We start from the raw sequence: 72089 nt of genomic DNA on the forward strand, positions 1-72089 counted from the left end.
GAATTAATATAAAAATGAGTTAGAATGGTCCAAAGTCATGGATCAATCCAGATCTAATCTTAGCCATTGATTAGGGACTTAATCTCGGTCGTTGAATTGTCAACGAGAAAAGTATAAGAGGAGGCTTGAGGGTCACTTAGAGAACACACCGAGTTGATCAAGATTTTGATTTTCTAGGGTAGGGTTTGTTGAGGAAGTTGAAAGAGTGATCAGAGTCGCAGGTGAGGGGTAGTGAATACAGAAGCAGAGAATTAGAGATAGTACCAGGAGGATCAATGCAGAAGTTGGGAGAGAGGGACACAGTGCTAGCCAGAGGTTCATACAGAGCCAACCAGGGCTCACGCAGAGGCAGCCAGGAGTTGCACAGTGCCTCAGAGAGCTAGCATGGGTGACGTAGAGGCTCTAAGGGTTCATGTAGTGCCTCCAGAGGTTGACACATGGCGAGCTAGGGTGACGCTGGGAAGACAGTGGGCTAGAAAGGGCTGACGCAGTCCTTAGAGGCTGACCCTAGGGTTTCGTGGGGCAGATTGGAGCTGGGAACTTTTAGAGTGTTTATCTGGGGTTTCAGCCAGAACATCTGCCTCCACCTGAGAGGTACTACTACCGAGATTAATCTCTGTTGGGTGAGCCATTTTTGGGACCCAGATTGTATTTTGAAACTGCTTAATAATTAAAACCCTCAGATAGCTGCACCGGTCTTCCCACTTTAGGTTTTTCGAGGGACATTGGTCCCAAAACAATGGTGTCATTTGTGTGCTTGTTTTGTTTCCTTCAGTTGAGGATTTGTAATGTGTTGAGAATGTACTTGTATTTATTTTCAGTATTTACATGGTAAATAACTTGTTAATTGATCAGAACAAGTAGGAAGAAAAAAATCAGAAAAGTACATGAAGGGTTTCTACCAGTTAGAATTAGAAATTCCAACATGGTCTTAGAGGGAGGTTGCATATGTAGAAATTCTCACTGTAGATTAACCTGATTATACAATATAACTAAAGTAAAATACTTAATCTAGTTCTACAATCAAACTTGCGGAAGCTTAATCGATTTGAGCAAAATCGTACAGAACACATATAAGTGAGAAGAAGATTCAATCACACATGAAACATAGAAGAATACTCTGGGGAAAGCCTCAGCTAAAAACCCCGCTATCTGTATTATCATACAAGGTGGAAATACATCAATATTACACAAAGGTTTAACTCTCACAGATAGCTAGCTCTCAGTACAATCCTCCTGGATGCCAACAGGCTAACAAGGCTTCTCACAAACCTTCTCCTCTACCCTCCAAGGCTCCTATTTCCTTGTGCATTTTTTCGCTAGGTGATCCAGTTGTTACCAAGTGTAACACTAATCTCACACACTATTCCAACACACTGTCAGAAATGCACAATCCTCAAGGAACCTTGTTCCTTCTGCATGGATGAGTTTCCTTTATAGGAAAATTCCTCCAACTGATAGTACACTGTCCCTTCCTTTAATCTCAACTGGGTATTTGTCTGAACTGACATGCATGAGTTATTTATGAGAGAATATTCAGTATTCTGGAGTACACTAGTTTCATGCATGCATGCATTAACTGACTGAACTCATAATTAGTTCCTCCAACTATTTGGAACTATTTTAACTAGACTTAACTCAGTTAACTGAGCTAACTAATTTCAACTCAAATACAACTCATCCTTATCTCCTTAACTAAGGAATAACTTCCTTAATTTAAGGGATAACTGTTGCATGACTTCACGAAGACTTCTAGCTTGAATTTCTACAACTAATTAATCCAAGAGGAATTAGTTAGTTATTTTTTAAGCAGTTGGTGAGACTAAATTTTAATTTTAATTCTCAATTTTAATTCAAGGACAAATTAAAATTGGAATATTATATTTTTGGCTTTTCTATTTTTAGCATTTCTTGTTGCTATTTTCAACAACATACCACAAGAGAACTGAGCACATCAGCTGAGTAGAGCAGCAGTAGCAGAAAACAACTGTCCTGAATGACAGAAGATGTTCCTAGCAGAGAAGCAACAAAGAAGGGGTGGCGCAGTGTTTGCGTCATCAAGTTTGAGCCAAGAAAAGGATCAGTGCAGTGGCAAATGGGAGCAAACTCGATCTACACAGTGCCTGATCATCTTTCTAAGTCAAGAAAGATTGATGCTCGTGGCCAGGAGGTGTGGATTTTACTAGTTTTAGGATTGCGCAGAGCCTAGAAGCTCTAACCTTCAGTTTTTTGGGGCTTAGGAGGCTTTGGGCAAGTTGCAGAGTGAAGCTGGTGGGGTACTGTAGTCAGAACAATACCTAACATGGAAATACCAAGGAGGAGGGAGTTTTTGTTGAGGATTTATAGCCAAGAAATTTCGATTAGTGGTGCAGTTGCACTAACGATTAAAGTGGGGGCATCTCGACATTGGCAGAAGGGTTTCCAGGAGGGAAATCAAGGCTCAGAGGGAGTCACACCAAGAACTTCCAGGAGAGAAGTAAAGAAGCAACGAGATGGTAGTGAACAGGGTAAGAAGAGCAGGACATACTGGACAAAGCCTCAAACTTCATAGTCTGGAAGGCTAAAATATTCTCCGTTCTAGACAAGAATCATGTCAAGCACTTCGCCTTGAAAATGATAGCGATACTAGTTGACCCAGCTAAGAACCATAAGTACGAGCAGGCAATGGCGAGGACCAAGAACATCATTCCTTACGGGGTCAAGGACCATGAAGTACCACATATTGCCAAAAAGGACACAACAAATGCGATGTGGGAGGCCCTGACGAAATTGTATCAATAAACTTCCATGTAGAGGAAGATGCTACTAGAAAATTAGCTGCAGTCATATCAGATGCAAAAAGGAGAATAGATTGACATCTGCCTCAGTCGATTGAAGGAGGTTCAGGATCAATTGACTTACATAGGGTCCACTCCGAATTAGGAATTAATGGTGAGGACCGCATTGAACACAATATCAAAGGACTGGGAGGTATTTGTCCAAAGCATATTGGGAAGATCTATACCTCCAGATTGGGAGGAACTGTGGGCGGCTTTTCGTCAGGAAGATATTATAAGGCTAACCAAGGCAGGAAGCAGCGGCAAGGGGGTCAAAATTAAGAAGGAGGAAGAGGAGGATGTTGCCCTAGCATTTGAGGGAAAGAAGGAGAAACAAAAGAAGAAGGACCTCTCCAAGGTAAAATTCTTCTACTGTGGGGAACTGGGTCTTTATGCAAGCCAGTGTCCAAGGAAGAAGAGCAAGGGAGAGGCTTCTGAGACCAAGGCTGCACCAGCAAGGGCAAGAAAGAAGTAGAGACAGATGATGATTGTGCAATGAGTGTTCATGCACCTTGTGAGAGGAAGTGGGGAAGCATGGAGCTGTAGTAAGACAGACTACAGGTGATGAGGGGCAAGATCCTTGAGGTACCCAACCTCTTGGATTATACCTTGCTACGAGAGCCCTAAAGAGGAGTAGTAGAAATGACGGAGATGTCAGCGTTGGGAGATCAGTTACTTAATTCTCAGTAACTGAGTTGCAGTGTAGCAGTTAGCAATGGCAGTGCTATGGGCAACATGATGCACCATGATGAGAGGCATTACAGGGTAGATGTAGCAGTGGAAGTGGCATGGTCATGGGCAGCAACATGGATGTAGTAGTAGCAGCAGCAGGGCCATGGGTAGCATTACATGATGTAGTAGTGTATAGGATGTTGGGTAACAGGCCTAGCATCAGCACAAAGATCGATGCTGGATGATCAGGGTGATGCTCAGTGAGGAGTACTACTAGAGCATGATTCTCGCTAAGAGGGAGTGTTGATTTTGGGTAGCATCGGATGTGATCTAGCCATGAAAATCGGTGGAGAGGCTAAATCACATGAGATCTCAAATACCCAAAAATTGTTTGGGCAGAATCTAACCAGTTTGGGAGATATTAAAATAATTAATATTTTTAATGGAGCCCCTAAGTCTAAACATAGGGAAAATAAAATATTAATGTGAATTAATATAAAACTGAGTTAGAATGGTCCAAAAGTCATGGATCAATCCATATCTAATCTTAGCCATTGATTAGGGACTTAAACTTGGCCGTTGAATTGTCAATGAGAAAAGTATAAGAGGTTCGAGGGTCACTTGGAGAACACACTGAGTTGACCAAGATTTCAATCTTCTAAGGCAGGGTTTGTTGAGGAAGTTGAAAGAGTGATCAAAGTTGCAGCTGAGAGGCAGTGAATACAAAAGAAGAGAGGCAAAGATAGTACTAGGAGGATCAATATAGAAGCCGGGAGAGAGGGACGCAAAGCCAACCAGAGGTTCATGCAGAGCTAACCAAGGCAGCTAGGAGTTGCACAGTGCCTCAGAGAGCCAATCTAGGTGACGTAGAGGCCCTAAGGGCTGTCGTAGTGCCTCCAGAGGCTTACACAGTGCGAGCTAGGGTGACGATAGGTAGACACTAGGCCAGAAAGGGCTGACGCTGGGGTTTTCATGGGGCAAATTGGAGCTGGGAGCTGTCGAAGTGTTTATCCGAGGTTTCAACCAGAACATCTATCTCCGACTGAGAGGTACTACTGCCGAGATTATTCTCTGTTGCGTGAGTTGGTTTTGGCACCCATATTGTATTCTAAAACTGCTTAATAATTAAAACCCTCAAATAGCTGCACCAGATTTCCCACATTGGGTTTTTCCAGGGACATTAGTCCAAAAACAACCCCATCACTTGTGTGCTTGTTTTGTTTCCTTTAGTTGATGATCTGTAATGTTTTGAGCATGTACTTGTATTTATTTTTAGCATTTACATGTTAAATAACTTGTTAATTAATCAGAACAAGTAGGTAGAAAAAAATCAGAAAGGTACATGAATGGTTTCTAACAGTTAGACGTAGAAATTCCAACAGTAATATAAGATTATGTTTTGAGAATGACCAAGCCGCTAAAGGCAAACATCTCTATCCGGTTGTCAAGAAAATGAATAAGGGTGTATAATTTCTTTTCATTTCTAGAACGATTCTACTAAAAATTGTTGTTCTCTTTGTATTGGGCAATAAAATCGAGTTCTGAACATTTTTGTTGGCTCTTCCCAAAAATATAACAATTATGAATAATTTTTTTTGATTCTCTTTATGTATAAGCGTGTTCTTGATAATATGCAAGTTTTGTGCTTAACAAATGGGTATTATTTTTTATTATGATGATGGAGTGGCATAATAATGTGTAAATTTCCCGTTTTTCTGGGTTATTGTTTTTCTCGCTCTCTTTTCAAGATTCACACATTACAATTGAATTAGGGTTAATCATGGGCATTATGGGTTTCAATATTTTAAGTTTTATCTATTCTCCACTATCTTGCGTAGCATTTTTTGTTAATTTGGTATTAAGATATTTTATCATTCTTATGTTCTAGCCATGTTGTTTCGTGTGTAATCAACTACACACATTCATACATTCGTCTATTTGAACATTCATCTATTTGAATTAGAATCGGTACAGTTACAAGCTAATTTAATCTTAGTATACAGGTCTATAGATAAATGTATAATAGAAACTTGAATGTTTTGTATTAAACAGAAGTATGTGGTTTAATCTATAAAAGAAATATGAACATGTAAATTATGAAAAGAAACCATACATTTCTGAGGAATATAGATACCCATCCATACATTCGTCTATTCGAACATTCGTCTATTCAAATTAGAATCGATACAGTTATAAGCTTATTTAATCTCAATATATAGGTCTATAGATAAATGTACAATAGCAACTTGAATGTATTGTATTAAATAGAAGTATGTGGTTTAATCTATACAAGAAATGTGAACAAGTAAGTTATGAAAAAAAACCATACATTTATGAGGAATATAGATACCATTTATCTTTTAACCACAGGAAAATATATTTGGGGTCTTTATAAGACATTTCTTTAATCATATTGAAAAAAATCTGATTATGGAATAAATCAAGATAAACTGCTAACTTTTAGGAATCACAATATGAACAGGTAAGTTATGAAAAGAAACCATACATTTCTGAGGAATATAAATACCATTTAGCTTTTAACCATAGGAAAATATATTCAGGGTCTTTATAAGACATTTCTTTAATCATATTGAAAAAAATCTGATTATGGAATAAATCAAGATAAACTGCTAACTTTTAAGAATCACATTTATGTTCCTAATCAAAATTCTATTAAATAATTTATGATGGATGAAATTCATAGGAAACTGTATGCTACTCATGCTACCAGAAACTGTTTTTAGCTATCAAGAAAAGTGATTTCTTGCCAAGCCTAAGAAAGGACATCACTAAATAATTGGCTAAATGTTTAGAATGTCAGCAAGTGAAAGCAGAACATCAACATCCCGCTGGGTTACTTCACCCCTTGCCTATTCCAAAATGGAAGTGGGAAACAATCACTTTGGACCCGTTGGATTACTTCACCCCTTTCCTATTCCTGAATGGAAGTGGGAAACAATCACTTTGGACTTTATTACAGGTCTTCCCAGGACCATAAAGCAACATGACTCCATTATGGTTGTAGTTGAGAGTATAAGAAAAAATGCTCATTTTATACCAGTAAAGTCCATATATAAGAGTGTCGAAATTTCTTATATATTTATGAAAAAAAATTCATATTACACGAGATACCCAAGGTGGTAATCTCTGACTGAGATGTAAAATTTGCATCTGCATTTTACAAGATTCTTTTCTTTGGATTGGGTACTCAAATTCAGTTCAACACTGCCTACCATCCTCAAACAAATGGGCAGACCGAGTGTGTTAATCAATTTCTGGAAGATGCGTTAAGAATGTTTGTGATGCAACATTCAAGTAAATGGGAGGATTACCTCCATCTGATTGAATTTTACTATAACAATGGATACCATGAGTCACTGGGAATGAGCCCCTTCGAGGTATTGTACAGGAGGAAATGTATAGTACCCATAGACTGGAGCAACCTTGTCAATAAATTAATATTGTGTCCTGATATGCTATAACCGAGATGGAGAAAATAGTTAAACAGGTTCGCCACAATTTGAAGGTTTCTTAGGATAGGAAAACAACTTATGCAGATTAAATAGAACCTATGGAAATTTTAAGGAATGGGATCATGTGTACTTACGAGTTAAGCTGAAGAAAATCACTTTGCAGTGGAGAGGATGTGCTAAATTATCACCACGATACTACGGTCCTTTTCAAATTTTGGAATGAATTGGACCAATAAACTTGCGCTACCAAGCCATATCTGGATCCACAATGTCTTTCATGTTTCTTTATTAAAAGAAATACATGTACAATCCTAAGCATATAATTAATTCAGAAAATGTGCAAGTAATTCAATTAGTGAATCAAATTTTGGTGTAGGTTTATATACATCAAGTTAAAAAAAAAACTGATTATAATTCATGACGATGAATAGGTCAAACCAGAAGGAGAATTCCTAGGAGAACCTCTTCGTATTCTCGATTAGAGGGAAACAACATTACAAAAACGAGTCATCACCTAGGTTAAAGTGAAATGGAAGAACTTTGGCTCGGAAGAAGCTACTTGGGAAGAAGAGGATTATAAGTATAAAGCTAATCTGACTTTATTTTTATGACTTGAGAAGAACACCTGGGATAGTACCAGAGAGGGAAGATGTAACAACCAAACTAGATTGACAAATTTCTTTACTGCTTTAATCTTTTACTTTTACTTTTACTATTATTTCTTTATCAGAATATGTTTTAAGTGAAAACATGAAAGAAGTATGGCTCGTAGAACCTCTTTTTATTCTGGATCAGAGAGAAACAACCGGAAGAAGCTACTTGGAAAGAAGGCGATTATATGTGTAAAGCTTATCTGGCTTTATTTTTATGACTTGAGAACAACATCGGGGATAGTGTTCCTCACATGGACAAATTTTTTTACTGCTTTACTCTTTTACTTTTGATTTTACTATTATTTCTTTATCATATTATGTTTTAAGCGAAAACATGAAAGAGCGTATGGTTGAGTTACCCAAAGTAATTTTATAATAAATGACAGAAATAGACATATTTCAAAATAGAAAATTGGTTGCATTAACCTCCTGAGACAGTTATGGTGGTTACCCATCCTTTCCCTCAAGAGGGGGAATCTGAGGAAAGCCTAGGGGCTGGAGGAGAGAGGAAGGAAGGTAGTTGAATGAAAAGGAATGACACTAGTTTCACGGTGATTCAATTTAACCAATGAATACCACTATTTGAAGGGGGAGAGCTTAGAGGAGAGTCTAGACATCATCGCCAGACTCGTGGCTAGGTGGTGAGATCTTCGAAGGATTTGAAGTTATTGAGACAAAGGAAAATAGATAAGTACAAATTAGTTGTTAATCTTATTTAATCTCACCTATAGATAAATGTACAACTTAGTTGTTAAGATTATACCACTATTTGGAGGGTAAGAGCACGAGGGAGAGTCCGGACATCATCGCCAGACTTGTGGCTGGGTGGTGAGATATTCTAAGGAGTTGAAGTTATTCAAACAAAGGAAAACAAATAATGTAGATAAATGTACAACTTAGTTGTTAACTTATTTAATCTCAATATACAAGTCTGTAGATAAGTGTACAAAAGAAACTTAATGTTGTGTATTAAACATAAGTATGTGGTTTAATCTATACAAGAAATTGGAATAGGTAAGTTGTGAAAAGAAACCATACATTTTTGAGGAATATAGATACCCAATATAAGCTTATAACTGATTCTAATTCGAATAGACAAATGTATGAATGTATGAATGTGTGAAATTGATCACAAATGAAACAACATGGCTGATGAAATTTCTTAATACCAAATTAACAACAAAACAAATGCTACTCTAGATAGTAGAGAATAAATAAAACTTAAAATATCAAAACCCTAAACACCCATGAATACCCCCTAATGCAAGAGTAAAAAAATATCAAAACCCAGAACACCCATGAATAACCCCTAATGCAACAATAATGAGTGAACGATTAATGTGTAAATCTTGTAATGTGTGTGTGAATCAACCCAGGACACCCATGAATAACCCCTAATGCAACAATAATGTGTGAATCTTGCAATGTATGAATCTTGATGAATAATCCCTAATGCAACAGTAATGTGTGAATCAATAATGTGTGAATCTTGTAATGTGCATGTGAATCTTGAAAAGGGGAAATTATCCCACTCCATCATCATAATAAAAAATAATATGTATTTGATAAGCACAAAACTTGCATATTAATCAACTCGAACTGATGTAACTTCTTGTAATGTGTGTTCTTGTCATGTGTGTGTGAATCTTGTAATGTGTGAATCTTGATGAATAACCCCTAATGCAACATGATGTAACTTCTTCTAATGTGTGTGTGAATCTTGTAATGTGTGAATCTTGATGAATAACCCCTAATGCAATAGTAATGTGTGAATCAATCATGTTGTTGATGGGAAAACTAGTATTCCTATAGAATGCTAGCCCTCTAGGTTTGGAAGCTACCCTAGAAACAACAGTTTAAAGCAATTCAACAATTTCTTCTATGTGTAACAGATAAGAGAAAGATAATGGAACTAACTTGGAACTTCTGCTTAATCCCTTGCTTTCTCTCTCTCCCCTTTGACAGATCCTACAACTCCTCCTCGTACTTAACACACTTGGAGAGTACCTGCACAAGTACAACAACAAATAACCGTCAAAACATCGTGATCTATTACAACATAAACATTACAGAATCAGATATATAATGAACAAATGATAGCATTCACAAATGATAACATTCACAACTGCACAATCATATGGAAGAAAAGTTGAAGAACTTTATTAATAGAAGGGAGAATTACAACCCAGTTTTTTGATCCAGCATCATCCTCCCAGCTTCAATCCTTCTTCACCTCATGAAATAGCAAGATCACACCAACAATACAATGCTTCTTCCTCAATTACAAACTATCAGCACTTCCTTGCAATTCACAACATTCCACCCTCTGGATCTTTTGAATTGGAGATCCATTTATAGATTTGTGCAAGGGTGTGAGTCATCCATGGGGTTTGATTAGTGTCATTCCACTTGTTACAATTGGTTCCACTTGGATATTTCTCAGATCCCTTATTCATCATAGGGCGAATTCAGAGAGGCAAGTGGCACATGAGAAATTTCTAGAAGATTCCATGAGCAACCACCTAGCAAACTGTCTCGGACATTTGTCCATCCTCACCCATCACACCCTATAGAAGGCCTAATCAGTATGCATCACACCCTGGTAGTGTACCACTCAGTATGCAGCACACCCTGCCAGTGTAGCAGTCAATATGATTTAATTTAGGCCATTTCTAGATGGTTTCTCAGGTGGAATTTTTGGGGAATGATGTATTCAGATGACTATGTTCCTTTACGGCATGAAACAACTCTTTTAGGGGTTTATGGGCCCTAGTTTATCAACATATAAGTTTTGGGTTGATGTGCCCAAATATGTCTATAACAGTTTCCCCCTAAAGCATGAAGTCGTAAATATTGATGTCGAGTGACATGCTTTATCATGAGGATCCGAAGTTTCAAACTGGAAGGTAACCTGCATAAGTTACAATACAATACATCATCATAATATAATTTTCATGATCTAGCTGAGGGAGGCATTCCCATTCTCAGCTTCATAAATTCATTTCATGTACATTGATGAGGTAGTCGTCTGCAGATATGCAGACTGGTGATTCTTTAGATATAGAGCCATCATCCATGGTTAGGAGGACCATTTGTGTGGAGCCTTTGTACATTTGATGTTTTTATGTCCCTAAATATATGACAGCCCGGATGGATGAAATTAGATTCGGGGTCTTCAAACTCGTTCAATCTTCGCTCGATGTACAAGTCAATCCATGTGAAGAAATGTTCTGAAGTCGAACATGGAAAGACATCGCCTGATTACCAGCCAATGATGTAAGATATTAAAAGACGCGAGAGGAATTACCAACAATGATAATGACCCTCAAGGTACTACATTATAGTTCACGTGGTGTGAATATATGATCCGATGTCGAACACCACGCAAAATTTTTCGGTCAAAGGCCATTGATGTCAACCTGTCGCTGGAAGTGAGAAACTTTCCATTGATGTATGCAAGCTTTAAAGCACTAAAAGGGTTGTTTCTAAGTCAAATTCTTGGATAATGAGCTGATGTCGACAAGAAGTGACTCATCGTAGGAGGGCCTTGATGTATCCCACATCTATGACATGAAACAAAGCAAATGATTTCTGGAGGTGAAAATGAACTGACGACACAAGGGTCAGGAATGGCAGTCATGAAAAAAATTAAGGTTGGAGGTATTGCAGTGGATGAGACATTAACTGGATGGTGGTTTCTCAACTGAATGACTTCTCTTGAACATGTCGGTGACATTGAGATGAATTGGTAACGTTAACCCCAAAAGATGGATGGTATAAGAGACCAATGGTGAGATGATCGGTGAACGGAATAACCCAACCCAACTCAATAATGGTGATGAAATGAAAGTGTCATGTTCAAGAGCAACTTGCTACCATAAATTCTTCAAGTTTTCCTCCCCTTTTTCCCCAGTCATTGCTGACCAGTACCTCTTTACTTTTATCAAGCTTGAGGAGGATAACATATGCTTGTTCTATAATTCGCCCTTCAGGAAAACCTATTGCTATTTAATGTTTTAACGTGTCTAGCGACAGTGAAACTTGGTATCGTCTATATGGATAAGTTTGTCACTATTGTTTTAACGAGTTTAACTACAAGGATAACTCGGTCCTTCTCATGTTTAGAGAGTTTGATAAGGGACGAAAAGAAAACTCCACCAGTTCTTTTTCATAAAATAATCCCTCAGGTCTGAAAAAGGATAAAATAATACATGAGGGATGACATTTCCAATCACTTTAACGAGTTAAAAATGACAAGCGCTCGACAATCTTTTCATATTTAACGAGTCTGAAAAGGGTTTAAAGAGAACTAAATTTTGAGGAACAAGTGGTGTCTAGGGTAGCAACTGGTTCTAGTGATTTTGGAACTTCTCAAAACATGATGATTTCTATGAAAGGTCTGGCTAATAAGACCACTCATTGCAACTGTTCCTCAAAAAGGGTAAAACCAACAAGTGGAAGCATATGATTGGCCGAAGAGATGGTGGTGATGAGATGTACACAACCAAGGCTCAAAAGGGCTGATAGAATGGAAATCACAAAGGTCAATCACTTGTAAATGGGTTCATTTTTTGACAAGCTTGAACCATGGGGAACTATGCTTGGATTCGATTTCATTTTTACACAAGCTCGAAATGAAGAAACTATGCTTGACTTCAGTTTCATTTTTACACAAGCTCGAAACGAAGAAACTATGCTTGAAGTCAGTTTCATTTTTACACAAGCTTGAAATGACAAAACTATGCTTGAAAAAAGGTTTGCATGCCCCCAACATGATAAAAGGGAGAGTCTCTTGTAACCAGATGGAAGTCACTACAGTGAGGTAGGATGGTTTCATCCAGAATAGACAAAACACCTCTTTGGTTTTGTCCAGAATAGACAAAACACCTCTTTTGCTTCGTCTAGAATAGACAAAGGTGAATGATGTGTCAGACCGATCACATAACTTACAGGGAAACTTATCTTTATAACTAGGTGCATCCCCCCTAAGCTTCATTACACTCACCAAACTACTCATGGTTATCAGGTGGATGGAATGAAGGTTCAATTGATACCGTTGATGCAAATGGACCATTTAGGGATGATGATTGACTTGGAGCTATGCTTGGACCGGGAAATGAAAGCTAGTCAATGGTGACAATTTTGCCTTCATGAGGGAAACACATCACTCGGAAGAGTGTCGAAACAATAGCTTCCATGTTATAAACATAGTCATGCCCAAGAAGTAAATTGTAGTCTAGAGGTCCTCGGACTACCATCATGTTCAGATAAATGGTTTTCCCTCCCAAAGTAATAGGTAATTCAGGAAGGATCCCTAACGGTCGACTAGTTCCTTTGTTAAAGCCTAACAGATTATGTGTAACAGGTATAAGCGATAGCGAACCAAGCGCTTTCCAATCAGTTGAGGAAAGGATACTCACTGATGCATCTTCATCTATAATAGTGCCAGACATGATCATTTTACAAACTTGTACTATGATCCGGAAAGGTACATAAGAAGGAAGGCAGGATCTTGTTAGTCGATTCCAATCAAAGGAAGTGACTAGACTATTTGGAGGGGGTACCACATAAACGGGAGAATTAACCCCTTGAGTTACGAGAACTGGAGGGTTTTCCTCTTGCCTAGATGGAACAGGCGAATTTCCCCCAAGTTCGTTAGAATCCAAAGTAACAAAAAGAACTTGAACGGTACCATTTTCACTCTCTTTAGGAAAGGTACGATTAGCTGAAGGTGAAATTGGGTCAATTGTCACCTCAACCTATTGACTTGGGTCGGGTATGGACTCATAAGATTCACTTTCAGAGAGAGTGGTTTCGACCGACGGTTGATTTAAGTTAGTCAGTTTTCAACTGGTGAAGGACTTAGGGAGAGTTTCTTGTAACCAGATGGGAGTCGCTGCGGTGAAGCAGGAGGGTTATCCAACACTCTTTTGGCTTCATCTTAAAGGGACAAAGGTGAAAGGAATGGTTACCTTCACATAACCTACATGGAACCTTAACTTTTCTCCTCTGTCCATGTACTTTACTATTACTAGTTGAAGGTGTGTTACCAACATGATCTCCAGAAGTTAATGACACGGGATGGTGTGAATAGGGAGACCATTCTTTCAAGATCTGAGGAAAGAAAGGACAATCTTGATGAAAATGGTCTCCCGTACAAATTATGCATGGAAATTTGGGTTTGGGAAGTTTAATGGGTAGATTTTCATTAGATGATGCATTCGAAGCAATGGTTGCTTGGTTTCCCCCTTGCTGAATTGACTTCTTCTTCTTCTTCTCCTTCCCCTTCTTCTTCTTCTCAGTCACCTGATTACTAGTATCACTACTTTCACCAAGGGAAGAGGAAGAAGGGGAGGGAGAAACAAACGAGGAAGAAGGCAAAGGGTTAATTTTAGGTTCAACCAGAGGTGTACTCGATTGCGGAGAAATCACAGCATTTTGAACCACAGAGGTTGAAAATAGCCATACTGGCAGGCCAATGGTAATTCCCGGAAGGGACAATGTAGCCATATAAGGAGCACCAATATTTCCCCAAGAAGGAAAAGGACTAGGATTCCCCTCAAAAGGGATTCCTTGATTAGTGGACTTCGGATTCGTCACCATATGTATCAACCTAAGATCAACTAAGGAACAAGGATGTTATTCCGAATTCAATTAATTTTAATGACGCTTGGAAACAACTTTTCTTTTTCAGTTTTTAAGAGTCGAGAAAAAGCTAAAGATGACTCTAGTCTCCTTCGATTTTTAATGAGCCTGAAAGGACAAGTGCTCAGATGGACCTTTTCTTTTAAAGAGTCGAAAAGGAATGAAAGTGACTACTCTGGAAAATCTAGACAGAGGGATTACCAAACCAATCGCAAAATTGCAATATACACCTTGGTGATAAATTAAAGAGAAATTACCAAGGACTTATGTATGACAGTCAATCTTCTTGAATGTTGTGTTTAGTGCATTGTGATCAATAAGGTGGCAGACTCAGCTTCCTATGGATAAAGGATATAAGCCTATTGTGGTCTCCCAATATATACACGACAGTACGGGGAGCACAAGTCCATGCTAGCACTTGTCATATCAAGGAGGAGGAATCACCCAACCTTCAATGAAAATTATAGCCACTAGTTTTAATGATGTCAGAACACGTCTCTAGCCTAGACATCTAGATATGTTGTGTTAAGTTCCAAAGCGTTGTTAGGTTCATTGAAATTTATTTGAAAGTTGATCTTGTTTATATTTTGCCTTTCAATGGTTCACCACGTGATGATGATTTGAAATTCCTAAAATGAAATCTACAATGATAAATAATCTTTGTTTATTTTGGGCAATGAAAATCCTAGCTACTAGGGAAAGAAAATTATAGTGCAAAGAGCAAAGAGCACACACTAGTGCATTTTCGTAAAGCATCTTTTCACACACAAATCTACAACTGCTAAATGAAAATATGTATTTTTTTCTTTCTCCTTAATGTGAAAAATGCCAAAAAAGAGAGCTAAATGCAACAAAGATTTGAAATATTTCATTCAAAATGACATTTTCGACAATTTCTTCTTCAAAAGAGAAAGGAAGACTCCATGACACTTTTCAATTTTGAATAAAAAAAAATGCTTTTGACACTTCGAAGACAAACAAATCAAACCAAATACATGAAGAAAAGTTCAATCGACTATCAAGGGAAGGAAGAATCCATGATACTTCTCTTTTCGACACAAATCGACAATTACGACACTTTTTGCATCAAAGCAACAAATCAATTTAAACAACTTTTCGACAAAGGATTGTAAATGATGAACAAATAAACAAAAAAATTCACTAATCCTATTCTAATTGAGACTGATTTATGTGATGCAAGTAGGCTTCAGTAAGGCGGCACTGTTTATATGCAGCAAAACAACTAAACAAAACTGGAAACAAGGTCAAAACCCCCCAATTTCTAGAATGGAAAAAGAGTTCAGTCAGTCATCACACCTAGGCTTCGCAGAAACAGGGGTGCATCGCACTTACCACACTCGAGAGGTGTGATGCATACTAGGTTACAGTGGAAGACAGTGCGATGGTCCAGGGAGCACAACTGAAATGGGTTTTGGCTCAGATGTGCAGCGGTTTTCAATGAGTTAAGTTGAGATTTGATGAACAGTAAAGAGCAAGGTATGAAGGAATGTCTTGAGAGGTTATTGAGCTACGAAAAGGGCATCTAGAATTCTTGTAAGTCAAATGTTTAATTCATAAACTAAACCAGAGATTGACTAAAGCAACATTCATCTACTATGCAATTGCACAACAAGAGCAGTTCGAAGGTTACCTGGATGACTTCAGGCTCTGTCTATAGTTTATAAAACAAACAATAACAACAAACAAACATCTGTTCTTCCCCAGCGGAGTCACTAGTTTGTTTCTGGGAAAACTAGTATTCTTATAGAAAGCTAACCCTCTAGGTTTGGCAGCTACCCTAGAAACAACAGTTTAAAGAAATTCAATGATTTCTTCTATGTGTAACAGTTAAGAGAATGATAATGGAACCAATCTGGAACTTCCGCTTAATCCCTTGCTTGCTCTCTCTCCCCTTTGACAGATCCTGCAACTCCTCCCTGTACTTAACACGCTTTGAGAGTACATGTATAAGTACAACAACAAAGAACCGTCAAAGCATCATGATCTATTACAACATAAACATTACAGAATCAGATATATAATGAACAAATGATAGCATTAACAAATGACAACATTCACAATTGCACAATCATATGGAAGAAAAGTTAAAGAATTTTATTAATAGAAGGGAGAATTACAACCCAGTTGTCTGATCCAGCATCATCCTCCCAGATTCAATCCTTCTTCACCTCATGAGATAGCAAGATCACACCAATAATATAATGCTCCTTCCTCAATTATAAACTATCAACACTTCCTTGCAATTCAAAATATTCCAGCCTCTGGATCTTTTTAATTGGAGATCCATTTATAGATGTGTGCAAGGGTGTGAGTCGTACATGGGGTTTGATTAGTGTCATTCCGCTAGTTAAAATTGGTTCCACTTGGAGATTTATCAGATCACGTATTCATCTTAGGGCGAATTCAGAGAGGCAAGTGGCACAGGAGAAGTTTCTATAAGATTCCATGAGCAACCACCTAGCAAACTGTCTCGGACATTTGTCCATCCTCGCCCATTACACCTTATAGAAGGCCTAATCAGTATGCATCACACCCTGGCAGTGTACCACTCAGTATGCATCGAACCCTGCCAGTGGAGCAGTCAGTATGGTTTAATTTAGGCCATTTCTGGATGGTTTCTCAGGTGGAATTTTTGGGGAATGATGTATTCAGATGACTATGTTCCTTTAGGGCATGAAACAACTGTTTTAGGGGTTGATGAGCCCTATTTTATCGACATATAAGTTTGGGGTTGATGTGCCCAAATATGTATATAACACATGTGTGAATCAATAATGTGCGAATCTTGTAACGTGTGAATCTTGATGAATAACCCCTAATGCAACAATAATGTGTGAATCAATAATGTGTGAATCTTGTAATGTGTGAATCTTGAAAAGGGGAAATTACCCCACTCCATCATCATAATAACAAATAATACGTATTTGATAAGCACAAAAATTGCATATTAATCAACTCGAACTGATGTAACTTCTTGTAATGTGTGAGTGTGAATCTTAACCCAAAAAAGGGGAAATTATCCCACTCTCGAATATCTTGTCATGTGTGAGTGTGAATCTTGTAATGTGTGAATCTTGAAAAGGGGAAATTATCCCACTCCATCATGATAATAACAAATAATACGTATTTGATAAGCACAAAAATTACATATTAATCAACTCGAACTGATGTAACTTCTTTTAATGTGTGAGTGTGAATCTTAACCCAAAAAAGGGGAAATTATCCCACTCTCGAATATCTTTAAATGTGTGAGTGTGAATCTTGAAAACTAATGTGTGAGTGTGAATCTTGCATGTGTGAATCTTGAAAACCTTGAAAAGACAGTGAGTGGAACAATAACCCAAAAAAGGGGAAATTTACACATTATTATCCCACTCCATCATCATAATAAAAAATAATACCTATTCGATAAGCACAAAACATACTCGCATATTAATCAACATGAATATTTACACATTATTATCCCACTCCATCATCATAATAACAAATAATACCTATTTGATAAGCACAAAACTTGCATATTAATCAGCGACTCGAATATTAAAGCACAAAACTTGCATATTAATCAACAACTCCAAATGTAACTTCTTGTAATGTGTGAACCTTGAAAACATATTAATCAACAACTACAAATGTAACTTCTTGTAATGTGTGAATCTTGAAAACCTGTAATGTGTGAATCTTCCTTGAAAAGCTAGTGGGTGGACCAATAAACCAAAAAAGAGGAAATTTACACATTATTATGCCACTCCATCATCATAATAACAAATAATACCTATTTGATAAGCACAAAACATACTTGCATATTAATTAACTCGAATATTAATCTAAACCTGATGTAATCATTGATGCACTAAAATTTACACATTAATATGCCACTCCATCATCATAATAACAAATAATACCTATTTAGATAAGCACAAAAATTGCATATTAATCAACTAGAATATTAATAAACTCCTTGAAAACCCGGAAAGTACTCAGTTAATAATAATAATAATTATTATTATTATTATTTTTAATGTCACACCATCATCATGATAACAAATAAATTATTAATTTGATGCCCTGAAAGATAATACAATACTTTTATTAATTTAGAAAGGTTTAATTTAATAAAATCATCATGCTTTATTGAATGGTGGGAAAGTGAGTGACATTTTAGCTAGAATTTTTGTATTATAAAATTATAAATTAAACATTGTATATCATGAAAGATAATGCAATACTCTTATTAATTTAAAAAAGTTTAATTTAATAAAATCATCATGGTTGCTTCAGTGGTGGGAAAGTAAGTGACACTTTAGTTAGAATTGTTGTACATTGTATACCATGAAGGATAATACAATACTTTTATTAATTTAAAAAAGTTTAATTTAATAAAGTCATCATGGTTGATTGAATGGTGGGAAAGGAGTCAGTGACAATTTAGTTATAATTGCTTACCTTAATTTAAAAAGGTATAATTTAATAAAATCATTATGGATGCTTCAATGGTGGGAAAGTAAATGACACCTTAGTTAAAATTGTTATATATTGTATACCATGAAATATAATACAATACTTTTATTAATTTAAAAATGTTTAATTTAATAAAATCATCATGGCTACTTGAATGGTGGGAAAGCAAAAACATTGTATACCATGAAAGATAGTACAATACTATTATTATTTAAAAAAAAAAATTAATTTAATAATAAAATGATCATGCGTGCTTCAATGGTGGGAATGGTGGGAAAGTAAGTGCTTCAATGGAGGGAATGGTGGGAAAGTAAGTGATGCTTTAATTAGAATTAGTTAGAATTGTTGTACATTGTATACCATGAAAGATAATACAATATTTTGATTAATTTAAAAAATTTTAATTTAATAAAATCATCATGGGGGCTTGAATGGTGGGAAAGTAGTAAGTGACACTTTAGTTAGAATTGTTGACTTTCATTAATTTAAAAAGGTATAATTTAATAAAATCATCATAGATGCTTCAATGGTGGGAAAGTAAGTGACACTTTAGAATTGTTGTACATTGTATGCCATGAAAGATAATACCATACTTTTATTAATTTAAAAATGTTTAATTTAATAAATGCTTGAATGGTGGGAAGGTAAGTGACATTTAGTTAGAATTTTTGTATTATAAAGTTATAAATTATGTTTTCTAAGAAAACATTTATACCATGAAAGATAATACAATTAAAAATTTTATTTTAATAATAAAATCATCATGCTTACTTTAATGGTGGGAAAATAAATGACACTTTAGTTACAATTGTTGTACATTGTATACCATGAAAATTAATACATTACTTTTATTAATTTAAAAAGTTTAATTTACTAAAATCATCATGGCTTCTTGAATGGTGGGAAAGTAGGTACCACTTTAGTTAGAATTGTTTTATTCATTCACTTCTGATGAGACTCTAATTTATTTTCATTTATTCATGATCACTCTTTGATTTACTTTCAATAATAATACAAATATTTATTTTATAAGTGTATGCTTCTTTGAAATTAAAAAATAAATAAATTACTATCTTTAAGTAATAAATTTAAATCTATATAAATATTAAAATCTATTAACAAAAATATCTCAAAAATAATAAAATTAAAATTTATGAATAAAAATATTTCAAATAAATATTAAAAATTACTAATAAAAAAATTATTTGCAAATCTACTTTTAAACTTCAACTTTTTACAAATATCTCTTTTTAAATATTTATTTAAACATAATATATTTCTAATCTTTATTTAATTATTAATATACCTTTTCTTAAAATTATAGAAGTAAGCTCAGGATTGACCACTAACACAAAAATGGAATCTAAACTTAGTAAAGTGCCTATGATGTGCAAAGAGATATCTTCATTTCATGTATGTTTTGAGCTAGTAGTTATAGACTAGCAATTGTCCCAAAAGGTACAAAGAGAGGCCGATAGGATTATTAAATTGGAATTGTTGAATTTTCCTAGAAGAGTTAATTGGTTTGTGGAAAACCTTGTTTTCTTGGACTGAATCATTGTGCAATTAGTTTTCTTTAGATGTTTTGTTTATATCTATATTACAATAAACACATTGAATGTCTTATTTCATTTTAGAGTAAGTTAATTATCCAAAATCAAGAGGTTAAGTTAATTACCCAAAATCAAGAAACCTCTATAGATGGCCAAGCATATACGAAGAATACATCTCATTCATATGCAATACCAAATCCATCTTTTCTTTTATCTGAGTAAAATTTCAAAAGCATGAACACATGCCATTTCATATGCACAATACACCCAACTTCTGGAATTTCAATGCTTGGATGCATCCCATTCATATGCTACAATAAACCCATATTTTCCTTAAATTTCAATCCATAAACACATCCATTCATGAGCCATAACAGAACCACAAAAAACAAAACCCAGCCCTGCAATGCCAGAGCATTTTGCTTCGTACATGAAGCTGCTTACTGCATCACCTCTCTGCTTGGCTGGTAGATCCTGTAATTATCACAGATCACCATAAAGGCCATCAGGCTGCTTACTGCATCCAGGCCATCAGGCTGCTTACTGCATCACCTCTCTGCTCGACTGGTAGATCTTGTAATTATCACAGATCACCATAAAGGCCATCGGATATAATAGGCCATTAGATATAATAGTTTTAATCTTGTAATTATCACAGATCACCATAAAGGCCATCGGATATAATAGGCCATTAGATATAATAGTTTTAAAATAAAATTTCTACGGAATTGCAACAAATTCATTTATGTAAGGCATGTTTGATAAATGATAAATTTGAAATTATTTGATTTAAGATTTTTGTGATATATAATTATTTAAAAAAAATAGATAAATTACATAAACAAAGATTAATGGTTAAAATTTAGAACTTATTAATTATTTTCAAGATTAAGATGAACCTACTAATGAAATTCATCTTAATATTAAAAATAATTAAAATTTAGAACCTACTAATCATTTTTAGGATTAAGATGAACTTACTAATAAAATTCATCTTAATCTTGAAAATAAACCTCATCAGTAAATTCTAAAAATTAGCCATCAATAATTTATCAGAAAACTTTTACAAACATGTGAAATTAGTGTCACATAGACATTAGGGACGCTAACTCAATTAACCAAATACTCTACTCCACAAAAATTAAAAGCACCTAAATACCCTACATTAATGAAAGTAATTGTCTGAACTAATTAAGTAATCTATATTATTATGAAAGCTGATTAAATAAACCAAGCTAATAGTTCTTTCATTTCAAGAAAATAATGTTTTGCGTGGTACTAAATAATTTTTTCAACGAACCTATAGTAGTTTGACGACATGGCCATTTCCGAATTATCTGTGCACCAACATGAACTTATCTGGATCGTTCTGCGGGAAATATGGTGTGAGCACGCATTTCTCCGAGCATTTCTTTTTCTGGAATTTGCAGGCAGTGCAAACAGTTTCTGCCTTGCAAACTTGGCTCATGATGTGCAAAAAAAATTCCAGACACGAAATGTGTTATGTTACGAGTTCTTACCATCTAAAAGAATTACTATTACTAAATAATGAAACTTAATTTTTGTTGGTACGTGCAGTCAAAGTTTTGTTTCTAAGAAAGAATGAACATAATAGCTAAAAGGCATCCAAGCAACTTAAAGCAAATGGCGAATAACATCCGATTTATGACAAACGAAACGAAAGGTTGAGGTATGATAAAGAGGAGGAAAAGTAATAGAAAGAATGGGAAAAAGCAGTAAAAATATCTTTAAGAGTGACGTAAAAGAATGGGAAAAAGCAGTAAAAATATCTTGCCATGCCACAGAGCGCACAACAAAACTTGGAGGTGAAAAGAAGGCAACTCAACCGATATTTGGAAAAAGCAGTCACACTTCAAATCAACGGTTGAAAGTGTCTCACCTGATCGAACGGAGCAGGGTAAAAGTGTTGACGAAGAAGTTGCTGCATAGGAAATCCTATCGGCCTAAATATATGAAAATCGAAAAATAAAGTGCGGCAGATATAGATTTCAAGTATGTAAAATAGGTTATCATGTTTTATGTATGAGAAGTTTATTTTAAGGTTTAGTGAGTGGGTCTGTATGTTTTATATATTTTTGAGTTGAGAGATTTATTTTATAATTTAATATGTTATTTGGTTGATATTTCATCAAAGTTGAAATTTCGTTTGAGAGAAAAGAAAAGTAAATGATTTTGTAATTAGGTTTTAATAATCTAGGATTAGATAAAAGTTATTATCGGGGTGACGAAGTGAGAGGGCACGGAGGTCAAGGACGGCCGACCACTGTCCTCATGCTTGAACAGTAGGGCATGGTGGTGTCTTGCATGAATGTGGGAGCATCGATGGAGAGAAGTGGCACGATTATGAGGAGAGAGGTTGACAAGAACGACGACAGCAGACGGATGGGACATGGGGTAGGTGGGAAGGGATACATGAGGATGACAAGAGCAGGTAGAGAGCATAGAACGCGGAGAAGGGAAGATGGGAGTAGGGTAGCGCAAACATTGGGGTATTTCCGGGAGTCTAAAAACGCAGAGATGGCTCGCCTAGGCAGAGGCAGGGGCTGAGGGGGTCAAGGGCACCAGAGCCAGACAGTAAAAAATGAACCTACCACTTCGGAGAATGCAGGGCCCAAAAAGGGTACGAAACCCATCAAGGTGGCTGTCAATGAGACAACAAAAGCATACAAAGATGGAACAGATGCTTACATTCGTAAGTTTCAATGAGGCAGCAAGAGCATACAAAGATGGAACAGATGCTTACATTCGTAAGTTGATCCAGGAAATGGAGGATAGTATCATAGAGGAAGACTCAGAGCTAGAAATGGAAGAATGGGGGGACCTTGTACCTAACCCAGGGCATACTAGAGGAAGACTCAAAGCCGGAAATGGAATAATGGGGGGCCTCGTACCTGACCCAGGGCATACCAGAGGAAGACTCAGAGCTGAAAATGGAAGAATGGGGGGACCTCGTACCTGACCCAGGGCATACCAGAGGAAGACTCAGAGCCGGAGATGGAAGAATGGGGGGACCTTGTACCTGACCCAGGGCATACCAGAGGTAGGATGACTCTATTCAAACAAACCTTGCACATTTACTGGGTCATGAAATGCTTGTTGGCCAGGGCTCTGGAACAGGGGGCGGGGGAGATGGCAGAAATCGCCCAAGGCATGCCCAACCTCAAAAAGGAAATGAAGAATATGCAAATGATAATGTTTATGCAGGATAGCAAGCTAGATATGATCTAGCAACGAATGATGGATTTGGCACCAGCACCGGGTGACTCTGCTGCAGCATCGACTATCATGGACTCCAAACAGGATGATAGCAAGGAATAGCTTTTTACTTTCCAGGTTTTACCAGTCAACTGTGTATCTAGTTGTGAAGTGTATATAGCTTGGGTTGAAATTTTTCATCTAGTTGTAAAGTGTATATAGCTTGGGTTGAAAGACTTGTAAAAGTTTGCTTATAATTAAACTGTGTATCTAGTTGTGAAGTGTATATAGCTTGGGTTGAAAGACTTGTAAAATTTTGCATCTAGTTGTAAAGTGTATATAGCTTGGGTTGAAAGACTTATAAAAGTTTGCTTATAACAGACTAAGGTGGCCAATAGACTTGGTTTCCCAAGTGGACAAGTTGAGGCCACCAAGATTTTGTATATGGAACAACTTGCTTTTATAAATAGAAAAAAGAAGGAACTACGTAGCTTACAAAAAAAAAATTTATTCATACAAACATATTCTCCATCATAAATAATTCATGAGCAAGGCACCAATCTCACTTATAAATTTCAAGTATGTAAAATAGATTGGCATGTATTCATACAAACATATTCTTCATCACAGATAATTCATGGGCAAACATATTCTCCATCATATTCTCCATTATAAATAACTCATGAGCAAGGCACCAATCTCACTTATAAATTTCAAGTATGTAAAATAGATTGGCATGTATTCATACAAACATATTCTCCATCACAGATAATTCATGGGAAAACATATTCTCCATCACAAATAATTCATGGGTAGGGCACCAATCTCACTTATAGATTTCAAGTATGTAAAATAGGTTGGCAAAGTTATTCATACAAACATATTCTCCATCATAATTCATACAAACATATTCTCCATCATAAATAATTCATGGGCAGGGCACCAATCTCACTTACAGATTTCAAGTATGTAGAATAAATTGACAAGTATACAATTTTGCATCTAGTTGTAAAGTGTATATAGCTTGAGTTAAAAGACTTGTAAAATTTTGCTACTAGATGGCTTATAACAGACTAAGGTGGCCAACAGACTTGGTTTCCGATGTGGGCAAGTTGAGGCCACCAAGATTTTGTATATGGAACAACTTGCTTTTATAAATAGAAAAAAGAATGAACTACCAATATATTGGCATGTATTTATACAAACATATTCTCCATCGGCAAACATATTCTGCATCATAAATAATTCATGAGCAAGGCTCCAATCTCACTTATAAATTTCAAGTATGTAAAATAGATTGGCATGTATTCATACAAACATATTCTCCATCACAGATAATTCATTGGCAAACATATTCTCCATCACAGATAATTCATGGGCAAGGCACCAATCTCACTTATAGATTTCAAGTATGTAAAATAGGTTGGGAAAGTTATTCAACAAAAACATATTCTCCATCATAAATAATTCATGGGCAGGGTGCCAATCTCACTTATAGATTTCAAGTATGTAAAATAAGTTGGCAAGTATACATACAAACACATTCTCCATCACAGATAATTCATGGACAGGGCACCAATCTCACCTATAGATTCAAGTATGTAAAATAAGTTGACATGTTATCTCACTTATAGATTTCAAGTATGTAAAATAGGTTGGCAAGGTTATTCATACAAACATATTCTCCATCATAAATAATTCATGGGCAGGGCACCAATCTCACTTATAGATTTCAAGTATGTAAAATAAGTTGGCAAGTATACATACAAACATATTCTCCATCACAGATAATTCATGGGTAGGGCACCAATCTCACTTATAGATTTCAAGTATGTAAAATAAGTTGGCATGTTTTAGTATGCGGGTTTTATGTATTTTTGAGTTGAGAGATTATTTTACAGTAATCTGGTTAGTAATTCATCAAATTTTTTCTTTATATTACGTAAAAAGAGGTAAAAAAAAAACTAAACAAGCCTGTAAGTAGGTTTTAATAATCTGCCATCAAGATAAAGGTTGCCCATACAAAGATATTCTCCATCACAGATAATTCATGGGCACCCATCTCCCTAATCTCACCACCGGTCACAAACATATTCTCCATCACAGATAATTCATGCGGTACCAATCTCACCACCTGTGTCTTGTCCATTGTCTTCGTCCACTCCTTCCGTTTCAGTGTTATTCTCGTTGTCCCAGTCGGTTTCCGTTTCGGTGTTAGTTTCGTTGTCCAAGTCGTCTACATGTTGCCAGGGAGATTGATTTTCCAAGGCACAAGTGAGATGAAGATCCATCTCCCAACCATCGCAACAACAACGATAGCACCATCCAAATCCATCTTGGTAGCAATAATCACAGCTAAATTCAGGAGTCTGTGTCAATTTAACGGGACACTCATGCATGGTGCAAATTATCTTCTTGGGTGATTCCTTAGCTAGCTCTTCCACCATCCTTTCAAGATGAGCATCAGTGAAGGGATAGGCCCGGGCTCCATAGGTACCGATTGTACGATGGGCATCATCTCTCACAGTTCTTCCTTCTGGACCAATCACAACCAAGGATACGTCTCTATGACCGAAAATCTCCTCGGCATGCCTTTTATCTCCAAATGGAAGAGCCAACCATGGCATGCTCCTGTAGTGATCTTCAAAAGTCTCTTGATCTTCGTCACCAGAGATTAGAACAATCTCAAACACTCCACCTTTTTCTCTGATTTCATTGTATATCCTTACAATCACTTCAGTCAAACAACATGAGTACGAACGGGTACAAAAATACAGACCAACTGTCTTGTCCACAAGCTCAGCTACGGGGATCTGTGACAAGAATCAAATGACAGTAAATGAAGAATCAACTTCTTGTAATGTGTGAGTATGAATCTTAACCCAAAAAAGGAAATTATCCCTCTCCATCATCATAATAACAAATAATACCTATTTGATAAGCACAAAATTTGATGTAACTTCTTGTAATGTGTGAGTGTGAATCTTAATCCAAAGAAGGGAAATTATTCCTCTTCATCATCATAATAACAAATAATACCTATTTGATAAGCACAAAACTTGCATATTAATCAACAACTGGAATATTAAAGCCTGACGAAAAAGAGGAAATTATCCCACTCCATCATCATAATAACAAATAATACCTATTTGATAAACACAAAACTTACATATTAATTAATGAATATTAAAGCCTGACGTAACTTCTTGTAATGTGTGAGTGTGAATCTTGTAATGTGTGAATCTTGAAAACCTTGAAAAGACATCATAATAACAAATAATACCTATTTGATAAACACAAAACTTACATATTAATTAATGAATATTAAAGCCTGACGTAACTTCTTGTAATGTGTGAGTGTGAATCTTGTAATGTGTGAATCTTGAAAACCTTGAAAACACAGTGAGTGGAACAATAACCCAAAAAAGTGAAATTTACATATTATTATCCCACTCCATCATCATAATAAAAAATAATACCTATTTGATAATCACAAAACTTGATGTAACTTCTTGTAATGTGTGAGTGTGAATCTTAACCCAAAAACGGGGAAATTATCCCTCTCCATCATCATAATAACAAATAATACTTATTTGATAAGCACAAAACTTGCATATTAAAGCCTGAAGAAAAAGGGGAAATTATCCCACTCTATCATCATAATAACAAATAATACCTATTTGATAAACACAAAACTTACATATTAATCAATGAATATTAAAGCCTGACGTAACTTCTACCTATTTGATAAACACAAAACTTACATATTAATCAATGAATATTAAAGCCTGACGTAACTTCTTGTAATGTGTGAGTGTGAATCTTGTAATGTGTGAATCTTGAAAACCTTGAAAAGACAGTGAGTGGAACAATAACCCAAAAAAGGGAAATTTACACATTATTATCCCACTCCATCATCATAGTAACAAATAATATGTATTTGATAAGCACAAAACTTGCATATTGATCAACAATTCAAATATTAAAGCACAAAACTTACATATTAATCAATGACTCCAAATGTAACTTCTTGTAATGTGTGAATCCTGAAAACCTGTAATGTGTGAATCTTCCTTGTAATGTGTGAATCTTGTGAATCTTCCTTGTAATGTGTGAATCTTCCTTGTAATGTGTGAATCTTGTGAATTTTCCTTGTAATGTGTGAATCTTCCTTGAAAAGACACTGGGTGGGACAATAACCCCAAAAAGGGAAAATTTACACATTATTATGCCACTCCATCATCATAATAACAATGTAACTTCTTGTAATGTGTGAATCTTGAAAACCTGTAATGTGTGAATCTTCCTTGAAAAGACAGTGGATGGGACAATAACCCAAGAAAGGGGAAATTTAACCAATGTAACTTCTTGTAATGTGTGAATCTTGAAAACCTGTAATGTGTGAATCTTCCTTGAAAAGACAGTTGGTGGAACAATAACCCAAAAAAGGGGAAATTTACACATTATTATGTCACTCCATCATCATAATAACAAATAATACCTATTCGATAAGCACAAAACATACTTCCATATTAATTAACTCAAATAACATACTTCCATATTAATTAACAATATAATATACCTGATGTAATCATTGATGCACTAAAACTTACACATTAATATGCCACTCCATCATCATAATAACAAATAATACCTATTTGATAAGCACAAAAATTGCATATTAATCAACTACTTGAAAGCCTCAAAAGGATGCACTAAAATTTACAAATTAATATGCCACTCCATCATCATAATAACAAATACCTATTTGATAAGCACAAAAATTGCAATATAATCAACTAGAATATTAATCAACTCCTTGAAATTGTCGAAAACACTAATAATAATAATAATTATTATTATTAATTTACATCATAATAAAAAATAATATTATTAATTTAATAAAAAATAATATTATTAATTTGATGCCCTGAAAGATAATACAATACTTTTATTAATTTAGAAAAGTTTAATTTAATAAAATCATTGTTTCTTGAATGGTGGAAAAGTAAGTGACATTTTAAGAAAGATTTTAATCACATGGAAACGCGTCGACAAATGATATTCCATGATATTCCATGTAATTTTCGCCGAAGAATCTTTCTTAGCTTGATATGGATCACAGAACTATTAAGTGACATTTTAGCTAGAATTTTTGTATTATAAAATTATAAATTAAACATTGTATATCATGAAAGATAATACGATACTTTTATTAATTTAAAAAAGTTTAATTTAATTAAATCATCATGGTTGCTTCATTGGTGGGAAAGTATGTGACACTTTAGTTAGAATTGTTGTACATTGTATATCATGAAAGATAATACAATACTTTTATTAATTTAATAAAATCACCATGGTTGATTGAATGGTGGGAAAGTAGTGACACTTTAGTTAGAATTATTGACATTAATTTAAAAAGGTATAATCTAATAAAATCATCGCGGATGCTTCAATGGTGGGAAAGTAAATGACATCTTAGTTAAAATTGTTGTACATTGTATACCATGAAATATAATACAATACTTTTATTAATTTAAAAAAAAAGTTTAATTTAATAAAATCATCATGGCTACTTGAATGGTGGGAAAGCAAAAACATTCTATACAATGAAAAATAATACAATAGTATTATTAATTTAAAAAGTTTAATTTTATAGATAATAAAATCATCATGAGTGCTTCAATGGCGGGAATGGTGGGTAAGTAAGTGACTCTTTAGTTAGAATTATTGTACATTGTATACCATGAAAGATAATACAATACTTTTATTAATTTAAAAAAGATTAATTTAATAAAATCATCATTGCTACTTGAATGGTGGGAAAGTAGTAAAAGACACTTTAGTTAGAATGGTTGACTTTCATTAATTTAAAAATGTATAATTTAATAAAATCATCATGGATGCTTCAATGGTGCCAAAGTAAGTGACACTTCAGAATTGTTGTACATTGTATGCCATGAAAGATAATACCATACTTTTATTAATTTAAAAATGTTTAATTTAATAAAATCATCATGGTTGCTTGAATGGTGGGAAGGTAAGTGACATTTTAGTTAGAATTGTTGTATTATAAAATTATAAATTATATTTTCTAAGAAAACATTGTATACCATGAAAGATAATATAATAAAAAAGTTTGTTTTAATAATAAAATCATCATGCCTACCTCAATGGTGGGAAAATAAATGACACCTTAGTTACAATTGTTGTACATTGTATACCATGAAAAGTAATACATTACTTTTATTAATTTAAAAAAAAATGTTTTACTAAGATCATCATGGCTTCTTGAATGGTGGGAAAGTAAGTACCACTTTACTTAGAATTGTTGTATTCATTCACTTCGGATGACGCTCTGATTTATTTTCATTTATTCATGATCACTCTTTGATTTACTTTCAATAATAGCACAAATATTTATTTTATAAGTATATTGCTTCTTTAAAATTCAAAAGATAAAAACTCCTAATCTAATTTATTATCTGTAATTAACAAATTTAAATCTAAATAAATATTATATTCTACTAATAAAAATATCTCAAAAATAATAAAATTAAAATTCATGAATAAAAATATCTCAAATAAATATTAAAATTTACTAATAAGAGATTTATTTGCAAATTTATTTTTAAACTCAAACATTTTACAAATATCTTTTTTAAATATTTATTTAAAAATTAATATAAATCTAATATTTTAATTTTTATTTAATTATTAATATACCTTTTCTTAGAATTCTAGAAGCAAGCTCAGGATTGACCATTGCAGAGAAAATAAAAATCATCAATTTATTGACCATTGCAAATATCGCCCAAAAAAACACAGAATTTAAAGCAACACAAAAAGGGAATCTAAACTTAGTAAAGTGCCTATGACGTGCAAAGAGATATCTTCATTTCATGTATGTTTTGAGCTAGTAGTTACAGAATATATGAAAATTGAAAAATAAAGTGCGGCAGAAATAGATTTCAAGTATGTAAAATAGGTTGGCATATGTATGAAAAGTTTATTAAGGTTTAGTGAGTGGGTTGTATGTTTTATGTATTTTTGAGTTGGGAGATTTATTTTAGAGTTTAATATGTTATTTTGTTGATATTTTATTAAAGTTGAAATTTTGTTTGAGAAAAAAAATAAAATTAAATAAAAAACAAAAAATTAAATAATTTTGTAAGTAGATTTTAATAATTTGCGATTAAGATAAAAGTTATTCATACAAAAATATTTTTTTATCATAAATAATTCATGAGTAGGATACCTATCTCACTTATAGATTTCAAGTATGTAAAATAGGTTGGCATGTATTCATACAAACATATTCTCCATCACAGATAATTCATGGGCAGGGCACCAATCTCACTTATAGATTTCAAGTATAACATATTCTTCATCATAAATAATTCATGGGCAGGGCACCAACCTCACTTATAGATTTCAAGTATGTAAGATAGGTTGGCATGTACTCATACAAACATATTCATATTCTCCATCATAGATAATTCATGGGCAGGGCATCAATCTCACTTATAGATTTCAAGTATGTAAACATATTCTCCATCATAAATAATTCATGAGCAAGGCACCAATCTCACTTATAGATTTCAAATATGTAATATAGGTTGGCATGTATTCATACAAACATATTCTCCATCACAAATAATTCATGGGCAGGGCACCAATCTCACTTATAGATTTCAAGTATACCACATTCTCCATCATAAATAATTCATGGGCAAGGCACCAACCTCACTTATAGATTTCAAGTATATAAAATAAGTTGGCATGTATTCATACAAACATATTCTCCATCACAGATAATTCATGGGCAGGGCACCAATCACACTTATAAATTTCAAGTATGTAAAATAAGTTGACGTATGCGGGTTTATATGTTTTATGTATTTTTGAGTTGAGAAAAACGAAAAACTAAACAACCCTCTAAGTAGGTTTTAATAATCTGCCATCAAGATAAAGGTTGCCCCTATAAAGATATTCTCCATCGCAGATAATTCATGGGCACCAATCTCCCTAATCTCACCACCGGTTACAAACATATTCTCCATCACAGATAATTCATGCGGTACCAATCTCACCACCTGTGTCTTGTCCATTGTCCTCGTCCACCCCTTCTTCCGTTTCAGTTTCGGTTTCCGTTTCAGTTTCAGTTTCCGTTTCAGCGTTAGTCTCGTTGTCCCAGTCGTCCCTGTCAGCTTCCGTTTCGGTGTTAGTCTCGTTGTCCAAGTCGTCTACATGTTGCCAGGGAGATTGATTTTCCAAAGCACAAGTGAGATGAAGATCCATCTCCCAACCATCGCAACAACAACGATAGCACCATCCAAATCCATTTTCGTAGCAATAATCACAGCTAAATTCAGGAGTCTGTGTCAATGTAACGGGACACTCATGCATGGTGCAAATTATCTTCTTGGGTGATTCCTTAGCCAGCTCTTCCACCATCCTTTCAAGATGAGCATCAGTGAAGGGATAGGCCCGGGCTCCATAGGTACCGATTGTACGGTCGGCATCATCTCTCACAGTTCTTCCTTCTGGACCAATCACAACCAAGGATACGTCTCTATGACCGAAAATCTCCTCGGCATGCCTTTTATCTCCAAATGGAAGAGCCAACCATGGCATGCTCCTGTAGTGATCTTCAAAAGTCTCTTGATCTTCGTCACCAGAGATTAGAACAATCTCAAACACTCCACCTTTTTCTCTGATTTCATTGTATATCCTTACAATCACTTCAGTCAAACAACATGAGTACGAACGGGTACAAAAATACAGACCAACTGTCTTGCCCACAAGCTCAGCTACGGGGATCTGTGACAAGAATCAAATGAGACGCAAAAACTGAAATGGAGTTAATTGTTTTTCTAATCTTTCAGAATAGTTAAATAGATTACAGAGCGAGCATCAATAAATTATTAGAGTGAAATTGCACTAAAAGAAATTAAATGTAAAACACTATTAAAGAAGAGTGACTGGGGAATGACTGGAATGAAAAACAAACTAAATCTAAATTGACTATGACAGCTAACAAACAATGAAATGAAGTTATAATGAGAATAAATAATCAGCATCACCCACATTGACTATGACACCAAACAAACAATGAAATGAAATTATAATGAGCATAAATAATCAGCATCACCCACATGGACACCTTCATGGTTGATTACAAAGTCACGCTCATCAGAAACCAAGATTGACTCCAGTGTCTGTGATTCTCGTTTGGCTTTCGCCTTCGCCTCCTCCGCTTCAATCTCATCTAGCCGCTCTTTTGTAAATGGGTAATACCTGGTTCCAGAATTCATTATGTAAAAATATCCAGTTTCTGGCATTTCCCAATGTGACTTCCCATCTGGATGTACAATAGCCACGTTTGGAGTAAACGGAAGTCGGAAGTAGCGAAACAATTTCTTTGTAGTTTTGTCTCCAAATGGCAAAGCCAGCCATGGCATCGTTTCATAATGCTTTTGAAAGTCTGTTTCCTCTTGGTCATCCGAAAGAAACACAATCTCTATGGCCTCCCCTCTTTCCCGAAGCTCATTGTAAAAGCGCGATAGATATCGAGTGAATTCATAGCTGTCAGGGGATGCCTTGGTCGTGAAATACAGCACTACATTCTTCCCCAGAAGCTCCGCTACCGGAACCTATTGGCAAATACCCAAATTCACAATTAGACAATCATGAAATAGAATCTGCGCACCTATTTTTCCTAAATAGGTACCATAGACAATTATTGCATATTTAACCTAAATAGGTGCCAGACACATTTGTTGCATAAGAGGCCATCGCCCCATTCAGAACATGTAGTCATTAGGCTTAAGACATAAATGCTATATTCTCTAGGTTTTCAAACACAATTGACCAATTCAATACATGCTTTCATCCTCACAATAGCATAACGAGGTCACCTTTAGGTTTCATTTACATTCTAAGTCTTCATTCATTCATGAAAAACTCTCATCAACTGTCCTAATCAGAGTTCCATACAAAAGAAAACACAAACAAAAAAAGAGGGAGCACAAACCTTTCTCACACGATCGAAAAAGGAAAAGAACCCACCTTTCTTTCTCCATGGCCAATGACAAAATCTCGCTCATCTGACACCAGGAGGGACTCCAGAGTTTGTGCATCCCTGAAGGCCTTCACTTTGGCCCTAGCCTCATCAATTTTCTCTGTAGTGAATGGATAGCCCTCGACACCAAATTCTTCAAAAAGCTCCACGCCATAAGGGGTTATAGTTTTGCCATCTTTATCCAGAATGACAAGGCAGGGAATCTGATTCACCTGAAAGGCCTTCTTAAGCTTTTTTCTTGAATTCTCATCTGAGAATGGCAGGGCAAGCCATGGCATTGTGTGGTGAGATTCCTCGAAAGCCTTCCTATAGGTGTCTTCGGCCACATCAAAAACTTCATCGAATTCAGGAAAAATAAAGACAATCTCGAAGTCCCCCTTCTCCGATAACTGTTTATATATTTCGGACAAAACGGCAGTGAAATCCCTGGATGCATAAAATTGATCGGCAAAGTACAGACCCACATGTTTTCCTTCCACTTCTTCAACTGTCACCTGTGCATTACGTTGCTTTCAAAACAAGAACGCAATTTTCGAAATGAATTAATGATATGATTGCACATATAAAAGTATAAAAATCATACCTTTTCTCCATTGTTTCTGATCAAGAAATTATGTTCCTCATTGAAAAGAAAAGACCTCAAACTCTGTTGGGTGGCTGGTTTCTCCTGCTCATTGAGCTCAAGCATACTAAGCTATAACAGAATATCTCTCTCCCTCTGTTCCGAGTAGGCTTTCTCCGGTTTTTTATTTTATTGCGTTGCAACTCAGAGAATCTCCCGGAACAAAAAGGTTATTTGTTAAGCCCTCTCTGCGGAGATGTAATTACTTAAGCCTTCTATATGGAGGAGAGGTTGTCAGTTACATCAGTTAATATAACAGTAGCATTAAAAAAAAAACAAAAAATAATTACGCCGTAAGGCGTTCCCTTTGAAATCAACTTCCGTCTTGCCCACCTGTCATTATTGTGTACCGTGAGATTATTACGCCGTAAGGCTTTCCCTTTGAAATCAACTTCCGTCTTGCCCACCTGTCATTATTGTGCACCGTGAGATTATCTATTAGACGATTGGAAAAGACTCAACCGTTCGATTATGGAAGTGGTTACGAGTTGGTTGCAAGTTGTATACGGTTCCAAAGCATAAGTAATGGCTCAACCTGATCCTTGATGCCCTTGCAGATGGCAAGACTCTTTTAAATGCCGCCAAGAAACAACCAGAGCCAACCAAATCCAAATCGATGGTGAATCTGCTGAAATCATCATCATCTGAAGGAGAACAGAAAGACGCCGTCTGCGAGCTCCATATGTGATATTGTGCTTGGTATTTCATCGATGTGTACAGTGGTGATGCCCAGGTTCAAATCCTTGCCATCAAGCAAGAAATCCCTGCCATCAAGCAAGCCGCTGGGTTCTAATAGCCTTTCTCCCAGCCCTAAAGGGTTTCTTGATTTGGCCCGCCTTTCCTAATCTAGCGCCCAACAGGCAAGCAGCCTTTGTTTATCGCTATGCTAGGGTATTCTGATGGGCACTACATATAACCCCAACCCAGGCAGTTTAGAACCCATCAATGGATACCGAATTCATCTATTAAGCGTCTTAAGGTATGTAAAGATGAAAGTTTGATAGGGTTTGATTTATCAGAAGATTATACGGTTAAAGAATCAGCAGATTACTATGGCTATTATCTCAAATAAATATGATCTTATTCTTTGTATGCTGCACAATGCAGGTTTCCTATATCAGTTCCAACCTTGGAAATATGGGATTGGCCAATCTTCACAAGCCCGTAAGGGAACAGAGACTGCTGAAATCATCATCATCTGAAGGAGAACAGAAAGACGCCGTCTGCGAGCTCGGTATGTGATGCTGTGCTTGGTATTTCATCGATGTGTACAGTGGTGATGCCCGGGTTCAAATCCCTACCATCAAGCAAGCCGCTGGGTTCTAGCAGCCTTTCTCCCAGCCCTGAAGCCTTTCTTGATCTGGCCCCCAACAGGCAAGAAACCTCTGTTTATCGCTACGCTACGGGATTCTGATGGGCACTACATATAACCCCAACCCAGCCAGTTTAGAACCCGTCAATGGATACCGAATTCATCTATTAATTGTCTTAAGGTATGTAAAGATGAAAGTTTGATAGGGTTTGATTTGAGTTGATTTATCAGGAGATTATACAGTTAAAGAATCAGCAGATTACTATGGCTATTATTTCAAATAAATATGATCTTATTATCAGTTCCAACCTTGGAACTATGGGATTGGCCAATCTTCACAAGCCCGTAAGGGAATAGAGACTGATAACATCATATTTTATCTCATTCAGAAACAAAAAAATGTTAAAAAGTGCTTTGGAAGAGGTACAAAACACATGAAATCTTGCAGAGAATCCAACTCCATCCTATGAGAAATCCCCTCAAATATAACCTATAACAGTTGTTGAAGGTTATTCGTGCATGAATCAACCGGAAAACGAAGTTATACCAAACCCTTCCTCCTTATACATGTGGGCTCACTGATGTTCAAAATTCCTTATTTGATTCCTGGGCTTATTCCTGGGCAGCAATGTCCTCTATGTGTCTCTCTGTTGCTCGTATCCGGGTGATTTTGCTGTTTGAACATTATGTCCTTGCGCTTGCAGACCCGGAGATGTAAAAGATGTAAAAGCCTCTGTGAAGCTGTCATTGGTGTGATCAACCCACAGTTGTGAACAAGAAGTTAGGTGGTTGTAATCAATTCCAACAAATTCATTATTTCTTTGTTGAACATCAAATTTCTCATGCTTTAAATCCAATACGTCCGCAACACGATAGTGCTGATTTTCTGCAGAGGTAACTACATTAAAGATGTTATTAATTGACTGCATGTGACTGTCAGGAATAACCCCCAATGGCTTGGCAGAGTGAAGCGACATATAAGGATCTGGAGCGTGCGAGGGAATATTACATTTTGTGTTGTTGTTACCGTTGGGTAACGTGGAGGAGGAAGAGAGAAGCCCTCCCTTCCTCTTGATGCAAGAATTCCAATAGTTCTTGATCTCATTGTCTGTACGCTCAGGCAAATGGGCAGCAATTTGAGGCCACCTGCGTAGCTGATGCCATTCATTTCCAAATCAAAGGAAAGGAAAGTGAGCATGGATTCACTTGAACAATTATTAACAAAGAAGATTAGGGAAGATCAGGAATTGACAAAAATGGAAACCTGTTGCCTATAAGGGAATGCAAGTGTTTGATCGTTTGGTCTTCCTCGTAGGAAATCGGGCTCTGTTTAATGCCAGGTCGTAAGTAGTTCATCCATCTCAGCCTGCAGCTCTTTCCGCATCTCCGCAGACCTGTATACAAGCCATTTAAGTGTGAAGTTTCAAGAAATTTAAATTTATTTATTTAAATTGACCAGTTTATATTGTATGGTATTGTACCGAAATTTATTATTGTTTAGATCATTGTTTTAGTTCATATAATGATTTTTTGAATTTATAATTAATAAATATTTTATTGTGATGTTCCACAATATTTTCTGATGCAAATATCCATCTAAAAGCATTTTTTTCAAATATAATTACTTTAAATTTTAATTAAATAGAAAAATTAGTATTAACACAATACAAATAAATACAAGTTTAATAATTGCAAAAATATTTCATAGAAATTTGTGCATTCCATATGAGTAACTTTTTGTGACTTTTCTAACTTTATACCTCTCAACATTACTATCAAGTGCTTTCCTCAATGTGTAGACCCATTACATACAACTTTTCTAATTTTAGAAACTTCTAACATGTCTCAAGTTATCAACTCCTTTCTTCAATGTGTAGACCCATTACATACAACAACCTTTCTAACTTTAGAAACATTTTCCATGTCTCAAGTTTTATTCTTCTCTAAGACATACATTTTTTCTTTCATTACCACCTTCCATTTGGAACCATTGATAACATATATTACTTCCTAATAACAAGAAGGTCCTGAGTCATTGGTAACCAAAATAGCATATGAAGTTGGTAACCAAAATAGCATATGAAGTAAAATTGATATACCTGGTAGGAGGGTTTCTCTCCCTTGTAGATCTTCAAAGTTTTGGTTGTGGGATTTCAAAGTAGTCATTGGTAACCAAAATAGCATATGAAGTTGGTAACCAAAATAGCATATGAAGTAAAATTGATATACCTGGTAGGAGGGTTTCTCTCCCTTGTAGATCTTCAAAGTTTTGGTTGTGGGATTTCAAAGTTTCCCTTAATGTCTTTAGCATTTATTACTTTTTTATCATTAAAAGTTTCTTTTTTCTTACTTGTGTCTATAGATAGTTGGGTTTCCAACTGAATTTCTTGATTTAATGACCCATGTTTTTGCACATATTCTTATTTCAAAGGATCTTCTACACTTTCTGACTTAATGAGAGGAGATTAATCAAATATCACATCGTTGTTGATGATAATGTTGTTGGTAGTAGGAGCCCAAAATATATATCCCTTAGCAACATCATGATTCCCAACAAATATATCATTCTTTGATCTATGGCCTAAGTTAGAATGTTGATTCTTAGGAGTAAGAGTGCACACTTCACAACCAAAAATATTTAAATTTAAATAATCATTGGGATGAATTTCCAAGATCTCTTCATGGATTTTACAATTTATTGTGACTGATGGTGATGAATTTGCAAGATAAAAAGTAGTAGTGACTACTTTATGTCCACAACTCTTGATGCAAATTGACATTGTTTAGCATGCTTATTGTTCTTTCTATAAGAGTCATCTTCATGCTTCCCTGATCCTTGATGCCCTTGCAGATGGCAAGACTCTTTTAAATGCCGCCAAGAAACAACCAGAGCCAACCAAATCCAAATCGATGGTGAATCTGCTGAAATCATCATCATCAGAAGGAGAACAGAAAGATGCCGTCTGCGAGCTCTGTATGTGATGTTGTGCTTGGTATTTCATCGATGTGTACAGTGGTGATGCCCGGGTTCAAATCCCTGCTATCAAGCAAGCCACTGGGTTCTAGCAGCCTTTCTCCCAGCCCCGAAGCCTTTCTTGATCTGGCCCGCCTTTCCTGATCTGGCCTCCAACAAGCAAGCAACCTCTGTTTATCGCTACGCTACGGGATTCTGATGGGCACTACATATAACCCCAACCCAGCGAGTTTCGAACCCATTAATGGATACCGAATTCATCTATTAAGTGTCTTAAGGTATGTAAAGATGAAAGTTTGATAGGGTTCCATTTGAGTTGATTTATCAGGAGATTATACGGTTAGAGAATCAGCAGATTACTATGGCTATTATTTGAAATAAATATGATCTTATTCTTTGTATGCTGCACAATGCAGGTTTCCTATATCAATTCCAACCTTGGAACTATGGGATTGGCCAATCTTCACAAGCCCGTAAGGGAACAGAGACTGATAGCATCATATTTTATCTCATTCAGAAACAGAAAATGTTAAAGAAGTGCTTTGGAAGAGGTACAAAACACATGCAGTCTTGCAGAGAATCCAACTCCATCCTATGAGAAATCCCCTCAAATATGACCAGTAACAGTTGTTGAAGGTTATTCGTGCATGAATCAACCGGAAAACAAAGTTATACCAAACCCTTCCTCCTTATTCATGTGGGCTCATTGATGTTCAAATTCCTTATTTGATTCCTGGGCTTATTCTCTTTGAATTGGGACCGCGTGATGTTCATGCCCACGGTGTATTGCTCCTACGCCTGTTGTTGTGGACTGTGGAGCAGGGCAGGGTAAGCCTAGAAGCACCTTTGCAGCAAAGGGAAGAGGTATAAGAGCATTTTGTTTGCAAGTCCAATCACATTCCCCCACTAGGATCTGGGGATTCAAGAATTCAGTTTTGCTCAGTGAGTACATCACATGTTACACGGAGGCAAAGCCCTCATCACCAAATAGCTCATATGCATGTGCTAACCACAAATGTCAACGAAATTTTGGGTATCAAATTTTGTCACGGGAAAGTCATGCAGTCTCCATGACCAACCAGAGGATGGACGGCAAGGACATATAACAAAGCAACTCAGACTGATATCTACTTATAATGGGACATAGATTCATCCAACAAGTTGCAGTATCATAAGAAAAGAGATGAAGAAAATAATACTACCTATCCTTTATATTAAGACAAATGTATAGAAAGTAGGATATTAGCAGGGCTTGCAGCAACTGTGTCATTTCTGACAATATGGAACTCTAAAGGAAGGCTTAAATTTTTTATGATGCCATTATGGTACTATAAATTACAGAAGTTGGTAGTATAGGCAGGGAAAAAAGGAATGAATTGCATATAGCGATTTTGATGATAAGATGTGCACCATAAAATCAAATATTTAGATATCATCAACTTCTATCTGAGATATTGTAACTAATGTCTGACATTGTTTTCCTTGTTAAAGTTGTTTATAAAACAAATTGAAAGAAGTGGGGTACTCTATGGTGGAGGTGGGGGAAGATCCCTATAAGTTTAATGTATCTGGAGTTAAGCCATATGTATACTGGTTGAGAGAACTCTATTTGCAGTGTGCATGCAGGAAGTATTGTGGCCAGGACTTTAAGTATGAAGTGATATGATTGCAAAAATTGATGTTCATATGCTGAGGTCTTCTTTCAATTCTTGACTCAGCTGCTCCACTGTTCCCCTGCCCCACTGTAGTTTCGAACAAAATTTGGTGTTAAGCTTCCTCAAAGATGTAAAACGTTCAATACCTAGAAGTTCTTCTAACTCATCACAGTAAGCCACCTTTAAAACTTGAAGTTTTGTCAACTTCACCAACCCTTCTATGCTCTTCAGCTTCAAACATTGAGATGCCCTCAACTCCTCCAAATATATCAATGTTTCAAGACCTGACAGCTCCTCTACTTGATAACACCTGCTGATATTCATATCTTTAAGTTTTGAAAGACCACAAAGCCCTCCTATTTTCCTCAATGCACTGTAATTGATCAACTCTGACTTTATTAGTGTTGTTGGCAATGCCCCAACGTCCACTGAATCATGACAAAAGTTCAAGCCAAAGTTTTAGGCTGAGACGTTGAAGGTTGGGGCAAATACCTTCATGAAAGGAAACCTCCGATATCCTTGTCTGGAACAGTTCAAGGTGTCTAAGGGAAAACACACACTTTTCAATGGAAGTGTCTGTTTTATGCAACACTCTTTGCCCTCTCAAATCTGTTAATGTTTCAATTTCCCCTTCAACTTTCTTGAATGGAAGTTCCTTTAATGGACATTTCATTACTTATTTTCGTTAATGTGGTAAGTGTTGTACATTTCACTCCATTATTTTCAGCTCTCTCAATTGAGTCAAGAGTCTAATGGAATCTGGAAAACATATCAATTTCTGTCAATTTTGTAGACAGAAATTCTCTAAACTCCTTAGGTAGCCGATGGAAGGTGGCAGCCTTTCCAGTGAAGGGGTTCCTAATTTCAGAACACCCAAATTGAATAGATTTCCAATGGCACTTGGCAATTCTTTTATGTCTATACCTAACAAATGCATTTCTAAAATTATGAGAGCATGAACGGATAAGAGATGCCTTCCGAGCTTCTCTTTACCTTCATCAGTGTTGTATATTTGCATGTTCAATTGGGTCAAATCGTCGTAAGTATACTTTGCAAGGAATTTAAAGAATTCCTAGCAGCACTTTCTCTGACATCAGACAAGAAGCAAGATCGATTGTAATATGATCTGTTACGGTTGAAGAATTCTTTTGCAAGGGTCGTCTTGCCAACTCCACCAAGACCCACAATTCCCACAACTCTAGCATCACTGCTTTGCTGCTGCAATAGCATTGTATTTTCAAAATCTTTTAATTTTTCATTTAGACCAATTAGGTATCTGTCCACAATTAGTGGTGTTTTTCTAACCTTTTTCAACACTCGTTGCACGACCTAATCAACCAGCTGCCCCTCATTCCTGAATAATATAGCATAACATGTAAGAAAACCCTACAAAAGTGTCATATATCTAATCTATCCAACATGAAATTAAAAACTAAGAAGATCAGGAAGAGTTTGAGGTCCTCACTCACCCATCATATGCCTCCAGCTCGAAACCACTTATTTCTGCAACATCAAAAAGTGCCTTCCTCCATTTTTCAACAGTGTTGTAGTCATATCGCTACTTTTCTTGATGTGTTTGAGGGTCCAATGTTTTAAATGCCGCCAAGAAACAACCAGAGCTAACCAAATCCAAATCGATGGTGAATCTGCTGAAATCATCATTATCAGAAGGAGTACAGAAAGATGTCGTCTGCGAGCTCCGTATGTGATGTTGTGCTTGGTATTTCATCGATGTGTACAATGGTGATGCCCGGGTTCAAATCGCTGCCATCAAGCAAGCCGCTGGGTTCTAGCAGCCTTTCTCCCAGCCTTGGAGCCTTTCTTGATGTGGCCCGCCTTTCCTGATCTGCCCCGCAACAGGCAAGCAACCTCTGTTTATCGCTACGCAATGGGTTTCTAATGGGCACTACATATAACCCCAACCCAGCCAGTTTTGAACCCATCAATGGATACCGAATTCATCTATTAAGTGTCTTAAGGTATGTAAAGATGAAAGTTTGATAGGGTTCCATTTGAGTTGATTTATCAGGAGATTATACAGTTAAAGAATCAGCAGATTACTATGGCTATTATTTCAAATAAATATGATCTTATTCTTTGTATGCTGCACAATGCAGGTTTCCTATATTAGTTCCAACCTTGGAACTATGGGATTGGCCAATCTTCACAAGCCCGTAAGGGAACAGAGACTAATAGCATCATATTTTATCTCATTCAGAAACAGAAAATGTTAAAGAAGTGCTTTGGAAGAGGTACAAAACACATGCAGTCTTGCAGAGAATCCAACTCCATCCTATGAGAAATCCCCTCAAATATGAATAGTAACAGTTGTTGAAGGTTATTCATGCATGAATCAACCGGAAGACGAAGTTATACCAAACCCTTCCTCCTTATTCATGTGGGCTCACTGACGTTCAAAATTCCTTATTTGATTCCTGGGCTTATTCTCTTTGAATTGGGACCGCGTGATGTTCATGGCCACGGTGTATTGCTCCTACGCCTGTTGTTGTTGACTGTGGAGCAGGGCAGGGTAAGCCTAGAAGCACCTTCGCAACAAAGGGAAGAGGTAGAAGATCATTTTGTTTGCAAGTCCAATCACATTCCCCCACTAGGATCTGGAGATTCAAGAATTCAGTTTTGCTCAGTGAGGACATCACATGTTACACGGAGGAAAAGCCCTCATCACCAAATAGCTCATATGCATGTGCTAACCACAAATGTCAACGAAATTTTGGGTATCAAATTTTGTCAGGGGAAAGTCGTGCAGTCTCCATGACCAACCAGAGGATGGACGTCAAGGACATATATCAAAGCAACTCAGACGGATATCTACTTATAATGGGACATAGATTCATCCAACAAGTTGCAGTATCACAAGAAAAGAGATCAAGAAAATAATGCTACCTATCCTTTATATTAAGACAAATGTATAGAAAGAAGGATATTAGCAGGGCTCGCAGCAACTGTGTCATTTCTAACAATATGGAACTCTAAAGGAAGGCTTAAAGCTTTTATGATGCCATTATGGTACTATAAATTTTAGAAGTTGGTAGTATAGGCAGGAAAAAAAGGAATGAATTGCATATAGTGATTTTGATGATAAGATGTGCACCATAAAATCAAATATTTAGATATCATCAACTTCTATTTGAGATATTGTAACTAATGTCTGACATTGTTTTCCTTGTTAAAGTTGTTTATAAAATAAATTGAACAGATTTAGAGCATTCAATACATCTATGAAAAAATATCATGTCATAATTTTTTTGGTTCTTACTGTATAGAAATAAGTGGGGTACTCTATGGTGGAGGTGGGGGAAGATCCCTATAAGTTTAATGTATCTGGAGTTAAGACATATGTATACTGGTCGAGAGAACTCTGTTTGCAGTGTGCATGCAGGAAGTATTGTGGCCAAGACTTTAAGTATGAAGTGCTATGATTGAAAAAATTGATGTTCATATTCTGAGGTCTTCTTTCAATTCTTGACTCAGCTGCTCCACTGTTCCCCTGCCCCTGTAGTTTCGAACAAAATTTGGTGTCGAGCTTCCTCAAATATGTAAAATGTTCAATACCTGGAAGTTCTTCTAACTCATCACAGTAAGCCACCCTTAAAACTTGAAGTTTTGTCAACTTCACCAACCCTTCTATGCTCTTCAGCTTCAAGCATTGAGATGCCCTCAACTCCTCCAAATATATCAATGTTTCAAGACCTGGCATCTCCTCTACTTGATAGCACCCGCTGATATTCAGATCTTTAAGTTCTGAAAGACCACAAAACCCTCCTATTTTCCTCAACGCAGTGCAATTGATCAACTCTGACTTTATTAGTGTTGTTGGCAATGCCCCAACGTCCAGCGAATCATGACAAAAGTTCAGGCCAAAATTTCAGGCTGAGACGTTGAAGGTTGGGGCAAATACCTTCATGAAAGGAAACCTCTGATATCCTTGTCTGGAACAGTTCAAGGTGTTTGAGGGAAAACACACACTTTTCAATGGAAGTGTCTATTTTATGCAACACTCTTTGCCCTCTCAAATCTGTTAATGTTTCAATTTCCCCTTCAACTTTCTTGATTGGAAGTTCCTTTAATGGACATTTTGTTACTTATTTTTGTTAATGTGGTAAGTGTTGTACATTTCACTCCATTATTTTCAACTCTCTCAATTGAGTCAACAGTCTAATGGAATCGGTCAAACATATCAATTACTGTCAATTCTGTAGACAGAAATTTGAGGTCCTCACTCACCCATCATATGCCTCCAGCTCGAAACCACTTATTTCTGCAACATCAAAAAGTGCCTTCCTCCATTTTTCAACAGTGTTGTAGTCATATCGTTGCTTTTCTTGATGTGTTTGAGGGGCCAATGTTTTCTTCTCTTCCAGTGTGCACAGGGCTTGAGCATACACTCCGTTTTCACCCTTCATCCACCTAAGATATGAAGGCTTCACACCGATGTGTTTGAGGGTCCAATGTTTTCTTCTCTTCCAGTGTGCGCGGGGCTTGAACATACACTTCGTTTTCACCCTTCCTACACCTAAGATCTGAAGAGGAATCAGATGTACATGCCATTGCAAATGAAAATATGAATTGGAAGAGGAATCGGATGTACATGCCATTGCAAATGAAAATATGATGACACAGAAGGAAAAGGGAAGAAAAAGGGAAACTATAAGTTGGGAGCTATGTTCCTGAGTAGCTTGGGAAAGTGCTCTCCCACAATTTCTCAGTTTAACTATGCAGAATTCTTGCTTCTCCCCGTCTTAAAAGAAAAGAAAAAAATTGTATAGTCAATTATCATTCACAACATTTCTGCTCTTTCCCATCTTAGAAAGAAAAAATTGTATATTCAATTATCATTCAAAACAATAGTATAATTGATGATCATTTCCACATAAAACCATGACGATCTAGCTTCTTGAAGATCCCAAATATTATGATGTTGTAGACCCAGTTGTGTGATATTAATTAACACAAAATTCATTATTCATCAATTGACATGAAACTGCAATCTTCACAATTTCCTGGTAATGTAACCCGTGGTCCCTGACAAGCAGGTGAAAAAAAATAATAGAGATGAAAAATGTTTAGTTGACTGTCATTTAATAATAAAATCACAGGTTTTATGGTTTTATAGAGCAATTAGTGTGATATAAAGATTACTAATTATTCATTAATAACATAAAATGATCTTGAACGTAACCGATGGCCTTTCATATAATTTGCAGAGCAGTAGTGCTATATAAATTCCATCCATTGGCATGAAAGTGGAATCTCCCCCCTTCTTGATCTTGCTTAACGTAAGCCACGACCCCTGATTGCCAAATTACTCAATTGACTTGAAACTGGCAGTTTCACATTTTCTTCACCGTGCTAACGTAAGCTGTGGCCCCGACCCCAGCTTATCAAATAATTCATAGCAATTGATCTTGGAGGATTCGTTCACATTTTCTTCTTTGAGCTAACGTAAGCTATGGCCCCGGATTATCAAATAATTCAAAGAAATTGATCTTAGAGGATTCATTTAGAAGAATTTGGTTTGATTGGATTTTTTTAGGTGAATTGATTTATATGATTGTTTGGTCAAGTTTTAATTTTTGATCTTTTAATGTAATTGGTTTAATTTAACATATTTTCATTCTATTTATATTGCGTAATTTAATAAAATTGTGTAATCTCAATTGATAATTTATTTGAATTTTTGAATAAATTTTGAAAATTATCAAGGAAAAAACACACGGAAAATTTGTGTAATATTTAGTGATACCTACAATTCACATATATATACACACTCATGTTATATTTAAATTATATAATTTTAACAATCAATATTTACAATTTCATTATTATTTTTTTTCTGAAATTTAAAAAATATTTGATATTAAGAAAAAAAATTTCTTAATTCCTTATAGATCATAGAATTTCTTAATTTATTATGGATCACAGAAGCCTAAATTCAGAAAATACTTGATATTGGATGACTCCGAGGAAGTAGAAGCTGCCAATCAAGCACAGTGTCTATTAAAGGCTATTGGAATACAGAGAGACCTTGTACATGTCTCATGACTTGAAATACATTTTCTTTCTATCTTGGCATTCAGATTGTGCTATTTTTGGTGAATCCTGTTTTTAAATCTAGTTTATTTTAATATATATATTTTTTAAATTGATTATTTGGACTATTTAAATAGTCAAAATTTAAGGACTAAGTTTCATGAAGAGTTTTCTTTCAAAGTAAAATTCAAAAATCTGAATTTTATATGTTTGTAGTTCATGGGGATTTTCAACTATTGTTTATATACATCATTTCACTGTAATCAGATCCTCATTTTTCAAACAATTAAGTATATGCTTCCTTGTAACTTACATATAGATAGGCTTAACAAGATTTCCATGTTGACATGGGTGCTTATTTATGTTTGGGTCAGTTTTCAATATCTAAATTTATGGTCAGATAGCCCTCCATCGCAGTATGCATAGGTCAACTGCAGAAGTGTTCATCATAAATTGTGAAACAAACCTTTGTCAATTCGTCACATTGATATGGGAAAAATCCTATGCCCACTGAAATATCTCATTAAGGCTTTCCTGCCTTACATTGCAATTTTGCATAAGCATGACTTATGCTTCCAAGATACACTTCGTAATATTTTGCATAAGCATGACTTATGCTTCCAAGATACACTTCGTAATAAAACAATAATAGCGAGACTTTGAATTCTATGAAATCAAATTGTGGGATTCTTCTCTTACTCAATAAAAAGATGATGGCTCCCTTGGCCCCAAACACTTCTATCTACAAATCTATGTCATTGCCTTAGGGCGTTTCCTTTGCAACATATGGTGCAAATGCTAGTATATTTATTTTGAATAAATGTAAAAAGTGGAATGTTTTATTGATACAAAAGGATTTTAAAAGTAAATTTTATTTATATTAATTAATTGAATTGCTATTTACACAATTAGATTAAGTACTATGACTATTATGTCTTAGAATAAATAATATAAAATTGTGTTAAATTAAAAATATAAACATAAATTTATAGCGATTACTCAAATTTACATTCGTAGTAGATATGAAAGTTTGAAAATTATATTAATTAATATAATAATTATATTAAAAATTAATATAAAAGGAAATTACATTAAAAATTTTAAAATTACTTTAAATAAAAAAATTGAACAATTTTATAATTGAAAAATACAAATGAGTTTCAAAATGAATTTAAATTTATATTTATTAACTAAATTTAAATTAGAAAAATAAAATTAAAGTAAATTAAATGATATTATCGTAATTTAAAAAAAAATATAATAAAAATAATACAAGTGTATTTTAATAAATTTGTTTTTATATTATTTAGATTTGAACATAAAAATATGTTTATGTGTAAACTTATCATTTTATAAAGAGAACACGTTTTTAATATAGTATATTTATGGTAGCTTAACCCAACAATACCCCTAACCTTTTTCTACACCTCTTTAACACTTGATTAAGATATGTAATCTTCTTCTTGGAGCAACTTAGTAGAGACTATCATGATGACAGGAAACCTAGTAGAGACTGTCATGATGAGAGGAATGCACTCATGAGTGATTTCAAAGTAATCACTGGTAAATGAAAAATCATATGGACACGATGCAGAAGGGTTTAAATGAGAGGATATGAGAAAGGGATGCTGGAAAAATATAGAAAAGCATGACCATTGTAGCTAGAAATCCTTCCTCACTTGGCTTTGGACTTGAGAATACGCACAAATAAACTCTTGTGATCCTTAATGGTTGTTGGTTTCACTTGGCTTTCCCATTATGGTAAACGAAATTATACCAGCAACTCATTATATGCTTTGTTTGTCACCTACTAACCTATAAATTTGGTAATATTAAGACTAATAAGATTTTGAGAGAATGTAATGAGTAATCTAATCTTTTGATATAATGAAATTTCTAACTTTCAAGAATTTTTTTTAGAAAATTAATATTAATTAATATTAATTAGATATGTTTCTAAAATAAAGTAAAAATACTTTACGCTGGTGTAAGAGACAATTATCATATATGTTTAATACAAAAATATTGTATTTTTAGAAAAATATATATAATAAAGTTATTTTAAAATGTATTAGTGATGAAAAATTAATATAAATATAGCAGATTTATTAAGTGTCAAGAAGATCAAATTTTAAAGACTATACTTAAAATTAGTTTCGATTCACCTTAACTTTTTCTTTTTATAAATTAGGAAAAAAATAAATTTATTAAAATGTAAACATTTTTTAAACTTTGCATTTTTATAAAATATTATATACTAAAACTTAAAAATTTATACACAAAAAGATTTGGTCTTCTTAAAATTTAACTAATTTAACATTAAAATAAATATACACTCGCAATTATACCAAATTTTGCAAAAGCATATGAAAATATAGCATAAATGAAGAGTGATGTGATACGTTATGTTATCTTTTATAATTCGGGATGTGAAGATTTAAATGAATTAAAAAACTTGGAAGTGCAAATATTAAATTTGTTGACACCTAATCATAGGGATTGGGTGAACAACTGTAATTAGTGTAAATAAATAATAGAGGAAATGAAGAGCCATCGGGGGATGAACTAAACAATCACTCCCTCTTGTATATAATAATGAACAACCTGAATGAATAATACGATTACATTTGATGAGTTACCTCCTGGTCTGACATAGTATCAGAGCCAACACCATTTCTGACTTCCCTCTCTGCTTTGTAACTCCTCTCTCGTCACAGTTGCCCCTCTCTGGCAACTGCTGTAGATGTTCAGCTGGTTATGTGAGGCAACTGCTCCACAAGCGCAGTTGAGATATCACTCTCTTGGTTTCATAGTGTTAAACATGGGTGAGATGAATGAAATTTTCTTATGACTATGTATTAGTGTTCTATCGGGTATTTTTTTCTACATATACATTTTATCTATAAATCATAGTTAATTAGTGTTAAGCATTAATATTGAGTTTAAGCGCTAAACCTTTTCTTAAGCATCTTTATTAAAATATGAATTAAGGACATGGGTAGTATTTGGCAAGTGGTAAGCAGTATCTTGCGCACCTTAAAGGCTAGAAGTGGTATTCCTAAATTTCATGCGATTAACCTTAGCGGGCAGCATGTAGCACGAGAAAACCACTTTTCTCGCACGCTCTTGACTTGTTATGCATCGTGCAAGATTTCATGTGACATTATGCGATAATTGTTGGATCAAGCGAGATTGATCGATGATGGAGATCGGCTAAGCTAGTTGGCGAGTGGGTGATGCAATAGCCATTCGATTAGTCGGGCTAGATTTGACGGTGATCGCGTCGGAAGATGCATGTGAGTTAATTTAAATTTCAAACACGATGTGGTTATTAAAAAGAGTTTAAGGTTCAGAGTGATCGGACCATCCATTGAATGGGTGATCGGATGCATATCACTTCCGAAAGTGCACGCAGGTTAATGTTAGAAATAGACGCGATAAGGTTATGAACTGGGGTTTTAATTCCTTTTGGTTCCGTTATGAGATTGTGCGACAACTGTTCGATTGCATGGGTCACATCGACGGTGGAGATCGTTTGGGTTAGTTGGTGAGCGGATGACGCGATATTCGTTGGATTTAGAGAAGTGAGATCAAGGGCGCAGATTGAAGCTCTTGATAAAAGGAGAAGTGAACGAGGGACTAAAAATGATTGGTCAGATAAGAGGGACCCTCAAAGGAAAAAATCCACATACAAAACCAGATTTAAGGACAGCTGATTGGTTACTATCCAGTAGTCGAATTACAGACTACCGCCTCATTTTTGTCAACCTCATGTGTCATTTCTAAAATGCACTCATTGATATCTATTGTGGGAGTGGTTCTCAATGGGACGGAGAACTATCCTAAATGGTTGCAGAAAATAAAACACATTCTCATTTATAATGAGCTGTGGAAAGGAGTGTGTGTTGGAGATGGAGGCAAAGAGCCACAAAAACATACCTCAGACAAGGAATTCGCCATTTGGGAAAATAAGAACAACAAGGCTTATGCATTGATTGCAGCATCAGTAAATGAAGAGGTGAGTCGCCATATTTCACCATTTTCAAATTCTTTCGAAGCCTTACAAAAACTGAAGGAACTCTATGACTCACACTTTGCACTTGAAGTTGTTCAACTCATGATTAAATTGGTCACCCTTGAATTACAAAATTTTGATCCTCTTGCTCTTGCATCAAAAGTAAAATATATTATTCGTGATATTAGAGTCACTAATGTTGAACTAGACATTCCTATGATAGCTTTTCTCAAGGTACTTTATCCCACTTACTCAAATTATCTTGAGTCATTGCAAGCAAATGGAAACCTCAAAGATATTACCTTTGACTCCCTTGTGAAAAAAATGTTGAAAGAGAGAAAGCTTTTGGGAAAAAGACAACTCCTCAGTCTTCTAAAGAGGTTGTGTGCCTTGCACATAGAGAGAAGAATCTTGCTCAAGTTTCTTTGAGAGGAAGAGGTGGTCGAAGAGGAAGAGGAAGATATTTCAGAGGTGGGGGGGCAGATACTCTTAAGGAGAAAAGTCATATTTTCACTACATATGTTGCAAAAGAGATGGATCACATGATGCATCCACATGCAAGTTTCCTTGGGACAGAATTGAGCATGAAAGAAACCAACCCAAAGGTAAAACTAATGACAAAGAGAAAGGTAAAGCACTTAAATCTTCTCGCTATGTTGTGGCACACTGTAATATTGGAGTAAATGAAGACTTTTTTAATGCTTCGCTTGCTTCTTGGAAAAATGATTGGTTGCTCAAGATGCAGGAGCAACTTGCCACATGACTTTTAGAAGAGATTTTTTTGAAGAATTTTCTGACAATGTTGATGGAGCAGTATACGTTGCAGACAAATCAAAACTCAAGCCATCAGGGCTTGGTACAATCAGGCTTAAATTGCCTGGTGATCCAGACTTTCTTTTGCATCATGTTTTATATCTCCCACAACTAAGGAGAAACTTGTTGTCCTTGGTCCACATTCGCCAGCAAGGACACTCCATTCATATGTTTGATGGCAAGTTTGAGGTGAGAAAAGCATCAGATCACTCACTTGTGATGAGGGGGATAGAAGAAGAAAGGTTTTTCAAGCTGCAAGGTACCTCTTCTCGTGCACAAAATTTCTCATACAATTCTCATTATGAAGAAGGTACATTTCCATCAAGTTTATTATGGCATGATAGATTTGGACACTTGAGCTATGAAGCCTCCGCTTGTTGAAGAAAGTAATTTTGTTGCATTTCCAAATCACTTATATTAAATTTTTTTATTGTGGTCGTCAATCTTTAATGTCATTATTTAAAAATGTTTGAGTTTTAAGCCCCAAATATGTGAAAAGAGTAATTTTGTTGCATTTCCAAATCAGAGTAATTTTTTACATTTTCAAATCAGTTATATTAACTTTTTTATTTTCCTCACTCCTAGTTCACTACATGGACCATACAAATTTTAATGTAGTGGTCCATAAATATCACAATAAAATCATTTAATCTATAATTTTATGATTTCATATTTTCAATATTAAAAACTAAAGTATAATTTTATTTTAGATAATAATAATAATAATACTTATTAATTACAATAAAATTAATTATTAATAAAATTAATATTTGAGTTAAATATATGTATATTTTAAAAAGCATCTAATATCATTTTTATAATAATTTTTTATTATTATTATCATTTTTTATCATGGAAAATTTTAGTTTATAAATAGGTTATGTTACAATATTATAAATTAATATTATGGTTTACTAATATCACATGCTCAAAAAACATCCTAATTCATTTTTATATCTTATTTTTTAATTAATTAATTTAATTAAAAAAGGTATTTTTAAAATAAATAATTTATATTTATATAATATTGAAAAAATATATAAAATCAATATATAAAACATTGTTTAAAACAATTCTATAAACATACTTAAACATTGTAAAGATCATTATTAATACTATGAATCGAAGAAAATATTATTAAAAAAATATAATTGATTATACCTCCCTAAATTATTAATACTATAAATAGAAAAAATATTATTAAAAAATATATTTTATTTTACTATTCTAAATTATTGCTTGACCAAAATATGGTCATATATATATATATATATTTTGTAAGCTTAGTAGGACGCTCCTATTTTCATGTCCATTACACACCCCCCTACGGGGAAGGGTAGCCCAAGATTTGAACCCAAGACTTCCGGTTCGGTGAGACTTCATTTCCACAGCCACTGCCACTTGAGCTACCCCATGCAGACTTACATATTTTATTTTATGAAATTAAAAGAAATAACTATATTAAAGTATCTTACTTTTTAGAGTTATAAATTTGATGAGTAATATTTTTGACACTTTTATATATATATATATATATATATATATATATATTAATTATTTAGAAGTTATTATTATATTTATTTTTTTAATTTTTTTTATAGAAATAATTATTTTGTTAATATAAGTTTTGTATTTTATATAATTAATTTAAAGTTGAATATAAAGAAAAATAAAATAAAATAAAATCATAAATATACCTATTAAAGAAAAATTATATTGAATAATGTTTGTTATGGTCAGACTAATCAATGATTTAGGAAAACTATGTATGGTTATTGTCTAATTTTAGAGCTTTTGCAAGTCATGTTGAGTTATTATGCAAAATTTTTTAATTAGCATGTCCAAATCTATTTAACATAAAGAACAATTATATTGAATAATGTTTGTTATTGTGAAACTAACCCATGATTTAGGAAAAACATGTATAGTCATTGTTTGATTTAATAGTTTTTGCAAGTCATGTTGATTTATTGTGAAGTCTTCTTAGTTGGCATGCTCAAAATCATTCATTGCAATGTATTTTGAAAAGAAGTAATTAATCTCAAATTTCAACTTGATCAGTTGAATTGAAAGAGGACTTTTTAAGTATTAAAATAAATTTGAACCCATTTTTATTTTTAAATAAGGGTATGGGAGGATTTTAATATTTCAAAAAATAATAATATATAATATCCGTGTTTTGAAAAAAGCCATGATTATTTTTTATTAAGGGCCGATATAGATGTGTCTATCATACATGAGAAGATTTAAAGGGGAAAATCTAATAATATTTAGATTCAATTACAAATTTATGAGCCATGGTAATTTTCCATTTGAGATTTCTATTTCCTACCACTAAATAGTTCCATTGTACAAAAAATAGGATCTATCACCAATTACAAGGAAGCTTTCAAAATTAAACAAAAATATGTTATGTCACTTTATTAATTTTATTAAAAAACTAAAAAATTCTTTAATCTAATTACTCTATGGTGTGAATTAGGAGATATATAAGTTTTTTTTTGTAGCATGTCCAAAGATCTCATATTTGAAGTAGTAAGTCCCCAACCATGTAATATGTACTTATATTGTAAATATATATAAGTGTAATAGATATACACAAGAAATTATATAATCACACATTGTCATTGATCAAATAATGTTAAATAATACATGAAATGTTGTTCCAAGATAGACTATCTTGGACACGCAAACACTTGATTGAGAAAATACCTCAAACACATGCCAATCTAAGAAGCATCTACATTTAAACAACTCCTATTATTTAGGTAGAAAGTGTCAAAGAAAAGCAGGAATTATATTTTCTAAATGATATATCTCATTGTATAAACATACATATGACTTCTTTTCGCAAAAACATCAATACTATCATACAAATTTTAAAATTGTCTATTAATTTCGTTACTAAAAAGACAATACAAATAAATAGCCATTAAATTTAGCCACTCCAAATGTCTTGATCTTTTTTTTTCAAAAGCGTTAATGATGTTTTCATTGTATGATCAGCAAATCACCCTCTCACGAATATATTTCTCGTCGAATTCCATCCCCGTCAAAACCTTAGGACTTTTGTAGTATATTTAAAATTTTGTTTTTCTTTCATTTTTGTGTGATATATATGAATTATAGTTAACATATATTTATTTTAATTTCATTATCATTATGAGTCGTGTTGAAATTGTAATTTCAACTGTAGCGACAGTTTAACAGTGGCATCATACCGTTTTTGCAAAACCGACAGTACTCCCATCGCACCGCTTTTCACCGAGCGGTGGTTTTCCTCCATAAGGCAATGATATAATCAGTTGCTGACATGTGCCTGGAGCCACTGTTCCAAAACAGCCATTCCTGGGAGCATAAAGATTAGTCAGAAAATTCCGTACGATATTGATTGCAACTGTCCGATTGAAACCAAGTTGCACACAGGCGTGCAACATATGACATTGCGTGAAGTGAATTCCTATTGACCGCCATGCTGAAATAATTAAAGAATTTAATTGAAATTTACTGAGGTCAGTAAGTGTTGGTAAAGTCTTTAATATTTTTAATGCACGAGAGTTGTTCGTTGAAGGGGAAAAGTAAGAGAATGCGCAGAGCAGCAGAGCGTGAATGTATTTGTTGTTCATTGATATGCATATGGACTGCGTAGTAGCACAATGGTAATGTATTGCCCTGCCTTGATTTGTAAAACATGAAATAAAAATGGGCGCAACACTGTGAACTGAAAAAACAACAGCACGTAAAGGGAGAAAACAAATCGCAACAGCATGAATGTTTTCTAGGAAATAAAATGTAACACAGTAGTGTTAAATTCAAGAAGAGACAGAGTATGTAAGTTTTGTTGTATGTTGAATGAAAGAGGGCAACGCGCAGATGCAATAGCGCGAAAGGAAAAAAGGCACAGCAGTGCAGAGATTGAAATATAGTGTGGTTCGTTGTTGAGAAATGGAGCACGCTACAGCGTGACTGTAATATCTTTTGTTGAATATGAGATGAAAAGTGAAACTCACCGTAGCGAAGGTAAGAACCTTTTTTTTACAGGAGTGTGACTGTAATGTTTGTTGTTCGTTGATAGAAAAGGGTAGAAGCGCAGCAGCACATATGAATGTAGTTTTATGTTGTTTGCATATGAAATGCAAGTGAGGCACATCAGTGTGAGAGTTGTTGTTTGTTGAAACGAAAAGGGAAGCACACATCAATGCACAAGTGAAGAATTTTCACACAGCAGTATGAATGTTTTCTTTGGGGTATACGCAACAGCGTAATGTAATGTGTTTTGTTGAGAAAATATATACGCAGCAACGCGTATGGTATGTTGATGTTGCTTTGTTGAAATGTAATGTGAAAATGCAGCAGTGTGTTGTTTTTTTCAGCATAAACAGTGTTTTGTTTTTACACATAGAAGTGTAAAAATATACAACTGAGACAGAGTAATTTTTTCTGTGAGAGACAGTGAAGTTTTTTTTTAGGAACTGAAGTGTTCCCTAGTTGAAATCCCTTTGTTAAGAGGAAGATGCTTTTGTAACAACAGTTGTGAAATCCCTCTGTGTGAGGAAGAAGATTTATGTAACAGTTGGTTTCCTGTTAATGAATAGATGTTTTTTTTGTGTTGCTGAAACTCTGTCCTCAGCAAAACAATTTTTAGCTTCCCTGTGCTAACATCCTGTGTGGTAAAAACAAAGTATTACTCTCTGTTCATATTTGTTTTGGAATTTATCAGAAAATTCCCAACATTGGTATCAGAGCTTGTCCAGGCTCTTTGAAGGTGTCAAAGAAGTTGAAGGAAGGATTTCTTGCTGCAACAACTTCTACAGCAGCTTCTCCAGCAGAGTGAAGACTTAGTCAAAAAAAATCAAAGGTATTTCTCAAACTAGTTTTTTGAGTTACTGTTGAAGACAGTCAGTTATTTTAGATACATAGTCAAGTATCTTGAAGCACAGTTAAGAGTGCAAGAACACAAATGGCGAGGTCAAGGAAGAAAGTCTCCAATCCTCCTAAGGATGTGTCTCCCTCTACTACTAAAATAGAAGACAATCAATTTGAAAGCATTCTATTTGAGACTCCAAGGTTCAATGGGAACTTTAATATATGGGAAGCAAAAATGTGAACTTTATTACAGTCTCAAGGGATTGAACTTTGGGAATCAGTGATTGATGATAGCAGGATGGATAAAGAATCCAAGGAGTACAATGCAAAAGAAGCAAAGACAATCTTGAATGAGCTACCTGATTCTGTAAAGAAGAATCTAGGAAAACATTCATCAACAAAGGATATATGGGACAAACTTCATGACCTTCACTCAAAAGGAGCACTGACCATGACCATCAATCAGAAAGGAGATCCTGAACCCATCATAGAAGCTGAAAATGAGAATGATGATATCAAGGCTGAATCAGACCTAGAAGATGAAAAGAATGAAAAGGACATTGTAGAAGAACTCCTCGCTCAACTTATGACTGCGATGGAAGAGATTAACAATTTGAAAAAGGAAAATGAGGCACTTAAGAAGATATCTCCAGTTGGTAACCAAGATCAAACAAGGAAGAAAGTTGACCTCATCAAGCTTCAAGTGCAAGAAAGGGATGAAGAGTTTGCCAAGCTTAAGAAGGAATTTCATCAAAGCAAAAGGAAGCATCATGAAGAAGTCATATCCATGACAAATAAATTGAATAAATCAAAGAAGCAGGAGAATACCTTGTCAAGTCAACTTGAACAAAGGCACAAGAGCGTGAACAAACTTGAAGAAGCGATTGGTCAGTACAAGATAGAGGTCTCCTCCCTTAAGTCTCAATTACAAGAAGCCAGGAAACAGGCACAGGTAGCTGAGAAGAAATTGGAGGGTAGACAAGCAAAGAATGAAGAAATCTTCAAAATGAAGTCAGATATCATCTCCCTTAAAATAGTAGCAACTGAAGCTACTCATAGCAAGGAAGAAACTGAGGAACAACTTGCAAAGAAGAATAATGAGTGTGAAAGATTGGAAGAAGAGATTGTCCTCCTCAAAAAAAAGGTTGAAGGAATGAACAAAATCTTGAAGAGCTCTCAAGCTTTGGATGACATGCTTAGCTATCACAGATGTCCATCTGATAAATCGGGACTCGGGTATGAAGGTGAACCCTCAAACAAGAATGAAAAGGCTTTAAGCAAAAAAGATGTGAAGAAGCCAGAAAGAAATGGAGATGCTCCTAGTTCCAGCAAAGGCAAGGAGAAAAATCAAGGCTACAATAGAAGAAATCCTATTCCAAGAAGAAATCTTGCTCCAAGTAGAAAAGCAGCTCCAAAAAGAAATGTAGATGATGTCAAAGAGGCAAGAGGCAATGGTTATTATCAAAGGATCTCAAGGCAGAAAGGCTTCAGAAGTACATCAAGGAAACCTCCATCTCCCAGGTACCAAAGTTCATTTTTTGGTTATTGTTATTCTTGTTCAAACTTTGGTCATATGGAAAAATACTGTAGAGCATTTCATAGAGATAGATGTTATGTTCTCCGACAATCTCCAAGAAACAATTCTACAGGAAGAAATCATGAAATCGTATTCATGAACAATGTAAAATGCTTCAAGTGTCATAACATTGGTCATATGGCACGTGATTGTAACTTAACATGGGCTCTTACACAAGCTAGAACCATGCAAAAGAAGAAAGTTACACAAGTATGGAGAAGGAAAGAAATATAGTTTGAACGTCCCTTGAGCTCTCCAGCCAATCTAAGTTTCTTTTGAGAAGACTTTGCCAAAAGGAGACGATGCATACAGGGGGAGCTGGAAATTCTTGATCATTATTGCTGAACTATATTAACAGTCATTCTTTGATGAAGATCTTCTTATAGGGGAGAGATATGGAATTAAATCTGCCATAAGAGCAGAGAAGAAAAGGTTGCAGGATAGCTTGGAGATGCAAAGATTGGAAATCTTGCCTGAGGCAGAGAGAAAGAGGATATTACATGATTGGAGTGCCTGAGCACAGTAGTGAGAGCGATGAAAGGAAAGCTGATACGAATAGGCAGAAAAGTTTTGAATTTTTTGATGAAATGTCTGGGTATGACTGATAACCCAGCAGTTGAAATTAAAGGGGAGTGTTGAAATTGTAATTTCAACTGCAGCGATAGTTGAACAACGACAACATACAGTTTTTGCAAAACCGGCAGTACTCCCATTGCACTGCTTTTCACCGAGCAGTGGTTTTCCTCCTGAAGACAGCGATACAATCAGCGGCTGACACGTGCCCAGAGCCACTGTTCCAAAACAGCCGTTCCCCGGAGCATAAAGATCAGTCAGAAGAGTCCGCGTGATATTGATTGCAACTGTTCGATTGAAAGGAAGGCTGACCACCGTTGATTGAAACTAAGCTACGTACAGGCCTGCAGCATATGACATTGCATGAAGTGAATTCCTGCTGACCACCATGCTGAAATAATTAAAGAAGTTAATTGAAATGTACTGAGGTCAGTAAGTGTTGGTAAAGTCTTTAATATTTTTAATGCACGGGAGTTGTTCGTTGAAGGGGAAAAGTAAGTGAATGCGCAGAGCAGCAGAGCGTGAATGTATTTGTTGTTCATTGATATGCATATGGACTGCGCAGCAGCGCAATGGTAATGTATTGCCCTGCCTTGATTTGTAAAACATGAAATAAAAATGGGCGCAACACTGTGAACTAAAAAAACAATAGCGCGTGAAGGAAGAAAACAAATCGCAGCAGCGTGAACGTTTTATAGGATATAAAATGTAACACGGCAGTGTTAAATTCAAGAAGAGATAGAGTATGTAAGTTTTGTTGTATGTTGAATGAAAGAGGGCAACGCGCAGACACAACAGTGTGAAAGGGAAAATGCACATCAGTGCAGAGATTGAAATGTAGTTTGGTTCGTTGTTGAGAAAGGGAGCACGCATCAACGTGACTATAATATCTTTTGTTGAATATGAGATGAAAAGTGAAACTCACCGCAGTGAAGGTAAGAACCTTTTTTTTATAGCAATGTGACTGTAATGTTTGTTGTTCATTGATAGAAAAGGGTAGAAGCGCAGTAGCGCATATGAATGTAGTTTTATGTTGTTTGCATATGAAATGCAAGTGAGGCGTAGCAGTGTGAGAGTTGTTGTTTGTTGAAACGGAAAGGGAAGCACGCATCAGTGCACAAGTGAAGAATTTTCACACAACAGTACGAATGTTTTCTTTGGGGTATATGCAACAACGTAATGTAATTTGTTTTGTTGAGAAAATATATACGTAACAGCGTGCATGGTATGTTGATGTTGTTTTGTTGAAATGTGATGTGAGAATGCAACAATGCAAATGCACACAGCAGTGTTTTGTTTTTTTCAGCAAAAACAGAGTGTTTTGTTTTTACACACAGTAGTGTAAAAATATACAGCTGAGACAGAGTAATTTTTTTTATGAGAGACAGTGAAGTTTTTGTTAGGAACTGAAGTGTTCCCTGGTTGAAATCCCTCTGTTGAGAGGAAGATGCTTCTGTAACAGCAGTTGTGAAATCCCTCTGTGTGAGGAAGAAGATTTATGTAACAGTTGGTTTCTTGTTAATGAATAGAAGTTTTTTTTGTGTTGCTGAAACTCTGTCCTCAGCAAAACAGTTTTTAGCTTCCCTGTGCTAAGATCCTGTGTGGTAAAAATAGAGTATTACTCTCTGCTCATATTTGTTTTGGAATTTATCAGAAAATTTCCAACAAGTCGAAGGATCAATTTTTGTAAGTTGCAATTTATTTTTAAATTTTAAATTCTACAAATTATTTAATCACAATATAAGAATCTATGAAACCGCAAGGGCTTCATACGCTCAACACTTTACCCTAAATTACCAGGGAATCCAATCTCAACCCCTGTCACTCTTGAAAAATCTCACATGAGTCATTGATGACTTTTTTAACACGAGTCCTTTTTTTAGGGGCTTAAATGACACAATGATTTTTGTAAATCCAAGATATAGTTGTTAAACTTTAAAATTTTAGGTGTTCTACATGTTTTTAGTTTTTGATGGTGCTGAATCCATTTCCACCATTAAAAACACGATTCAAAGACTGCCTTTACAAATATTTTTGAATTTTTTTTACCCAAATTCCAACCACTTTTAGCCATCAAAACCATTCCTCACCTCGTTACAATTCCTTTGCCTCTAAAAGGCTACGCATTGGTTAATTATTTTTGCACGACACAACCAAAGGTGACCGACTCAATCAACATTTACCATAATGATGCGACAACTTGTTTAAATGCATCCCAATTATGGTGGAGAACCGTAGAAAGAAAAGGTTCAAACCGTTATAAAACCGAACATTTGTTTGTCAATCGCAATGGTTATTGTTATAAAACTGAACATTTGTCTTTTTGTCAAGTATTATCAGGGATGGAATTTGGTGGGTAAATTGTCTATCATGAAGTGATTTTTCATTAAATATAGTCAAATTTTTTATAAAACCATCACCATTTTTTGTTAAAATTATAAAAATAAGTAGAGAAAAGTTATAACAAGCAAATTTGACAAATAAATTTGTTTTGAAATTCCAACCTGAACACCATAATAATCAAATTGTTTCACTCCCTTCCCACTACCTATTCTTGTTATGATCATCCATTATAAATTGTTGCACCGCCTTCCAACTACCTTCTCTCGTTAGGATCATCCATTATAAATTGTTGCACCGCCTTCCAACTACCTTCTCTCGTTAGGATCATCCATTATAAATTGTTGCACCGCCTTCCAACTACCTTCGCTCGTTATGATCATCCAATGGTTGAAGAACTTCCTATAGTCGAACATATAATACAACCAATCGTAATAACAGGATCCAAGAGGAAAGTTTTTCTTAAAAGAAACACCTTATTGCTTAATAATTAATATTAATAAAAAAATTATATTTCCAAAATTATAAACCAATAAAAAATATTAAAATTAATAGTTTAGAGTTATTTAATAATTACACAATTTATTAAATTAAATTAATTTTTTTTTTAAATTAATTGGATGAAATTTCATTTATCAAGTGAGTTGCACAAATTATTTATAAAACCATTATTCATTTCATTTTACTCTTTGAATTTAGGTGCGGGAATAAAGAAAAATTTGGTGAAATCTTTAATAATTATTTTATTTCGACTGCCACCACTATCTTGATGCCTACTTACAAAACTACTATTCATTTCATTTTACTCTTTAAATTTAGGCAGGAATAATGAAAAAAATTGTGAAATCTTTAATAAAACTTAACAATTATTTTATTTCGAATACCCACCATATATCTTGGGGCCTACCATATATCTTAGGGCCTACAACCTCTATCTGTATTCTGAAAGAAATTAAGTTTTAAATTTCTTAATTTATATAATTTCATATCATTTTAATTACCCACTAAAATGTCAAGACTAGTTATTTGAAATTACCTGTTACTTGCACAACTCACTAAATATTTATGGAAAATTTCTTCTCGAATTCCACATGATATTCTTTACTTGTGAACTTATATTTTTATAATGGTTAATTTGTTTATGATAGCTTTATTTTACTAGACGATGGCAGGTTATATGTTTTTGTTTTTATTTTTAGTTATTTTAAAATAGATTTTATAAAATCTATTAAAATTATAAAAAAATATATTAAATTATTTTAGAATTAAAAAAATATGCAATTTTTTATTTTTATTCATTTATATAAAATTGGAATGACTAATTTTATGGAGTTATAAATAATATTTGTAAACAAAAAATGTTATAATATAAAATAAAATAAAATAAAAAACTACATATTATCAACGTTTATCATAACACATGTATCAATGTTAATATGTATGACCAAATTTCAATCAAATTTCTTCAGTTGTAAATATTTGATTTCACATGTTTTGGTTCTTTCTTATTTTCTTTTCCTTCATTTTCTTTATTATTAAATTGTTTATATACGTTTTTTTGGTCAAAATGTATTTTTTACAAATCATTATAAAAGAGGTGTAAATCTTATGTTGACATAGAATTTACATAAGTTTTTGGGTCAAAATGTATTTTTTACAAGTCAATATAAAAGAGGTGTAAATCTTATGTTCACATAGAATTTACATATAATATTAAAAGAGATTAATAATAAAAGAATATTGAAATTTAATTATCTTAATATTTATCTTAAATAAACATTGTTATAGGTTGGATGCCTAGAGCAATGAGGGTTTTGGGAAAGAATTCGAACGCGGGTCGACGGTAGGGTTTTAAAGACGTAAGTTCCCAGAGAAGAAAGAACAGGCCGAGGAGGAGTACGGAAGGCAGGTGACCGTATAGGTAACGGCCAGGTAAATTTGAAGTTTTAAGCAAGGATTGAAGAATAATATAGGATTGGGAAGGACTGAGAGAAGTAATGGGAGAAGGGCAGGGGAGGGGAGAGATCCCCTCCTACCGAAACGTAATGGCTGGAAATTCAGGGAACGCAAATGGGCAAGGCGGAAGGCCGGAAATAAGCAGGGAAACTCCAGTTATGGGAAATAAATGGCAAGCAAGAATGGTAAACAGATGCCTTCCTAGGGCACAGAAAAAGCCGCGGTATGTGATTCCAAATAATAAATTGGAGAATTACCGCTGCTATATGAGAGATCACGCTTTAATCTGCAAGTTTATAGGATACTGGCCTTCTGAAAGGGACCTCACGAGATGGATTCAACAGAGATGGCGACCAAGAGGGCATATAGATCTCAAACTTGGAGCTAAGGGATTTTTTACAGTCATCTTCGCAAACCTACAGGATAAGGAAAGGGTTTTTGAGGAGGGACCGCACTTCATGAACAATGCGGGTTTGTTCACACGATATTGGGAAGATAGATACAATCCTGATGAGGAGAAAATAATGGCAGCCCCGATATGGGTCAGATTATTTGGGCTACCGGATGAATTTTGGGATCCTGAAATATTGGAAGGAATTGGAAATTCGATTGGAACGTTTGTAAAGGTGGCAGAATCGACGAAAAGAGGTAAATATACTTCTTATGCAAGGATTTGTGTATATATGAACATAGCAGATCCTTTACCGGAATCCATTGAGCTTGAATATCAGGATGAAATATGGCAGCAGCCCATAGATTACGAGCATATACCGTTCAGGTGTAGGAGATGTCATGTATATGGACATCTCGCAAAGGAATGTCCGCAAAATCGAACAGTGGAGGCAGAGAAGGATAATAGGGAGGATATAAGGAAAGAAGAGGGACCTGAAGGGGAGGAAAATGCATTTAGAGCGGTACAGAGGAGAAGGAAACCAATTCAGGGAACATCAAAACCCCAATTCAAGGAGATAAACTCATCAATTGAGAGTCAAAACAAGTTCAAAATCCTTCAAGAGAAAGAAGAGGAGTTGGAGGGAGAAAAACAGGTAACGGAGGTTACCGAGATAACCCCAATGGAAATCATAAAGGATGGAAAAAGAAAAAGTATGAGCCCAAGCAGAGAGAATGAAGCGGAAGCGGGAGGAAGCAAAGAAAATATAGTAGAACAATCAATGATAGGTATGGAGCATATAAAAGAAGTGGGTACAGAGGAAGAGAAGATAATGAAGAAATTACTTAATGAATGGAAAAAATTGGACGAAAGATTCATCCCGGAGAAAGAGAAACAGTTGTATAAAGAAACCTTTCAAAGATATAAGGAGAAGAAAGGAGGACTTACCGAAAACAGGTCAGATCAACAAGGAAATCAGGAATCCCAAAGCCTAGAAGGGGATGGCCAAGGTAAGGGTGTAAGGAAAAAAGGAAGAAGAACATTAAATGAATCAATCCAAGCTGTGGGAGAGACTCTAGTAAATTCAGGAAGGGTGATACCTCTGTCAGAGGTATTTCAACAAACTTCTAAAAAGTTTTAAATGATTATTACAAGTTGGAATATCAGGGGATTAAATAGTAAAGGGAAACAGAGATATTTGAAAGAAAGAGTGAAGAAAGATAAGCCAAGCATTATGGTAATTCAGGAAACGAAAATGGAATGCCAGCAGTTGGCAGAAACTGTAAAGAAATTGAAAATAGGATACGAGGTTATGGCTCTGGACGCAGTAGCAACAACAGGGGGTCTGGCTATCTTGTGGAACCCGGAAGAGGTAATTTTTGAAAATTGGTTTAGTCTGCCTAGAATCCTTTCAGGCCTGTTTAGATTAGTGGGGATGGGGGAAAGAATCCTTATCACAGGAGTATATGGACCCCATAATTTTAGAGAAAGGAAAGATTTTTTGAAGAATATTCACACTATGAGAAGTTTAATTCCGAATACCCCGTGGATAATCGGAGGGGACTTCAATATGATAAGGGATCTAAGAGAAAAGAGAGGGGGAATAAGGAGGGAGGACCAGAATATGGAGGAGTTCAACGATATGATTAGGGACCTGAGGTTGGTAGATATTCAAACAATTAATGGGGTTCATACCTGGAACAATCGTAGAGGAGGGCAGAATCAAATTGCTTCTAGACTGGATAGATTTATGCTTTCAGAGCAAATTTTGAATCGCGATGTGTTTATTGAAGCTAAAATTCTTCCTAGCCTTGGTTCTGATCATTGGCCCATACGATTAGATATTGATATCAAGAAGGTTCAGGGAAAGAAGCCTTTTAGATTCGAATCGTTCTGGCTTAGAGACCCACAATTCATAAAGAAATTGGAGGATTGGTGGAATCAGAGTAATATCAGGGGTAACGGGAAAATGCATACTATACAATTGAAGCTTAAGGAAATTAAGAAGAGAATAAAAGAATGGAATAGGAAAGAATTTGGGAACATTATGGAAGCAAAGCTAAAATTAGAAGGAGAAATGGAGGAAATCCAGCAAAAAATAATCTTGGAAGGAAGGGATGAAGAGAAGAGTAGGGAGGAAGGAAGAATAATTAGCCAGTTGGAAGAGAGAAGGAAACAAGAGGAGATTCTGTGGAGACAAAAATCAAGGATAAAATGGTTAAGGGAAGGAGAACGGAATACAAAATTCTTCCATCAAGCCATGATCCAAAATAGGTAGAGGAATAGAATCTTTTCAATTAAAAATGCTGAAGGAGAAAGAGTCATAGAACAGGAGGGTATAGAAAAGACTCTAGTTGATTACTTTAAAGGGATCTTAACAGAAAATCGAAGGGATAGAGAAGAAGCTATAAATAATATTTGCAGGGAGATACCAAGACTAGTAACTGAGGAACAAAATAAGGCATTAATGCGGGCAGTGACCATGGAGGAGTTAGGAGAAGTGGTGATGAATATGAGTAGGAACAAGGCTCCAGGTCCGGATGGGTATACAGTGGAATTCTTCCAGGCTAGTTGGCATTTTATGGGAAAGGAGATATTGGAGGCTGTGGAAGAATCACGAATGAGACAGCGGATATGGCCTGGAATAAATTCGACCTTTTTAACTTTGATTCCTAAAAGTAATACCTCGGAGGAGCCACAGGGCTTTAGACCAATAGCCTTGTGTAATGTCATCTATAAGATTATATCCACTTTGATTGCGAAAAGGTTGAAACCTCTCCTACCTAACTTAATTGCGCCTGAACAGACTGGATTTGTGGAGGGTCGGCAAATCCTGGATGGTATAGTGGTATCTCAGGAGGTGATACATTCCCTAAAGGTGAAAAAACAGAGAGGGATGCTAATGAAGTTGGATTTATCCAAGGCCTATGATCGATTGAACTGGAACTATCTCAGAGCGGTTTTGGAAGCTTATGGTTTTGAGAGCAGGTGGATAGCATGGATAGTCAGCATGATCTCTACTCCGAATTTTTCAATTTTGGTCAATGGTATTCCTACAGATACGTTTAATGCTACCAGGGGAATTAGGCAGGGGGACCCAATTTCTCCGTTCTTATTTATCTTGGCTATGGAAGGATTAAGTAGAAAACTCAAAAAGGAAGTAAGCGAACGGAGAATCAAAGGAATAAGGTTGTGGGGGAATAATCTGATCATCACACATCAACAGTTTGTTGATGATTTGATGTTATTTGGAGAAGCGTCGCTGAAGGAGGTGAGGAATTTCAAGCAGGTCTTAGAAGTCTTCATGAACGCATCAGGTATGGAGATTAATAATGATAAATCTTGTACTTTCATATTTAATTCGCCTGAGTCTATTAAAAATCATTTAACCAGAGTTCTAGGTTTTAGAAAGGGTGAGTTACCCACGAAGTATTTGGGTATCCAACTGGATATAAACCCTCACCGGATCAAAAATTGGCAGAATTTGTTGGAAAAAATCAGGAAAAGATTAGCTAGTTGGTCGTTTAGATTGTTGAATATTGCAAGCAGAATCGTCCTTTTAAAATCGGTCTTATTATCTATCCCCATATATCACCTGTCCATTATGGCTGCTCCCAAAGGAGTTTTTGCTAAAATGAGAGAAATATTTGGAAAATTTCTATGGGGGGGTCCCAAGCAACAGAAGAAATGGACTCTGGTTTCATGGAAGAATGTAATTATGAGGAAAGAAGAAGGAGGACTGGGAGTAAGAGACCCTGAAATTGTAAATAAGGTTCTAGGGGCGAAACTATGGTGGAGATGGGTACAGGGGGGAACTGATGTGTGGAAACGAATATGGAATCAAAAATATGGCATGCCTAATACAACTGAAGGGCGTTTAAGAATAGAGGAAACTCCAAGAGGATCACAGATCTGGGATTTAGCAAGTAGAAACAGGGACATAGTTAGGAACCTTGCCTTTTGGGAAATCCGTGAAGGAAGCTCAGCAAGATTTTGGGAGGACGGTTGGCAACAGCGGGGTAATATGGATAGGATCCAAACTCTTCACGAAGTCCAAGAGAAAGCGAAAAGAGCAGGCATGGAACATGTGAGGGACTATTGGAAAAGAGAAGAATTAAACGACATATGGAGAGTTTGGAAAAGACCGGAGGAATGGGATGATAATATAAGTCAGGAGGCTGGGCAAGCGTATAACAGAGAAATAGAATCGCGGAAAATCAAGATCAGAGAAGGTAAGGATATTCTGCGTTGGGGTAAAGCGATGAAGGGCATGTTCACAGTAAAAGAAGCATATTACTGGGAAACGCAAGAGGAAAGAGAGGAGGAACCAACGGAATGGAAAAAGATTTGGGAAGGAAAATGGTGGCCAAAAGTAACATTTTTCGTATGGCTGGTGTGCAGAGGGAGGATCCTGACATGGGACAATATTCAGAAAAGAGGAATGAATGGACCATCAAGATGTAATCTCTGTAGTAAGGAAATAGAAACTCAGGAGCATTTGTTGAACAAATGTTTATATACTCAGAGCCTGTGGGAAGAAATTAGGGTGCTCTTTGGTATGACAAAAAGGGATCCAGACAGTATCAGGAACACTCTGCTCCAATGGGGAAAGGGGAATTTCCAAAGCAAAGTCGTAAGGAGAATATGGAACCTGGCGATAGGTTTTGTAATATGGGCGATTTGGAAAGAGCGAAATCGACGAATCTTTAGGGATAAAAGCTGTCAAGAATCGAGAATTTGGGATGAAATATGTAGGTCGATTAAAGAAACAGTCTTGTCGGAAGTGTGGGAGGAAGAAGATTGGAGGTTGAACCCGGAGGAACAGAGAATCGTCTCCAAACTGAATATGGAATTTCAGATGATCTATCCTAATGCAGAGCGGAAGATCAGAAATGGCATACAGAGCCCCAACTATTTTAGGCTTCCTGGTGATCGACGGGTCAAATTAAACTTCGACGGGGCCTCAAAGGGTAACCCGGGACAAGCAGGTTTGGGAGGCATTTTCAGGGATAGCAGAGGTGATACACGGTGGATGTATGCTGAATGGGGAGGGGAGATGACGAACAACGAAGCGGAATTGTGGGCAGTGCACCATGGACTCCGGATAGCAGTTAGAAATGGGTATATGAACCTTGAAATCGAAGGAGATTCCCAAATTACGATTGATATGTTAAAGAAATTAAGGGATGGGAAGAGCTGGGATCATGTAACGAAGAGTTGGAGGACAGCAGGGATCCTACAGGATATTGAGGGACTGCTGAGTAGGATAGAATATACGATAATAAACCACGTATTGAGAAATGGAAACCGCGCAGCTGATCTATTGGCAAATTGGGGAAGTGAAGGACCGAACAGGGTAGTGGATGGTAGCTGGACATTATTACAGGATGATCCGAGGTGGAGCGAATTAAAAAATGTATTAAGTCAGGATCATAATGAAGCGACTGCACAGGAAAGGTATAATTAGATGCCTCCAGATTATGGGAAGGAGGGGAAAAGACAGGATAATCAATGATCGATCAGAATGGATCAATCAACCCATGGGAAGGATGATCATCCCAAGGCGAAAAATGGCTAAGGTACCGAGGAGGAGAGGGGGAGTCGTCAGCGAGACCGTGATTGTTTCCCATCATGATAGAGCATATGGAGTGGGTATTAATGACGAAGACAGGCAGCAAGGAAGTTTCAAGAAGGAAAGGTGGCAGAGCAGGAATCATATAGGGCCTGCATGCAGACGAACGAAGCAAAGGGAGATACCAGGAGAGAACCAAAGCATATTGACAGCGAGCAGTAGGAAATTCAAACTAACGAAGGCAAGTAAGATGGCGGAAAACCAAGATAGGGGAGCAGGTAGGTGGACGAGGAGCAAGGCGGCAACTCCAGCAGAGAAAGGAAAGAGTACGATGGAGGAGGCCTTGCAGAAGATTTATTTTACTATCCCGGACGAGTCGGAGGAAGAGTTTGATATCCCGAATTTTATCTTAGACGAGGAGCCCCAACGAACAGCGCATGGAAAAGAAGATAAGTGGAAGGGGCATGAGCCGGAAAAGGGAGACCGAGAAGAAGAGGACAAGAGTCAGGAAGATGACGAAGAAGAGGAGGTTGGTAGACGAGGAAGGAACAGAGGAACGCAAGGGCGCGGTAATCAGAGAGGGAGAGGGCGGATTGGAGGACGAGGCGGTCGGGGGAGTAGGAGTGTGAGATTGGAATATGAGGAGGGAGCAGCTAGTGAAGGCAGAGACAGAAAGAGAGGCAAGAAAGATATGAGGAAAAAACTCCAGGAAGCAGAAGCAGCGTACCACCATGATACAAATCCGAATATTAGAAGGATTATTGATCATTTAGAGGAAGAAGCTATGCAGGAGATTTCAGATCCTGAAATGGAAGATTGGGAGCAGTTCCTCCCTGATCCGGGGCATACGAGAGGACGAATGTCACTATATAAACAATCGTTACATGTTTATTGGGGAATGAAGCAGTTATTGGCCAAAGCAATGGAGCAGGTGGCCATGGAAATGGTTGAATTGGCCCAAGGAATCCCCACCCTGAAAAAGGAATTGAAGAATATCCAGGTCACTCTACTTATGCAAGACAGAAAGATGGATGAGATTCTGAAGCTGATGCAAGCGAGCGGTATAGGAGTAAAGGTGGAAAAAGAACCAAAGGTAGCTGCAATGAACCAGTAGAAGATGGAGCTGTTGCAAGAAGGTTTTTATATATTTCTATTTTGTTTTTTTGGAATCTTAGATGTTAATGACTCAGAGGAAAAACAGTTTGATTATAGTAAGAGTAGATGGGTATTTAGCGTGGATAGATAGACTGGTAATATACTTTTATTGGATGGCTTTTAAAAACTTCAGATGGTCAAGAAACCCGGTTTCCCTTATGGGCGGGTTGAGACCTGTCTATATCTGTAATGTTTTTTGATTTCAGTAATGGAAAAAATAGAGTACCGCCTTAGCTTACAAAAAAAAAATATTTATCTTAAATAAAATATTCTAAAATCAAATTTATCTAAATAATATAAAGAAATTAATTGCAAACAACTCTTTTTTATTTAAATTTCATTCAATTATTATTTTTTATATCTTAATACCATGGAGATATATCATTTTTTAAATGTTTAATATAGAATTGGAACATGACATTTAAAAATTATTTCAATGTCAATCATATATATATTATTTGTGTTCTTTAATATGAGTGAGGTGTAATTACATCATAATCGTTCCCTTTTGAGAACAACTCTCGTGTTGCCCTCCTGTCCTCTATTTGTGTCGTTCGATCTTTTGTTAGACGATTAGATTTTCCTTACTCATTGATTTGAATAACGTATTGCCGTGCCGAGGTGGCAATAGATTCAACCTTGGTTCCTAGGGCATGGATCCAACGACCCTCATGACTAAAGTTAGTTATGGGTGTAATGCATGATGAACTTGGATTTCAAGGTTTTGAGTTCAAAAAGAATGGATCTGGGTTTTCACTGTAACAGCCCCAAGTTAAAAGTTTATGTAATAAAGTTAATAAAGGTAAACTAAGACTATGGGCACGGGACACATATTCCAAGCTGAATGTTACAAAAAATATCCTAGTGGGCATCACTTGTTGTGTTTATGGCTATAGGAAATTGGCAAATGTAATGGCTAAGGCTTTGGAAAGACAAAAATATATTTTGGCCCATTATTTATGAAAATAATGGAAATTGGGAGAATAGGAAGGTGAAAGGTCATGAGTTGCATGTGAGGAGGAAAATGAAGGAAAATAATGAAAATTTGAAAAAATTAGAGACCTCATCAATTAAAAGACTTTAAAGCATTAGTTGGTAGCCTTTTATTAGTTCAGTTTGGGAATTAGCCTTAGAGAGGAGAAGAGCAGCAAGAGGAGAAAGAAAGCAAGAAAATGAAGGACAAGGAAAACAAAGGAAGACAAGGATCAAACAACTTCAGTGGGAATACTTGCAAGTAACATGTTGCATGTATGATTTCCTAGTTGGTTTTGACATGCATGGTATGTGCATGTTGGTATTTGGTTCTTTTGTTGTCATTGGCATGGATTTTATCAGGTTTCGACAATGGATTTTAGCATAGCTTTGCAACTTCCAAATAGCCATGGTGTGATGGGATTGTTCTCGATTAAAGCTTTGGATTGACGAAAGATTTTAGATCAGGTGAGGTTGTCTCAAGAAAATTCCCAAAGGCCTAGGAATCCATTGACTGGTAATGATGGGATACACGGTAAAGCCTAAGGGTGGAGACATGAAAATTCCTCAAGGTATTGGTGAAGGAATTTTGATGCATCTAAGCTCGATTCAGTTTTGTGATCTCGACAGTGGTTTAGGTGAGATCACGGTATAGTGAGAGTGGTGATGGTTTAAACTTTGGATTCGCTTGATTGTTTTGGATTGGTTTATCCCATGAGATCCCACATTCATGCTTGGAATATGGCACAGGGTTGATTCGCTGAAAGAAAGAATTGGTTCAGGCAATCTATGGTTAGGTGGAATGTGGAAGTCTCAAACCTAGTCGACATTTGCCTATGTTTAATAAAAACTAAGTTTCTCTTGCTTTTGATGATGAAGTGAACTTCTTATTATGTGGCATTAAAGGCTATTATCTTATTGTTATTTATTTGGTTATATGGTGGTTATAAGCATGGTTTTAGATCTTAGTCATGACTCTTTTCATCTTTTTATTTGTAACTGAATGAATAATGAATGCAAGACAAATTGGTGTTATGATAGATAATGTGAGAAGGAAGTGACCCTTCTTGTTAAACCTCAGATAATTTTTCAGTCCCTTATGATCAAAATTACATTTATGACCTGCAAGTTGCATATTCACCAAGTGTTTGAAAGAATGTCAGTCCTAGTTGGGGATGATCAAGTCAAGTATTAGTTTTAGTTTTTGGTTTACAAGCATTATTTCTATGTCATTTATCTTCTCTATAAGTTTCATTGAGTTCTAGGTAGAGACCCGAGTCCTGGCCCTTAAGACATGGCATAAAATTAAGAGTTGTTGACATAAAACTAAGTAGAAAATTCCATAGTCGCATGGAGTCATGCTTATGGGAGTGACTAAGGACCCATAGTCGCATGGAGACCTTGGCAAGGGAGCGACTAGGGATCTAGGTCAAGGAAAAGGTGAGTTATCTCAGGGGTTGGACACCTGGAGAGGTTGGATTACTCCTGGAGGTCCTGTGGCACCTAAGCGAAGTTAGTAAGGTCTTAAGTTGCCAACTCCATTTCCTTAAGGTCACATATGAGGTTGAGTATTATCATAATAGCCCCTTGACTCATGTTTACCAAGGAAATTCGGTGAAAGTGGGTAGATATAAGAGGAGGCATTGTTACAA

At 35.6% G+C, this 72089-nt stretch overlaps 3 protein-coding genes and 1 long non-coding RNA gene across 6 annotated transcripts; 2 read left to right on the plus strand and 2 right to left on the minus strand.

Annotated features, from left to right (window-relative positions):
• Nucleotides 1-25621: 25621 nt before the first annotated feature.
• LOC149177265 (putative nucleoredoxin 1-1) lies at nucleotides 25622-31573 on the minus strand. Its single transcript, XM_089421705.1, has 2 exons — nucleotides 31472-31573; nucleotides 25622-26323 (listed from the first exon to the last, which is right to left on the minus strand). Exons 1-2 carry the CDS (start codon nucleotides 31571-31573, stop codon nucleotides 25622-25624), a joined length of 804 nt encoding a protein of 267 aa, XP_089277831.1.
• Nucleotides 31574-31583: 10 nt separating this feature from the next.
• LOC149177266 (putative nucleoredoxin 1-2) lies at nucleotides 31584-34237 on the minus strand. Its single transcript, XM_089421706.1, has 4 exons — nucleotides 34178-34237; nucleotides 33582-34088; nucleotides 32669-33166; nucleotides 31584-32333 (listed from the first exon to the last, which is right to left on the minus strand). Exons 2-4 carry the CDS (start codon nucleotides 33870-33872, stop codon nucleotides 31584-31586), a joined length of 1539 nt encoding a protein of 512 aa, XP_089277832.1. The 5' UTR covers nucleotides 33873-34088; nucleotides 34178-34237.
• Nucleotides 34238-34704: 467 nt separating this feature from the next.
• LOC149177267 (uncharacterized) lies at nucleotides 34705-42806 on the plus strand. Of its 3 annotated transcripts, none has more exons than XR_016258096.1 (7): nucleotides 34705-35195; nucleotides 35324-35709; nucleotides 36233-36313; nucleotides 36469-36871; nucleotides 38380-38780; nucleotides 38919-42136; nucleotides 42275-42806. It is a non-coding gene; the product is annotated as an uncharacterized LOC149177267 (long non-coding RNA). The 3 variants fall into 3 exon arrangements; XR_016258095.1 differs by having other exon boundaries at nucleotides 34706-35195; nucleotides 36233-36316; XR_016258094.1 differs by lacking the exon at nucleotides 36233-36313 and having other exon boundaries at nucleotides 34706-35195.
• A 19630-nt stretch (nucleotides 42807-62436) lies between these two features.
• On the plus strand, nucleotides 62437-65016 carry LOC149177268 (uncharacterized). The gene is made up of 2 exons (XM_089421707.1): nucleotides 62437-63695; nucleotides 63906-65016. Exons 1-2 carry the CDS (start codon nucleotides 62437-62439, stop codon nucleotides 65014-65016), a joined length of 2370 nt encoding a protein of 789 aa, XP_089277833.1.
• Nucleotides 65017-72089: the final 7073 nt, after the last annotated feature.

The sequence above is a fragment of the Pinus tabuliformis genome, chromosome 4_1 (assembly GCF_031772625.1).
Source record: "Pinus tabuliformis cultivar Carrire ecotype Pingquan chromosome 4_1, CPIR1, whole genome shotgun sequence".
Classification (NCBI taxonomy): Eukaryota; Viridiplantae; Streptophyta; class Pinopsida; order Pinales; family Pinaceae; genus Pinus; species Pinus tabuliformis.

Coding starts and splice junctions, on each gene's coding strand:
- LOC149177265 (XM_089421705.1), bottom strand. CDS start 31,573: ATGGAGAATATGTTTGTAACCGGTGGTGAGATTAGGGAGATTGGTGCC. Junction 26,324..31,471: donor GGGCAACCTTTATCTTGATG/GCAGATTATTAA, acceptor TTCTTGTCACAG/ATCCCCGTAGCTGAGCTTGT.
- LOC149177266 (XM_089421706.1), bottom strand. CDS start 33,872: ATGCCATGGCTTGCCCTGCCATTCTCAGATGAGAATTCAAGAAAAAAG. Junction 33,167..33,581: donor TTGGCCATGGAGAAAGAAAG/GTGGGTTCTTTT, acceptor ATTTGCCAATAG/GTTCCGGTAGCGGAGCTTCT. Junction 32,334..32,668: donor TCAACCATGAAGGTGTCCAT/GTGGGTGATGCT, acceptor TTCTTGTCACAG/ATCCCCGTAGCTGAGCTTGT.
- LOC149177268 (XM_089421707.1), top strand. CDS start 62,437: ATGGCTGGAAATTCAGGGAACGCAAATGGGCAAGGCGGAAGGCCGGAA. Junction 63,696..63,905: donor GGAGGACTTACCGAAAACAG/GTCAGATCAACA, acceptor TTGGAATATCAG/GGGATTAAATAGTAAAGGGA.